The following is a 72,089-nucleotide window of genomic DNA, read 5'->3' on the forward strand; positions in this document are numbered from 1 at the left end:
GAAGTCAGAAAACATGGGCGCCCGTATCAGATTTATCTCTCACTATGGAGATGACCTTGAGCAAGTCAATGAATCTTTTTTTTAAACCCAGCCTTCAGCAAGCTATCATTTTGAGAATAAATGACATGTTGTCAAAGCTGTTTGTAAATGTAGGGGCGCCTGGGTGGCACAGCGGTTAAGCGTCTGCCTTCGGCTCAGGGCGTGATCCCGGCGTTATGGGTTTGAGCCCCACATCAGGCTCCTCTGCTGTGAGCCTGCTTCTTCCTTTCCCACTCCCCCTGCTTGTGTGCCCTCTCTCGCTGGCTGTCTCTATCTCTGTTGAATAAATAAATAAAATCTTTAAAAAAAAAAAAAAAGCTGTTTGTAAATGTAAACCAGCATAGAAAAATAAAGTATTGCTGGGATTTTTTACTTTTGTTTTACCTGTGTTGATCCTGACTCCTCAAACACGAGCTCTATGACTTAGGCTTCATTGGTTTTCTTTTTCTTTTTTAAAAAATACTTAATACATATAGTAAAAACTTAATCATTTTTCTTTTTTTACTATTATATTCAATGAGCCAGCATATAGCACATCATTAGTTTTTGATGTAGTATTCAACGATTCATTAAAAACTTTATCATTTTTAACTAATGATGCAGGGAAGCGGAAAACTCTCCTGGAATGTCATTGGCTAATAGGAAGGAGCTGTAGTCAGCAGATGGGTATCTTGCTGTCTACCACATCAGTAGTAGGAGAAAGAAAGAAGATGGAGTGAGGAAGAGAAAAAAATAGTTCTTTGAATTTCTAACAACCTCCTGAAAAACACATGGAATTTAGTTGCTTATTGTTCATTACAAAAAGCCAGTTCAACGTCCGGGACTCCAAAAGGAATGGGAATAGGGCAATAAAATTAATAATAGTATCCTGATAATTATTATTTTACCATTTTAATCTTTTCGACTTTTTTTGAAGTTTCATATCTTTTCTCATTTTAGTTATCATTATTGCACATGGTTGTTACATTTTAGTTGTATCTATTTTTCAAGTACATTGATCCCTTAGCGATGTCTGTTGAATTTTCATGTCAGTTGAAGTCGTGCATTTTTTCCCATCCCCATCTATTCCTTCATTTAGTAAATATGTATGCAGTTCCTACTCCATGCTGAACACTGTATTAGGCACTGGTTATGGAGTGGGAAGCAACAGAGGCACTGCAGTGTGTGCGGCTTTCAGTCTGGTGGTGGAGTAAGCCCAAGGCTTCTCGTTGACCCCCAATATCCACTATCCCCTTCCCCCAGTTTGTTATGCTGAAGAATTCTAATAGCAATCATCATTCTTCCCCTAAATTTTAGTACGCATCTTTAAAAAATAAGAACATTTTCCTACATAGCCAAAATAACGTTATCACAGCTGACATTAGTAATTCCTTTTTTAAAAGATTTATTTATGTGTTAGAGAGAGAGAGAGAGAGAGAGAGAGAGAGACAGAGTGGGGGGGATGGGCAAGGAAGAGGGACGGAGTCTCAAGCAGGCTCCGCACTGAGCACGCCCATTGCAGGGCTCAATCTCATGACCTTGAGATCATGACCTGAGCTGAAATCAAGAGTAGGGTGCTTGAACAACTGCACTACCCAGGTGTCCCTCATTCCTTTTTTAAATTGAAGTATAATTAACATACTGTGTTATAGTAGTTTCAAGTACACAATATAGTGATTCAACAGTTCGATATATTGAACAGTCTATCATATCTTAGGAACCACCCATTTTGACATTTTTCCAGTGGTCCACAAAGTGTCCTTCATAGCTCTCCAGTCCAAAGCAGGATCTAGCTGAGGATCACACATCACCTCTGGTTGTAATGTCCCTCAGCCTCCTTAAAAGAAATCAGTCCTTATATTCACAAGACTGAAATGCTAAAGAGACAGGACTAACTGTCTTATAGAATGCCCCAATTTCTCAGTCTGTGTGATTTCTTCTTCAGGGTATCAATTACTTTCTCTTTTCCTTGTAATTCCTGTAAACCTGGAAGTTACAACAAAAGGCCCAATTAAAATCCAACATTTTCTTTTCTTTTCTTTTTTTTATGTAGGCTCCACACCCAGCATGGAGCCCAATACTGGGCCTGAACTCATGACCCTGAGATCAAGACCTGAGCTGAGATTAAGAGTCAGTCACTTAACCAACTGAGGCACCCAGGCACCTCTAGACTCAACCATTTTTTGGCAAGATTTCACCATATGTGGTACTGTGTACTTCATATTGCATCATATCAGGAAACAGCATATTTGACTACTGGATTAAGGTGAGGACAGACAACTCCTCTGCTATAAAGCTACTTTTTTTTTCCTCCTGTGAACAAAAAGTAATCTGTAGAGTTTTGTGGGGGGTACTTTATGACGGTTCTTTTCTCAGCCATTCACCTAATAGGTGAAGATTTTATTTACTTATTTGAGAGAGAGAGAGAGGGAGGGAGGGAGAGAGAGAACAAGCAGGGTGAGGGGCAGAGGGAGAAGCAGACTCCCTCCTAAGCAGGAAGCCCAATGCAGGACTTGATCCCGGGACTCCAGGATCATGACCTGAGCTAAAGGCAGACACTTCATGGACTAAGCCACCTAATAGTTTTAACACAAACTGATAATCTGTGCTCAAGCAATAATTTCATTAATGAATTCACCATTTTTAACTGTGCGTTTAGCCTCTTCCACCTTGAATAAAGACCACATTTACCTTCCTGATTCCTGCTGGATGGAGCAAGATGGCTGGAGCTTGAGCAACCATTTTGGACTGTGAGGTGGCCATGCTGAATTTGGTGGAGCAGTGAATCTAGGTCTCCTATGACCATGGAGCTATCAAACTAAACTTAATCTATCTAGCTCTAAACTTGTTTATATGAGTAGAAAATGAACTACTATTTTTTCAGCCACTGTATTTTTGGCTTTCAGCAGTTGAACCAAATCCTAACTGATACAACAAAGAATACAATAAACAAGAAAACAAGTATATATTTACAATTTTAGTAAATGCTATTTAAAAAAAAAAAGAATAGAGGGATAGAAAACAGCAGGCTACTAAGATCAGGTGACAAGGAAAGGGCACTCCAAGGAGGTTACATTTAAGTTAAGAGTGGAATGCTGATGGGCGCCTGGGTGGCTCAATCATTAGGCGTCTGCCTTTGGCTCAGGGCGTGATCCTGGCGTTCTAGGATCAAGCCCCACATCTGGCTCCCCCACTGGAAGCCTGCTTCTTCCTCTCTCACTTCCCCTGCTTGTGTTCCCTCTCTTGCTGGCTGTCTCTGTCAAGTAAATAAATAAAATCTGGAAAAAAAAAAAAAAAAGAGTGGAATACTGAGAAAGAGCTAACCGCGTGAGGTTGTAGGGAGTATCCTAAACAGATGAAACCGGGGGCACAAAGTGATGAGGTGGGAGGGGCTTGCTTGACATGTTCAAGGAATTAAAAGGAGGCAGTGTGGCTAGAGCTTAATGGCACCAGACATGGTGAGACAGGGGAGCAGATATCACACCATCCTGGATTAGTGAGTCATGGTAAGAGAGGGTCACTGTGGGAATTTTTTTCAAGTGTAATATTAAGAGTTGTAAGCAGGATAACATGGGTTTATGTTCTTAAAAATGATTCTGACCACGTGTGGAGAACAAATGGGGATCAAAGTGAAAGCACTGTCACCAGAAAGCAGGCGACTGTGGTGCTCTGGGCAAGAGAGGATGGGCGACTGTGGCGGCGCTGGGGAGGCGGAGCGAAGACAAGTGAGAGAGGGATACGAGGGAGGAAGGGCAGGACTTGCGGTTGGATGGGATGTAGGAAGAAGGAAGAATCAGATAAAGCTCGGGGATTCCGGCTTAAGCAACTGAGCAGGTGGGTGTGCCTTTTTTGAAAGTGAGGGAGATTGGGCGAAGAAGGGGCGGGAAGCGGGGAGCCGGAAGTAGCAGGGCAGAGACGGTGGGAGTCAGGGTTACTTTCGACATCCTGAGCTCAAGATGTTGAAGCAGAGGTGTCCAGCGGGCGATTTGAAGTAAACATCCAGAGCAAGAGTACAATATGTGCCGTCTAGTGTTTTAAAAAATTCCACATCCACAAATTACCACTATTGATACTTTAAAAAAACAACAACTTTGGTCTCTCAGTACTTAATCAAAAGAAAGAAACCACATGAATAAATCTATTTCTGGTAATATTAATAATGGTGTCAGGCAGTGAATAAACAGAACCATGTTTATGTTTGGAAACGTGATAATGTCAGAACATTCTAAATGTTAACATGTTCCGTTGTGGTTTGTTTAGAAATTAAACCAAAAAATAATTTGCTAATTACTTTTGGGTGTCATTTTGGTAAAATGATGTGACAGCGTACCTTCAAATTGTATCTGTTTTACTTATGACATGCTACATGAAATATTAACGTTTGATTTAAAAGATCTGAATTAGGTAAAATATTAATTAAAGATAAACATTAGAACTTTCAAATGGTAAGAAAACACATGATAGCAAAATATATTTTTATTTATTTATTTATTTTTTAAAGATTTTATTTATTTATTTTTAAAAGACTTTATTTATTTATTCGACAGAGATACAGACAGCCAGCAAGAGAGGGAACACAAGCAGGGGGAGTGGGAGAGGAAGAAGCAGGCTCATAGCGGAGGAGCCTGATGTGGGGCTCGATCCCATAACGCCGGGATCACGCCCTGAGCCGAAGGCAGAGGCTTAACCGCTGTGCCACCCAGGTGCCCCAATTTTTAAAAGAAACTTTCAGAGTCATCTCAGGTGTAGATAATCTATAGCACTCTTTCAACCATCATTAATATTAAAAACAACACAAAAGTTTTTATTTTTATTTATTTATTTGGGGGAAAGAGAAAGAGAGCAAGTGTGCATGTGAGCAAGAGAGAGCACGATCAGGGGGAGGGGCAGATGGAGAGGGAAACGCAGGCTCCACACTGAGCAGAGAGCCCTATATGGGGCTCAATCCAGAACCCTGGGACCATGACCTGAGCCGAAGGCAGATGCTTAACCAACTGAGCCACCCAGTCACTCTCAAATTAGATTACTATTACAGATAAACAACTTTAGTTTTTCCATTCGGAGTGCATGTATTATATTCTATGGGTTTTTAAATAGGGCACTCAAAATAAGCCAGTAAGCATATGATGGAAAGAATGCAAATGAAATCACAGAGCTAAGTTTAGCCAGTATATTACTAATTGATATCTTTAGCCTGAAAGAGCCACTGGTCCTACTCTTACAGAATATCTTCTTTAGCTAACATTCTACTGGCAGAGCTTCTTCATACCAGAATCCACCATCATACATCCAGCGCATACAGATTTTACTAAAATATTTATTTTTATTTATACATTTTCTTCACATTTCTGCAACTAAAAGTTTTCTTAACTCTCACTCATAAAAAAAAATCTCACTCATAATTTCTGTATTTCACCCATATGCCTTCTACCACTATTTGCTAGAGTGATGGATGTGCTGTACTTCCTCTATAAGGGGCTGCCTTTACAGGCATTTTCAGACATTTAAACCAAAATGAAATCAGGTAAGACTATACCAAAGAAAATGAATAGATGTGTCCACCAAAAGACATGTAAAGAACATTCAATAAAGCTTTGTTCACCTATAAAACTTAAAAAATTAAAAAATCTAATATCCACCAACAGTAGAATGGATAAATTCACACAATAGAATACTATACAGCAAGTAAAAAGAACAAACTACTGCTATACACAGCATGGGTCAATTTCAGAGAACTGCTGCTGAGCAAAAGAAACCAGGCACATGCATACCAAAATACAGTAATACAGTATAATTCCATTTCTATGAAGTTTAAGAAAACACAAAGCTGATCTATGTATTAAAAACCAGAACAATGGTTGCTGGCTTGGGGAGGTGTTACTGGCTGGGAAGCAACTCAGTGGGGCCTTCTGGAATGTTGGAAATGTTCTTTACTTTGATCTAGGTGGTACTACACAGTTATACATACACATATATACACATGCATGCATATGTATATATATACGTAGAAAATAAACTTTAAGATTAGTGCATTTTACTATATGGATATGTATCTCAGTAATTTTTTTAACTCAGTAGTAAATTATAGTACATCTTCCAATAGACAATAGAACTTTAAAAAAGGAATAGCTAAATCGTGGAAGGAGCTGAGATGCCCTTCAACAGATGACTGGATTAAGAAGATGTGGTCCATATATACAATGGAATATTACTCAGCCATCAAAAAGAACGATTTCTCAACATTTGTAGCAACATGGATGGGACTGGGGGAGATAATGCTAAGCGAAATAAGTCAAGCAGAGAAAGACAATTATCATATGGTTTCACTCATTTATGGAACATAAGAAGTAGGAAGATCTGTAGGAGAAGAAAGGGAAGAAGAAGGGGGGGTAAACAGAAGGGGGGATGAACCATGAGAGACTATGGACTCTGGGAAGCAAACTGAGGGCTTCAGAGGGGAGGGGGTGGGGGAATGGGATAGGCTGGTGATGGGTATTAAGGAGGGCACGTATTGCATGGTGCACTGGGTGTTATACGCAAGTAATGAATCATGGAACTTTACATCAAAAACCAGGGATGTACTGTATGGTGACTAACATAATATAATAAAATAATATTATTTAAAAAAACTAAAAAAGGAATAGAACTATATGAATCAAATGGGATGATATCCAAACATATTAAGCAAAAAAAGCAATTGGCAGAATAGTTTGTTTAGAATTTTCCCATTTTTGTGTGTTTGTGAGTGTGTGTGTTTGTGTTTTAATAAATACATATAGGTTGTATATTCATGGACAATTTCTGGAAGGATACATAGGAAATTGTTCATAGCAGTTACCTTAGACTATTGGCATGTAGGACTAAAAGTTAGGGTTTGTACATAGACTTTTTTTTTATATACAGCTTATACTTTTTTATGCTTTTGATATAATTTCTAACCTAATTTAAAAGATTTCTTTAATCTTTTCTGTGTTTTAAAAATTGCATTAGTTCAAGACATATGAAATTGTCATTTTTATAAGTCAAAAAGTGAGAGAATATTGACAGTTTCATATAGTTCCATCTAATACAATGAACAGATATAAAGGAAATATATAAAAACATTCATTTAGACATTACTAATTCAGAATTTGAAATAATTTGCATGTCAACATAAAGACTATAACTCAAAACCAATATGACTTGATTATATATTTGGGTTTAATATTTGTTACCCAAAAGTAACTTAACAACCCCTTTTCAAATTGATTATAATTGGAACTGTTCACAAACCAATAATTTCTAATAGTTCCTGAACCTATATAGTATTATTATAGAAATACGATGAAAAGGAAAATCTGGGGACAGATTCTAGTCCTTTCCCTGGCTATCTGATCTAGGATAAGCTGCTTGATTGCTCCGGACTTTAATTTTCTTTAGTATAGCATGGAGAAAATAATGCCTGACCTATAAGATTACACAAAAGATTAACTTATTGATGCATGTAAAAGCTGTTTGGAAAGTAAAAAACACCATCCAAATGTAATCATTATTGTTTTAAATGAAGAAAGGAAATAGCCCATACTTACTTTGAAGAGATCAAGTTGGCATTACCTCCAGATTGTAATTTATGTTCTTCCAGACGGATGGTTCTCCAGTCTTTGATCTCAGGATCTCTTCAGACCCTCCACGATGTGGATCTTGGTTATTAACATATACTGTAATATAAATTTAAACCAAAAATGTTTTAATATCTATTTTAAAATAATATTAATATACCCATTCATGTTAACATAAATAACTTTTATGAGAAATGGCTATTTTTTCTAAAACAAAAACCAGACATCATTTTATGTTTTTGCAAATTTTTTTGTCTATCTTAATACAAGACAGCTGGATTCTCCTATCTACTGCATACTATCCGTTGCCACATCCTGTTTGGGTTGAAGTATATGAGGACAATTTGGCCCCCCACAGTAAGTAGTTAGAAAAGGAAGAATTTGATAGTCTTTTCAGATAATTATTGATATAACTATTTTATACTATATCAAAACCCAATACTTAAAATGCTCCTCTTAAAAAGTACATTCAATTCTGCCATTGTCTAAGAGCTGGCTGAAAATATCTGCATGGCCAAAGAAGACCTATGCACAGTCGATGAATATTAAGCAGATAGAGTTACGACGCATGGAGGAGTGTGGAGTGTAATTGTTTACCCTTATCCTTAAAGGCGATTTACAAAGAATCTGAAACCAATGAACTTTGGTTCATTGCTTTTTTGTGAACAAAAAGTTTTCGTCAATGAACTCCTCCTCTACAACATTAAAATCCACTGGTTGATCTTGAACTTCGAATGGCTCTCTCACCCACCCATAATTAGGTAACATTTTTCATTGGCCATACGGAAAATAGCAGCACATAGACTTATTCAGGTCTTCCTAACACATTTCCTTATACAATACTAAAAAATCATGTTAATTGTTATCACTACCCAACTCATCAGAAAAGTCTTTTAGTAGTGGGAAACTATCAAACTCAAAACTCACCGTGGTACATACAAGTTTACCAAAATTCTGAGTTTTGCTTAAAAACTCAAATTTTAACTTTAGAAAATACTATAGTAAGTTTTTTCCCCCTTCACTTGACAGGCACCTGGATGGTTCAGTCAGTTAAGCTCCCAACTCTTGGTTTCAGCTCAGGTCAAGATATCCGGGTAGTGAGAGGGAGCCCTGTGCCTGGCTCCACGCTCAGCGGGATCTGCTTGACATTCTGCCTCTCCTTCTCCCTCTGCCCCTCCCCCTTCTCAAGCATATGCATGCACGGGCACTTTCTGTCGCTCTCTCAAATAAATTAATCTTTTTTTAAAATGACAGGCTCGCTTCATTTGCTTTTCTGAAAACTTCTGCCGAACACCCAAGTTTAAATACATAGTTTGTATTTCAGTGATTCTTTCAAGTAAACATGATGTTCCGTAGAAACGAAGTGGTTCGTTCCGTTTGCACTCGAACCACACAGCCTGGTGCTTTTCTTCGAGACAATCACTGCACTTTTTCATACTTCGGGATGCAGCCACAGCGCTTGACGTGCACCTCTCACTCTGTCACCCAGATTATTAAAAATACAAATTTTCAAGGGTCAAGATTTAACAAAATATAATAATTTTTACTGCTTCAACAAGGCCCTTCTTAAGTGAAACTAGGTTTTCTTTTGTCTTGACTCTGAGAGCATGGCAGCGAGGAATACAGTGACGAGTAGGACACTATGGAGCCACTGCCTACGGTTTCTCCAGGACACCCGTGTTCTCATTACGTGTGCCTCATCGATGCACAACTAGTGAGGAGACTGGCACAGACAAAAGAAAGGCAAATAACATCTTAACAGCGTTAGGGGAAATATTTGCACCTTTCAGACCCTCTGAAAGCATCTCAGGAGCATCCAGGGTCAGGGGAGGCCCCGCTTTGAGAACTGCTGAGCTAAGACTGTAGCCCAGCTGAAGACAACAGATGCGTTTTCCCTAGCTCAGAGCCGCCCCTAACGAGGCTGATTAAAATAGCTGTGGTTACTCCAATCGTGTTCAAGAAATCAATTATTTAGGCTGTGTAGTTCTAATCTTTATTACTGAGATGCAAAGAATGTTTCTCATCTCTATCCGCATTCTTCTGGAAAATTAAAATTAACGTTACTTGGCCCTTTGCACCTCCTTCCTCAAAAAAAATCAGCAAGTCCCTGTAATACTTAAAATGCTCCTCTTAAAAAGTACATTCAATTCTGCCATTGTCTAAGAGCTGGCTGAAAATATCTGCATGGCCAGAGAAGACCTAAGCACGGTCGATGAATATTAAGCAGATAAGAGTTACGGCGCATGGGGGAGTGTGGAGTGTAATTGTTTACCCCCGTTCCAGAAGAGTAGAAATTTACTTTACCTCTAAAAAAGTAGCCTGTGGGTTTTACGGCACTCAGGGCAGACTTCTGCTTCCTCCACCTAACCATTCTTCCAAAACTAATAGTTGAACTTTTAAGATAGGCGGTCCCCAAGAGAGGCCCAACCAACATTGCCGGGGCACCTCCAGGGCCTGTGGCTCCACCCAGCAGCCAGGCTCCGCCCAGACTCTGTGCTGGTGAGAGAGCAGGAAAAGGGGGCCCAGCGGGGAACAGAACCAAGTCCCCGTGCTGGCAAAGGGGATGAGGTTGGAGGAAGACACAGGAATACAAATGAAGCCAAGCAGGTAGGATGAGAACTGGGGAGCGGGGACCAAGGCAGTGATGAAGCATGAAGAGGAAGCGCCAAATACGGGATATAAGGAACACATGCACCAACTCTCTTTAATTTTAAAGTTTGGGTTTTTTTTTTTTTAAGATTTTATTTGTTTATTTGACAGAGAGAGAGCACAAGTAGGCAAAGCAGTAGACGGAGAGAGAGAAGGAGCCCCATTTGAGACTCAATCCCAGGACCCTGGGATCATGACCTAAGCCGAAGGCAGACGCTCAACCGACTAAGCCACCCCAGCGCCCCTAATTTAAAAGTTTGGCCAGTTAGTGCATGTGATTCTGATGGCGGCGACTGTACATGTGACGAATGGAGAGCAACCACCATTAACCAAGGCAGAGAGACGTGCAGAGCAGGGTTCACCAAGCCTTGGCACTAGTGCCGTTACAAAACAGGTAATTCTTTGTTATGGGGACCATCCTGTGCCTTGTACAATACTTAGCAGGATCCCTAGCTGCTACCCGAAAGATGCCAGTAATACTCCCTCCCAGTTGGGACAACCAAAAACGTCTCTAGACATTGCCAGATGTCCTTGCAGGGAGCAGTGAGGCGAGGGGTCAAAATTACCCCTACTTAAAAACCCCCGGTCTAGATGTATTATTATCTCAGCATATAAAACTCTCCATTCCTTTCAAGGACAAACAGCTGCTCTGATTTTTTTGTGATGTGACTTTCAATCTCAAAGCTCATGCTGAGATCTTGGGGATAGTTTCAAATTCTGCCTTAGTTTCTACAGTAAACAAGGATTGGCTACGAGGGGGCTCCCACCTGTGATCTACAAGGTAAAACGTCTACTGAGAGTCGGTCATCCAGGGTCCTACTACGGCTCTGCAATTAACTCCTTGGGCCTCACTTTCATCATTTCTCAAAGGGGTATGATAGCACCTCACCTACTTTCGGACAGGTAATTATAAGGCCACAATAAAAGGAGATGCCAAAGGGCTTTGAAAAGTTAGGAGAAAATATAATCAGACATAATTAACTTCAAAACGGAAACCCATTAACGAACGACTTTAAGCGTTTGATGCCCTTTCCCACTTTGATTTGCCCGGCTGGCACAGGAGTGGGACCCATCTGCCACTAAAATACCAGTTACTTACTTGCTACTGCTTGTGCAGAGAACAAACGTGACCTGATTCTATGAAAAATTACTGCAGGCAGTCACTGACCTCCCACACGTCATTTGTAGACGAGCTCTTCCTAGCAAACAGTAGCCCAAACCCTTCACCAAAGTCCCAGCGCTGCTGCCACGGCTGTAACTATAATGGGGATAAAGCCCCAAACACCCCAGCATCTTTTGAGAGGTTCTGTGCATTTATTAGTGAAGGCAGGAAGAAGAGTGGTAAAAGCCATAAATAGTTTAGGAGAGAGGACTCCAAATAACTCTGTGACACGGAGGTGTTGTAGTGACTGAGTTAGCTTGACAATTTTAGGATCCGAGAGAAGAGAGAAGAGGAGAAAGGAAAGCTGGAAGATTGTTAAGATAAACTGCATTTACTTGAGAACTTTCCAGAATACAAGAAAGTAGAAATGGTCACCATCTTCCTCCCTCTGCTTTCTGGCCTCAATGGTTCCCATCACTACTCCATATCATTAAAATATTCTTCTTTTGTATGGGCGTGCCCAACTTGTGTAAATAGTTCCTTATTGGAAATGTGTTGTCTCTAGCTTTTCTTTTTCTTTCTTTCTTTCTTTCTTTCTTTCTTTCTTTCTTTCTTTCTTTCTTTCTTTCTTTTTTTAAGATTTTTATTTATTTATTTGACAGAGAGAGACAACCAGCAAGAGAGGGAACACAGGCAGGGGGAGTGGGAGAGGAAGAAGCAGGTGATGTGGGGCTCAATCCCAGAACGCTGGGATCACGCCCTGAGCCCAAGGCAGATGCTTAATGACTGAGCCACCCAGGCACCCCTGTTTCTAGCTTTTCTATCTTTCCACTTTCTTCCTTTCCTTCTTTTTCTCTTTCTTTCTAATTATAAATAAAACTGGGTAAACACCATCAACAAATTGTTATAGGTACATATATGTTTCCCTAGATGTTGTGGAGTTTCTGGATGACAGGCACATTTTAAAAGATTTCTTTAAAAAAATATTTCATTTTGGTAAGTTTTTTGAGGATTCTTTCTCTTTAATTACCGTGGTGCCATCTTGCTGTTCTAGATATATCTGTACTACTTAGCACTTGAGCACTTGCCTAATGATACTTGATATACATTCTAATTTTGAAATTATCCAAAGGAATGTTTACGTGATCTTCAAATTTGGAAAATCCCTAAATATAAAGATCACAATTATAATCATTCTTTTTCTTTTTCAGGATGACCATTTGTGCTTTATACTTCTTTAAATGTGCCATATTTATTTCAAATAATCAAAAGAGAAATTATTCCAGTGTTCTTTCTGAAACTCTACCTGCCCCCCACCCAAACAAGGTTGGCCAGTTGCTGAAATTCCTCTTTATGTCATCTTCTTTAATTCCCTCTTCTAATTTCCACCCCCTCCCCCATATAATTATTTATTTCTGCAATTTTATGAGGTAATTCTATAAAGAGGCTAGACTGGATTTTACGTATTTTAAAATTAATTATAAACCAAAGTTTCACTGTAGGTACTATGCAACCAAAACAAGACCATTCTAACTAGCCATCTTTTCTACAGAAACCGTTTTTTAAATGAGGTTTATTGCCACATGTAAACTTCGATGAGCTTTTTCTTTCCTGCCAGGGAAAACCTTTAGCTCTCATTATATATCTCTTTCCATAAATATCAAACAGCCAAGAGCATTAATTCCATATTCCAGTGTGCATCTTATCGTATGAAACTATTTACAGTAGTGTCTACAAATAACTTTATAGAAAACAGAAATATGCAACAGTGTAACATTCGATTGTGACTATTATAAGAAACTGTAGCAGTAACTCAGTTTTCTTGTGTTGCCCATAGGCTGAGAGCAGAAGGAAAAAGGCAGCAAGTTGGTACACTTAAGGGAACGGCTGACGGCTGCCTCGGTAAGTTCTGGGAAGAATTCTGAGAAGAACAACAGAATGCTAACACATGACGTTTGTATGAAGCGACATCACTATGGCAATGTGCAAAAATACCAGGGAATCGGGGCGCCTGGGTGGCTCAGTCCTTAAGCGTCTGCCTTCGGCTCAGGGCGTGATCCCGGCGTCCTGGAATCGAGTCCCACATCAGGCTTCTCCGCTGGGAGCCTGCTTCTTCCTCTCCCACTCCCCTGCTGTGTTCCCTCACTCTCGGGCTGTCTCTCTGTCACATAAATAAATAAAATCTTAAAAAAAAAAAAAAAGTCCTATAATAAAAAAAAAAAATACCAGGGAATCTTTTAGGTGCCGCTTGAAAATACAATCTCCAGAATTCCCATTTGTCCTCAGACTGATCACATCAATGGCTTCCTGGGGGTCATCTGCTGTATTGATGTACTGAAAATTATCTAAGAGCCCGACGCATGGGTATTGAAAACCAAGAACATTAGAAATAAGGAACAATTTTCTTCACGTACAAGCAAAGAGACTGCCCATCACTGGTAAGTGACAGTGTCAGGACACAAGCCTCAGTCTCTGACATGAGACGTGGTGCACCAGCCACACTACCACAGTCTGAGGGCCACCCGCCCCAGTCACATCACAGGTTAGGCCAAAGCCACAGCATGTCCCCAGAGCAACGCACAAGCCTCCTCCATCAATGAAACTAGGTGGCAACTAGCAAGCACAGTCTACCCTTTCGCCTCAGCTTCAAGTCCTGTCCCTCAGGCACTCGCGTTCTCGTGTGTGACATGCTTTGGGACTCACCTGCTCGGCAGGCTGTTGTGGCACTGAGCGCCTCTAAAGCTAGGTCAGAGCTGAATGGCATCAAATAAGGAAACAGCAATGTAGAGCCATGTTTGCCCCATTTTTCTCAGATGGGATAAAGTAGATTTAGAAATGATATTCCAGTTCTTCATTTACATTATAGAGGTGAGGCCGCAGTAACCGAAAAAATAATCGCTTTTCTATTACTAAATACGTTTGGGCTTTGTTGGAGAGTTTAGCCTGCCTTCCGTCTCCCTTTCTTCAAAGGAAGAACAACAGAAACCTGCTGAAAATACTTGCAAGATACCACTCTGAGAATCGTGGGCTACAGAGCAGACATACAAAATCATTAAAAAATGAACTCTACTTTCCCAAGATTTACTGTCCAGTCAGGACACTATTTGTAAACAGAGTGAAAGGGTAAGTGCTTTAAAAGGCGGTATGTGCAAAGTGCTGTGGGAATTTAAAGGAAGGAGTAATTACTTCCAGCAAGAAAGATTCAGGGGAAAAGTGAAATTTAAGGCTACTGAAAGAGAGGTAAAATTTGAAAAAGTGGGAAGAGAGGGAGGGAATTTTAGATTAAGAGCATGGAATGATGACAGAAGTAGAAAAAGCGAGGGCAGGTACTGGGAAAAAGGAAGTTCGAATTCCACCTGAGCATGGGAATAAGGATGGGACATGGGAAGTGGAAAATAAGGTCAAAAAGATCAACTGGGGCAGTAGACCTGGTAAAATGTCACAGATCAGGATGGTCCAGGCAGGAGGTGAGAAGAGTCTGTGTTCAGGCAGCATCTTGGAGGTGGGCGTGGGGAATGCAGAGAAGGTTCTGGACACAAGAGCTCTGCTGGTAGAATCTAGGTTTGGCAGCTTATTGATCGATCTACCAGGCAAAGAACAAGAGAAGAGCCAAAAAGGCTGTCAAGGCTTCAAATCTCAGTGCCTGGGGAGATGATGGGGAAAAACCCAACCATCTTGTCCTCTGTGGAAGCAGAAGGTCACACCAGTGCTGGCGAGAAATGGATTGTGTCCAGTGGGTGACTCGTCATGAAGGAACAAACAGTATGTCTTCTTCCACCTCTTGGGAGGACAGACGGGGCTTGGTGTCCTGCAGGGCTAGCCTTCGTGGCCCCAGAGCAGAGGTGAGTGACCTTTTTTCCTTCAAGTCTCATCTACTGAGTCTGTCAGGTAACCTAGATGAGTAAAGAGCCCGAGTGTCGAAACAGCTCGTAGTCCAGTGGGAACCTTGGCAGTGCTGCTGGACTTTCTGATCTTTCAATGCAATCTTTTGGTCTTAAAAAGGAAAAAGAAAGGAAAACAACTTCTTTTGGAAGGAAGTGACATAATACTTCTTTTTCTACATTTGGAGGTCTAAAAAGGGTGCAGTGGCTTTATCCTTTCTGCAGCTACTACACACGAGAAAATGTACCCCAGACGCACTCCCTGTCCGACCGTATTGGATATATACAACACAGCCTTGTATGTGTGTAGATGCACAGGCAACATTCTGAATATTAATATTTCTGATTATTGTACTAATTGTGAACCCAGAGAGGTTTTTTTTTTCATCCCAGTGATGAAAACGCCCCTTGCCTTTGTGCTAATCAGGATTGCTAATTCAGTTTATCAAGTACTGGGGAAAGAAGACCTCAACACACTTGAATTCTGCTTTTATCCTCATGCTGATTTTAAATACGACAGCCATTTTATTCTCCAGTAGATGGGTAGTTTACTTGGGAGAAGGCCAAAACCAAATATCATTCTTTGACATAACCACGAAGCATAAATGTGCAAAAATTCATGTCCATTGTGATTGTATCTGTAATCTCTGAAACTATGAAGATTATTTCTCATTGGCTCTACCATTTCTTGGTCTGGAATACAGGCTGACAGAGCTGTATATATTGTTAATGTAGGAACCAAAATGTATTATTTGCCTGGTGCCTTGGTCTACACTGGCTCTCCATACAAATGCTAGTAAATAATCACCGCTGTAACTGTTTTCTACACTCTCAGAAGTTACACCACAACTAAATGTTATTGGAGATGCATTTATGCCCCCAAAGTCAAGGACTCAAGAAGAGCCAAATTAGGAGCAACCACTAAAAACTAAACCACTGCACTGCCAAAGAAGGCCCTAAAATAGGCGGTCCCCTGCTGGGCTGCCTTGGCAAGCCCAGTCTTGGTGACCAGCCCCATTTCACCCACTCCCGGCCAGGTGTCTATTCCCTTCACTATGGGCCAGGACCTTTTGGTGCCAGCAGGAGTCAAAGTCAAACCCACTGGTTACGACAAACCCACTGGTTACCTGGGTGGTCAGGTCGTGATTTATGGCAGATGAGGCCTGCTTTCATGCATAAATGCACTCCCCGTTGGCATAACAACCACTCACATTGATACAATCCTTTTAGGAGACCAATCCGCAACATATTTCAAAAGCCTTGCCTGTCTCTATCCTTTGACCCAGTAATTCCACTTAAGAAAATAATCCTAACTTTTGGCAAAGCTCACTAAAGCAGTCAACAGTTCAGCAAATATGTACTGTACTGAGCAGTACACATCATAAACCAGGTTAGATGTTGGATATCATAAAATCATGGCAAGCCCTTGGGGACTTCACGGTTGACTGGAAATGTATTTTTATCATTTACTGAATGCCTGCCATGTGCCAGTTACTCTACTAGGCATTTTTATGTTTTCTCAATCATTATAACCTGTAAAGTAGTACCACCCACGTCTCACACTAATGTGGTCGAGTAACTTCCCTAATTCACACAGCTAAGCAGCATTTCTGAAATTCAAACCCAGGTCTAGAGGTCTCCAAATTTTGTGCTTTACCCACTACACCTTGCTGCATTATAATTTTTTTTATTATGTTATGTTAGTCACCGTACACTACATCATTCGTTTTTTGTGGGTTTGTTTTAAGATTTTATTTATTTGAAGAGAGAGAGACAGCGAGAGAGGGAACACAAGCAGGGGGAGTGGGAGAGGGAGAAGCAGGCTTCCCGCCCAGCAGGGAGCCCGATGCGGGGCTCGATCCCAGAACCCTGGGATCATGACCTGAGCCAAAGGCAGACGCTTAACCAGTGAGCCATCCAGGCACCCCGTACATCATTAGTTTTTGATGTAGTGTTCCATGATTCATTATTGGCGTATAACACCCAGTGCTCCATGCAACACTTGCCCTCCTTAATACCCTCACCAGGCTAACCCATCTCCCCACCCCCTCCCTTCTGAAATCCTCAGATTGTTTCCCGGAGTCCACAGTCTCTCATAGTTCGTCTCCCCCTCTGATTTCCCCACTTCATTTTTCCTTTCCTTCTCCTAATGTCCTCCCTGCTATTCCTTATGATCCACAAATAAGTGAAACCATATGATAATTGTCTTTCTCACTGCATTATAATTTAAAACTACAGTAACAACAATCAACATATCAATAACCACCAAAGGTTAACAATAAAGAGAGGAGTAAATAAATTAATATCAATAGGTTGGATATGCAGCCATTAAAAGTGATGTCTGTGACAGTGGTCACAACACAGAAAAATGCTTGCATGTGAACATACTAACAAAAGCAGGATGTGAATCTCTACATGCAGAATGACCTAAAATATGTTTAAAGTAGAGAGATACACACGCACACACACACACAGAGGAAGGAAAAATACCATCGTGTTTTTTTAAAATAGGCAAACCTATACCTTCACTTAAATAATACAAAATGAAGGGGAATTGTAAGAGAAGTTGTGCTTCCATATGTAACCTGGATAGAGCAGCTCCCCCAAGCCTGCAGGATTCACTTTTTAAAATGGGCACTGGAGCCTCTCTTTTCTAACAGCCATACAGAATTTCCCCCCCTCCTCTCTTCTTGCCTTGGGAGTCAGGTTTCTTCATAGAGATAGAATCAATAGGACGTACAGAGAGATTGGTGGTCAGGAGATGGCTCGTGCAGTTGTGGGGGCTGGTGGGGTCTGAAATCTCAGAGCAAGTGGCAGACTTGAGACCCTGGAAAGGGTGGATGCGGGTATCTTGAGTCAAAGGCAGTCTGGAGGCAGAATTTCTTTCTTTTGGCCGGATCTCAGTATTTCCTCTTAAGGCTTTCGACTGATTAGATCATGTCCACTCACAGGAAGGGTAATCTGCTTTACTCGAAGTCTACCGATTTAAATGTTAATCACATCTACAAAATACCTCACAGCAACCTCTAAACATACTTGATGGTACAATTAGGCACCAGCATCAACCAAGCTGACACATAAATCTGACCCGAAATCCTTCTCCAATATACACACACACACACAAAGGAATTTGTATTTCAGAGCCTGTCTGAACTCATTCCATCCTTTGGTGCATTTTGTAAAGGCCCCAGCCCCTAGCAGTAGACGTTACGAGCCATGAATATCATCTTGCTATACATTTGTTGGGTCATGATAAATTGAATTTGGAGTGCCTTAAGGCTTACAAAGTAAGTTCGTGGATACATCTTGTGTGATCTTCACAACAATCCATCCTTGTAGTCCTTGAAGGGCCAAAATTAAGGCCAGAGAATTCCTCTTTTTTTTTTTTTTAAGATTTTACTTATTTATTTGTGAGAGAGTGAGCGAGCAAGGGGAAGGGCAGAGTGAGAGGAAGAGAAATAATCTCAAGCGGACTCTTCGCTGAACACAGAGCCCGACTTGGGGCTCCTCGATCTCATGACCCTGAGATCGTGACCTGAGCCAAAATCGAGAGTCAGACGCTTAACTGACTGAGGTGCCCCAAGGCCAGAGAGTTCTCATGACATGTCCAAGATCGTAGAGTTAATAGACGACAGAGCCAAGAAAAGTCAGTCTTCTGAAATCAAGCCCTTTGTAACAAACATATATCACAGACAGAAGTGCCACAGGTCCTCAAGGATAGCAGCTATTTTAATATAATTTAATTCAATTTCTCAATTAATCTACAGTGAAAGCACATAAAGATGAAGGTGCCTGGCTTATTGCCCAGGAATCCAAAGCTGTGTAACAAGTTCCAGAACTAATCACTGTCCACAAGTAAGGGTTTGGTTTGTTTTTTTAACTTTGACTAAAGTACAGCCTGCTACTCAGATTAGACATTTACAACTCGACACATTTTCACAAAATGAATACCCCCAGGTCACAGCTACTGAGAGCAAGAAATGGGACCTGACTAGCATCTCAGAAGCCCCTTGGGGACCCTTCCCAGCCAACACCTTCCCCATAAAGGTTACCACCATCCAGAAGTCTATCACCACCCACCAATTTTGCCTGATTTTCTGCTTTACATAAATGAAATTCTCTTATATGTGTTTTTTTGTATCCGGCCTCCTCTGTTCTACAATAGATCTGTGCAATTAATCCACTACTTTGTTCAGCTGTGTCGCTGGTGCGTAGCATCCCATGGTATCAAAAGGCATACCATTGGTGTATCCAGCCTCCAGATAACACTCTGGGTTGTTTCCAGCTCAGGGATACTGTGAACAGGGCTCCGAACGTGCTTGAACGTGAGTCTTGGTCCATCTACATATGTAGTTCTGCTTGGTATAAACCTAGAAGTGGAATCGCTGGGTCACATATCTGCATAAATTCAATTTTACTGAAAAGTGCCAAATAGCTTCCCAAGTGGTTGTACTGACGTACGCACCACTAGCCTTTGACGAGATTTCCAGCCGTTCTACACACCGTTAGCCATCGTTGTCTTTTCAGCGTTACAGATGTGTTTTACAACACGTGGATCTCTCCAAAACAACATATACATAGGTTTGCATTTTTTAAACTTCATATAAATGGTATCATGCTGAAAAGTCTACAATTTGTTTTTGAGATTTATTTCTATTTATACATAGAGTCCAATTTAGTCTCTTTTACTGCTGTTGAACATCCCCATTTTTCAAATCTGAATCCTGCTGATGCCCATTAAGGTTGTTTCCGTTTTTTCCACAATTAAAAACAATGATGCAAAGACTGTTGTTCAGGTATCTCTGCACCCATGTGTGAGGATTTCTACAGAAGGCGACGGCTGATGATAGTATATGCAGAGTTTCAGTTGTACTAGATGCAGCCAAGAGTGCTTTCCAAAATGGTTACACCAACTCCTACTGCTACAAGCAGCCTCCAAGAGTATCCTTTGCTCCGGATTCTTGCCAATAATTTGTATTTCCGGGATTTTTCAAGTGTTCGTCAAGCACTGGGTGTGTAATTTTCTTAACTCTCTGAAGTTTTCCAAATAATTTATAAATACATATACTTGCATTTGCAAGGAGGACGACAGCTTCATTCCCCTTCTCTCCTCCTAGAAAGCCATGGTTCTAGAATGTTAGAGCTTTTCACAGAAGTGGCCCAGGAAGCTGCTGGACTGTGTGTGACGTTTGAAGATCGTGTATTGGGGCTGCTGCCCAGGGCCTTGTACGTACAGCTGGAGCAGTTCTGACAGGCTCACTTCATGCTTCGAGCTCCCATGTCCCAGGCAGGATGCGTGCAGCTGGGAAGCAGAGACCAACTCGAGGCACAGCCCACAGAAGTAACTCTGTGGGTATTCCAGGACAGAGGGAAGGGGAAGTGGGAATGACGACTTTTCCCTGCTTGGTCTGCATGAAGTCTGTCTATTTAAAAACTCAAACCCACGTGCATTCTTTTGGATGAGCTGTTAGGTGATTTGATGATATTCTTTAAATAGTTTTTGACTTGGACTAACTCATGTCCTATCAAAACCCTTTGTTGTATATTATTTTCTCACACGCTCTGTCAGGAGAGCTATACGTGGAAAATGTTCAGAGCAGGACACTCCCTGGATCTAATGATCAGTGGTACATGATACGGGATTGAGCAGGAAGGACAAACAGGGAATCATGGTTAGAAGGTACCTTAGAAGTCATCGAATCCAAGCACCTCATTTTACGGACAAGGGAATAGGAAGACTTGCCACGTTTACGGACGAAGAAGCAGGAAGGAGAGTTTCCGGGGCCCCACGCGGCAGCCAGAGCGCGTCTTCCCACAGCAGTGTCTTTGCTCCATCAAAGGAGCAAGTTCACGACTATAATCCAGGGCCTCTAACCCCCTCCCCACTTCCTGCAACCACTGTGTCATCCTTCAGGGCAGGGTCCTTGGACATGGGGTTCATGGCAAGACTTTGACCCTGACAATGTTTGTTCCTGTATAGACATTTTCCTTAGGTGAGGGTCCACACCTTTCCTCAAAACATCTGGGGGGCAAAGTACATTGAAAAATGACTACTTGGATTTGGTGAAAGTGAGAAAGAAAAGACTCTCCTGAAAGCAGAGGAGCAGAGACACAGAGGGAGGACAGGGGAAAGGAGAGAGACAGCTAAAAATGTAGAGTCCTACAACAGCAGGACACCAACCCCGAATGGATCCTCATGAGGCAACATTGTTCTAAGGGGAAGCCTTTAAAACCTTATCTGATTTCCCATCCTCTGGCCAGACGATAGGGCAAGAACAAGGTTGTCTTTAGGGTTCTCCTATCTCAGGACACTACAAAGAAAACAAGGGGCTTAGAAAAACCGAAGCCCTAGCACAGTATCTATCATTGACTTAAGCATCCATATGAATACTAAAACCCAGTACTAACAGAGTGTGGTATTAAAATGCCCTCCCGGGGCGCCTGGGTGGCACAGCGGTTAAGCCTCTGCCTTCCGCTCAGGGCGTGATCCCGGCCTTATGGGATCGAGCCCCACATCAGGCTCCTCCTCTAAGAGCCTGCTTCTTCCTCTCCCATTCCCCCTGCTGGTGTTCCCTCTCTCGCTGGCTGTCTCTATCTCTGTCAAATAAATAAATAAAATCTTAAAAAATAAATAAATAAAATAAATAAAATGCCCTCCCCCACCCAGGACAGCGCTGTTAAACCCTACACTCCAGGGTGAGAGGAGGGTCTCTGCTTTGGCACTGAAGCCACAGAACCTGGACTGTGACTTTCCTGCTTCTCCAGTTCTTTCTGGTCACATCCCATTTCGATCAACCCAGCCGCTCTCCTGTCTTAGCTGCACTAATGGACGTATCAGTCGCGTATCTGTCTCTTGCCTGGATGTGCTTACAGTTCAGTGCTGAAACAGCAGAGATGTTCTGCTCCAGCTAAGCAAATGGTAGCAACTGCGTGTCTGGTGCTTCAGCTATTTCTGTTTTTAGCTGTCATTTCCGAAATCGTGAAATGCAGAAGCACTTGAGGTACAAGTCTTTTCTAGAGCAAAATGCCTTTTGCTGCTCCCCCCCTCGCTGTTCTGCAAAGGCCTGTAGTCCTGGGGCCAAGGGGACTTAGTCCAGGTATGTGGTAAAAAGATGCCCCTGGGGGGCTCAGTGGGTGAAGCATCTGACTCTTGATTTCGGCTCAGGTCATGATCTCAGTGTTCTGGGATTGAGCGCAATGTCTGGCTCTGTGCTTAGCACAGAGTCTGCTTGTCCCTGCTCCTTCCCACCCCCCACCCCCCGCCATGAACTCTCTTTCTCAATCTCTGTCTCAAATACATAAAATCTTAAAAAAAAAAAAAAAAAAGATGTCCCCTGGGACTCCTGGGACACAGACTATTTTCCTCATTACTGTGATCAGTGGCTGGGGAGGGGCACCTAGACTGAATCCCCCCTCCCCCCCCACCCTGGGGGTAGGGAAGCTGCCTGGATATCAGAATAGGCACAAGGGGTCAAGGATAGGATTGTTAAAGTTGAGAAAGACTTACTTTTTGTAAACAGCATGTTTTCTAAAGAGAGATTGGCTTGGGGCGCCTGGGTGGCACAGCGGTTAAGCGTCTGCCTTCGGCTCAGGGCGTGATCCCGGAGTTGTGGGATCGAGCCCCACATCAGGCTCCTCTGCTATGAGCCTGCTTCTTCCTCTCCCACTCCCCCTGCTTGTGTTCCCTCTCTCGCTGGCTGTCTCTATTTCTGTCGAATAAATTAATAAAATCTTTAAAAAAAAATAAAGAGAGATTGGCTTAACAAAAGTCTTTTTTTTCTGAGTTCTCTCATTTTTTTCTGAGTGTATTCTGATTTGAATATATGTAAATGGATCTGGAGCTGCCTTGGGGGTAGGGTGGGGCTTGGGTGGCAGGTGTTTAGTTCCTCTTCCTGGAAAAGTCCAGGAGCTGGGAATGCGAGACATAATAAGGTCATAGAAGTAGCCTTAAAAAAGAAAAAAGAAAGAAAAGGGGCCCCTGGGTGGCTCAGCTGGTTAAGTGCCTGCCTTCGGTTCAGGTCGTGATCCCGGGGTCCTGGGATCCAGCCCCACATTGGGCTCCCTGCTCCGTGGGGAATCTGCTTCTGCCTCTCTTCCCATGCTCATGATATCTTTCTCTCAAATAAATAAATAAAATCTTTAAAAAAAATATCCTAAAATATGCCTCACATACAGCAATCTAAGACATTTTGAAAACAGGGAAGACTAGTATTCCATTTACTATTATTGATGGTATCTAAAAAATATTATTCATGTCATTATAGTATTACCCCACACTGTCCCCAAACATGCACACTCCCCTCTGTCTCCAGCAAATCTGTAATGCTGTTTCCCACACACTGGACAGCTTGACTGACTATGGAAATCAAGGAAGTGGCTCAACTCCCTCTGTGAGGGAAGAGTGCTGCAGAGAATAAACTGCACTGATTCCAAAGATACAGAAGCTGGAGCTAGAGGTGACAAGGAATGAAGCCCCACTTCCTCCCTGTCTACCAAGATGATTCCACCAAATCATCATGAGGGCTTTCGAGTTCCATGAAATGTGGGGAAGGGCTTTGAGGCCATTCTAAGGGGCAAGGAGATTGCAGCTAATGATTCCCAAAGACCCTTCTCCAGCCCCAAGCTTGGAGCCAATTGCCTCCCCAAGTCCTCCTGGTAATATCTAACAGATCACTCAAATTTAAAACCACCCAAACCAAACCCGACTCCTCCCAACAGGCTCTTCCATTCATTTTCCTCATCTCGGTTACCAGCCCCACACCCATGCAGTGGCTTAAGCCCCGAACAACAAGGCATCCTGGAATTCTCTCTCTCATTCTCCGCAGCAGCAAGCCCCGCCAGGCCCACCTCAAGACCATCCCAAGTCTGGACATTTTGAAAGAGGACTTCCACTACCTCCACTCTGACCTGAAATTTTCTAATTGATTAAGTTCTTCTTTCCAGCTTATCTCTTAACTCCAGCAAAAGACCCTGTGAGCAAAGCATCCCCTCAAGAAATAAGGATGGCCCTGAGCCAGCAAGCCCCCACCCATGACTGATTCCAAGGCAGTGACAGATCTGACCTTTACCACCCACCTGAACACACTCACTGACCTCCATCCCACATTTTCCTTATATAATTCTGGAAGTATTTTCAGGACGTTGGAGACAGTCTTCAAGACACTAATCCCCACTGTCTTCCCAATACTGGTTATTGTTTCCACTGATCCCACCGAAGTATCAGCCACCATTCCTCAACTGAACTAGTATAAGAGCCTCCTTACTAGTCATCCTGCCTCTACTCTGGTCCCAGTGCCCTTTCTTCTACCTAGCAGTAACAGACAGGTAAGAATGTGCGAGCGTCCAAGTCAGAACTTATCACTGCACACTTTACCATCATCCACCGTCGCACTGCAATTCAACCCCCACCCGGCACCGTGGTCTCTGGGGCCCCAACTGCCCTGGCCCTGCTCACCTCCCTGACCTCGTTTCCTTCCACACTCCCTGCGTTCATGGGGCATCAGGTACACTGGCCCCTTTCTATGCTCACGCACATAAGCGTACACACACACACACACACACACACACACACACACACACACACACGATGCTGTTTCTTGCTTCAGGGCCTTTGTACTTGCTACTCTTCTGCCTATGGTGCTTTCGCCTTAAATTTCTGCCAGGCTGCCACAGTCCCTGAACTTCTGCCCCCCAGCCACTCTCTAGCCTTTACTCTGTTTTATTCCTAATAACTCTTATTTGTGGTTTGATTTGCATTTTTCATCTTTCTCTCCCCATTTTCTCCCCATTCAGGAGCTCCATGAAGGGAGAGACTCTTATCTGCCGCTCCTAGAACAGTCCCTGGCACAGAATGGGGTTCCGCAGAACCCGTGGAATGAACGCAGCTGAGTTTCACCTGTTTCCTGCCTTCTGCCTCCCAAAGACCATCCCAAACGGCAGCGTCCGGTTCAAGCCTCAGGCGTCAGAGTTTGGTCATGACGGCCCCCCTAATTCGGATAAACGGGACCAGCCGTACCTGCAGGTGCCCTGCAGGCTCCTCTGGGAAAGGCGGAGTCCTCACCGAGCTGGCAGAGGCCTGGGCAAGTGCACATAAGACACAGGCTTCGCTCTTTCCAGGGATCCCGTTCTGTCCCTTTTCAGACCTCTGAAATGTTCTGCTCTTTCCATTTTTCTTTTCTCTTCAGACCTTATCACAAACAGTCAAACCTTTCAGCGTGACCTTTAGTTGTGAACCACAATCAGTGACTACAAAATTTACTTTTTCTGTTCTCAATTCAATGCTGCTTACTGGGTCTGATAACTGACCTAAATAACCGTGTGTGTGTGTGTGTGTGTGTGTGTGTAAACAGCAGACGGTGAGGGCCTTGCCTTATTCCGGTTGATGGGAACCATGCTCTGACAGCCCGGGTTGCATTTCACGAGCCTGCAGGCTACTGTGATAGCTCTGGTAGTAAAGGAATGTTGCGTGTGCCTTTTTTAAATATAAACAGAATTTGTATCTGTTCTTAGTAAATACCTATAAATACTTAGTTCAGGGGCGCCTGGGTGGCTCAGTCAGTTAAGTGTCTGACTTCAGCTCAGGTCGTGAGCTCAGGGTCCTGGGATCCAGCCCGGGGACCGGCTCTGCACTCAGGAGGGAGTCTGCTTGGGATTCTCTCCCTCTCCCTCTGCCCCCACCAGCCCCCCCACTGCTCGTGCTCTCTCTCAAATAAATAAATTAATTAATAAAATCTTTAAAAAAATACTTAGTTCAATGAATTTTGTAGTTGAAGTGCTCAGAAATATAATCGAAATACCATTGAACTCGAAATGTTTTATTCACGTATGTGTTTACTTAGACGTGTATCTATTCTTATACACACACGCACACATCTTGAATAAATTAAGCAATAACCTCCTTGGGCCCCAAGAGAGTATCATTCTCCTGTTATGCCAGAAAGGTGTTTATTGTGGTTGAGGGAGCTCCTGGCTCTCATAACCCAAAAGTGATCTCCTAGCACAGCGTAGAGGTGAGACTTCCCCCAGAACAAGCCCCACGGCATGTCCTGTGTCTCCCCTGAGACCAGGAGGAGCCAGAACGCCCACAGCTCTCCCCCCACCAGACCAGGCCGATTAGGAGAGAGTCAAAGACAAGGGAAGGAGGGAAAGAAAAAATCGCTAAGAGGAAAAGGATAAAAGGGTAAATGTGGCCAATTCTTCCCTCCCCTGATTCCAGGCAGAGAAAGACAGTCTGAGGGCCCTTCAGCTAACTCCTCTTTAAGATCTGCCAAGGAAAAAATCAGTTTCATTTAGATATGTGTTTGTGGCCTGCACGGTTTGCTTCATCTAAGGAGAAAAAGAATTGGAGAAGCAATTATAAAGGAAAAAATTTCTTGCTTTTCATTTTTTAAAGAAATATGAGAGGGACATGGAAATACCATAAAAGAGCCCATTCTCCCGCAATCACCACAATCCGACACCAGTGCACCTGGGTAGCAGAGGAGATGGAGCTTCAGTGGATGGAGTTATAATCTCTCTCTCTCTCTCTCTCTGCCATGTAAGGACACAGCAAGAAGAAAGCCATCTGCAAGCCAGGAAGAACGCTTCCACTAGGAACCATATTAACAGCACCTTTATCTGGGACCTCCCGCCTTCAGAATGGTGAAAAATAAATGTCTGATGTTGAAACCATCCAGTTTAGGGTATTTTGTTATAGGAATGTGAGCTAACAAAGACAGTGTTTTCCCTGAATTCATTCAGAGGAGATGTCCTGAGCCTGCCCGGGTACTGTTCCCAGGCTGTGGAATAAAGCGTGGCTAAAGCACACGAGGTCCTACCTTCATGATGGGACTTCGATTCTAATGGGAGGGTTAGCCACAGACAATAGGCAAGTAACCAAACAAGTGAATTTTAGACCGTGATAAGAGCCATGAAGAAAACACAATAGGGGATGCAACCTGGAGTGATGGGAGGGGCTACTTGAGATCTGGTAGTCCAAGAAGGCTTCCTGGGGAGGGAAGGCTTGAGCTGAATGATCAAGAAGAGCCAACTGAGGCATAAGCTGGTGGAGTAACATCCCAGGCACAGGGGATCACATTTGTGCTTATGTAAGACCTGACGGTTACCTTTGAGTCAGGGCAGGCAGGGAATGAATAGACTTTACATAGACTTGAGTATTAATATCCAGAGGTGGAAGATACCAACGAAATATCGATGGTCTCAGAATGGCCCTCTCCTCCACACGAGGCCACCTCTGCCTTTTCCACATCATCATCATCCATATGACATGAAACATCTGCACGACACCATTATGCTCATCACAGCTTCCAAGTCTGTTTTATTAGACAGTGGGGTACATTTGCTACAATTAACAGACCAATGTTGACACCCATTTCACTAAAGTCAACACTTAATTCAGATTCCTAATGTTTTTGTTTTTGTTTTTGTTTTTCTGTTCTACAATCCTGTCCAAGGTACCACAGTGCACTTAGTCACGTCTTCTCTGGCTCCTCTTGGCTGTAATTTCTTAGAAATTCCTTGTTTTTGACAACCTTGGCAGTTTTGAGGACTACTAGCCAGGTATTTTGTAGAATGTCTCTCAACTGGGATTTGTCTTGATGTTTTTCTCATGATGAGACTGCAGCTATGGGTTATTGGGAGAAAGACCAGAGAGGTCAAGTGCCATTTTTAGCACACCATATCAAGGGTCCATACTATTGACATGACTTATCACTATTGATGTGGCCCTTGATCCCTTGGCTGAGTTCCAAATTATTTTTGATTCTTCACTCTCTCATGCCAAATACTCTGCCAGTCACTGGGCCTCTCCTAGTGGTACCAGGGTCTCTCCCCAACCCCACTTGTTGTCATCATCCCAATGGCCTCTGGTCTACACTCCCAGTCCCTTCTCAGCACCCAGCACCACACTATCAGAGCTGTCTTCCTAAAATACAACTCTCATCTTTCATACCCTTGCTCTAACCCCACTTAGGAACAACACCTCGGCTTCAGTTGGAAGATAAAGTCCGAGTCTTCCAGCATTACATGTAGGCCTTTTTCTCAACCTGACCAGAAGCGACTTTCCTGCTCTGTCTCCTGTCCGAGCTCCGCAATAACACTCCTTGGATCACACCCCAGCTCGTTTCTTCACGCAGGCCCCCTGGGCTGTGGTTTATCACACTTCCATTCTGTGGCAGGCCCCTTCTAGAAACGGCTCACAAAAGGCTTCTGACGGTCAAGGAGTGTGGTGAATTCGAGTGACAAGCACAGTGAGCAGGTAACTTCAGGGTGTGGAGGGGGATGCTTGATATTAATTCAGCCGTGTGCAAATTGCTCAAGGAGCATCTGGGCCAAAGCCCTTCGCGGTGGCTCTGGGGCTTAGGGGAGATTACACAAGGGCCATGATATCTGACCAAAGACTTGAAAGGAAAAGCTCACCAAGTGAACAAGAGGCCAAGAGAAGGTCTAGACAGAAGGTACATCGTGCAGAGAGTAAGTCATGTCCATGAAGCAATTTAATATGGAAGTATTTGCAGAATGTGAATATGAGCTAGAATGTGACAAAACAAGCTAGGAACTTGGACTTTTTCATTATTTTAAAGTGAAATAGAACAGAGGAGAAGAAGTTGGTTTGTGGACATTTCATTCTTTCTGCATGTATAAATATGTGTATGTCCTGCTTTGCAATGTAAACTATATTTCTTACGGGAAATCACTTTAAATGAGTGGTTTAAAACACTGCTGTATCGGGATGGCTGGTCAGTTCAGTCAGTAGAGCATGTAACTCTTGATCTAAGGGCCATGAGTTCAAGCCCCATGTTGGGCATGGAGCTTTAAAAAATAAATTTTTTAAAAAGCAGTGCTATGTGGAGGTCTTACAAGGATACGTACCAGGGTTGGGTGTTCCAACAGCATTTTTCAAACTTCCCTGAGGATAATACTATTTCAGGGCCCCAACCTAGACTCACAGAATCAAAATGTCCAGAGGAAGCCTGGGAATCTGCATTTTCATGAGCACTCCATGTATTTCTTGTGAGGGAAATTTGGGAACACTGATACTCTGAAAGCAGAAGAGAACATAGATTGGAGTGGGAAGCAGCTGGAAGAGGAAGACCACTGCTATTGTCTGAGAGACGGCGAGGCTTGAAGCTGGCAACAGCCGTGGGCGAGGGGGAGGTGGTGGCTGCAGGAGACCTGTAGCAAGCGGGCTATCACATGTGGAGGTGTGGGACACACGGGCACCTAGCTCTCGAAGGTCTGTATCTTGGATGCCTGCGTTGATAGTGGCTACAGGAGAAAGACAGTAGGTTTCAGGGGAAAATAACGAGTAGGGTTTTGGGACACGAGGAATTTGCAGTGAAATCCATAACAAAGCATAGGCATTTGGGGATGGAGCTCAGGATAGGGGTCAAGGGTGAAGATAAGGATTTCTGAGTCATTAGCGTACAGGTTAGAACATGAAAAATTCGCAGGGAAGTGGGTGGGGTCTGCAAAGCCAAGGACGACAGGTGGAGGCTTGTCGCTCTCACCACTCCTACTCATCACTTCGGCCACACGTAACTTCCCCCACGAGAGAGCCCTTCACGCAGTCCTTTTCTCTGCCTAACACAAGCCCAAAAGCTATCTCTCCAACTCTCAGCGCTCCAGCTGGGCCGAACCCCAGCGCTGAGCCACAGTATCTCCTTGCACCCTCTCTCCTATCCCCACCCGTTTCTGATTAGGGTTGGCGGTGTCCCGCGTTCCTTTTTTTTCCATGAGAGGCAGAAACATTTCTGGAGTCCCAGCATCTAGCACAGAGTAGAACCGTAACAAAAGTTTGTGACATTGTGGTGAAGATTTAAGGGCAATTCATCAATTTGGACTTAAAATGCTAGCATTTAAACAGTAAGTGAATCTCTTCCAACAACAGCTACCAAACTATTGCAAATTATCGCTGATGATATTTCCTCACAGTACCATCTGGTTTTTATCTGCCTATTTCTAGCTCAAGGATCTCACGTTTTAATTTAACAATAGCTACTCAAATTAATCCCTTTATTCCATTGCATAGCTCAGGAAAGGCATACGTTAAAGTCATGAGTGTGAAGTTTGTTTCATCTTAACACGGAAAGTATCTAGGGCTAAATCACTCAGGAATTCTTTGATCAGAAATAATGTATACCTTGTGTAGCCCCCAAATTAGTTGCTGCATTTAAAAACCACATTTTATTTAAAATTTTCAAACATATACAATGGTGGAAAGAACATTAATAAACCTATATGTACCCATTATCTACTTCAATAATTATCGACTCACAGTCAATTCTGTTTCACCTCTACCCCCAACTTCATTGCATATTATCTAGAAGCAAATCCCAGAGGGAGCATACTATGTCATCATTACCAAATATTCAGCCATTGGTCAAATTATCAATTCTTTCATAAATGCAATTTCTTTACAGTCTGAAAAAAAATTAAGATCTAAATAATACCCACACATTGCCATTGGTTGATATGCCTTTTGAGTCTCTTCTATTAATCTATAGGCTTCCTCTTCTCTCTTTGTTTCTTGTAAACTATTTACTGAAAAAATGAGGTCCTTTGTCCTGTAGAGTTTCCCACAGTCTGGTTGTTTGCTGTTTGTATTCCCATAGTAGAGTGTAACATGCTCCTCTGTCCTCTGTATTTTCTGAAATTGGGAGTTGGAATGAGCAGTTCGATGAGATTTGGATTTTTTGGCAGGACTTTTTCATGGGCGTTGGTGTGTTCTTCCTTTCTCCATGAAGAGGTAAATATCGTTTGGTTGTGTCTTCTTTCGTTTTGTTATAAACAATCAGTGATGTTCAAGGTCGAGACACATTAGTTCTTAGGGAGTTGCAGAAAGGTGTTACTCTGATTTCATCACTCCTTCGTTATTTAGCAGCTGGAACACTTCTATGAAGAGGAGCTTCAGCTCATGCATTATTCAGTTACCCAGGGATATAAGTGACATCAAAAGGTCAGAAAAAATAATGGAATTTATATACAGTTTTCAAATCAATAATGAATTGCCTCCCAGTCATCTTCTAGATGGGACCAATTTTTTGAGCATCATTATGAACTCAGAGACTTAAATTATTTGATGTTTCAACTTATTGCCATTTATTATCCTCTTAATGCTCAAAAAGTCCCATCTTTGGCCAGTGGGAACGTCATTGGGTTGGCTCTTGGGTTCTTTTGAAACAAACCTAGTAGTCTTTGATAGCTTCCTCAACCATCCATATGACAAGATGCTTCGAGTTTCTCTTGTTCATTTCCTGCCCGAGACATGAATCAGCCTGGCTCCTTTTAATGGGAGATAGTATTGCAAGACCTTATCAGGGCTCTGGGGTGCTCGCTGCACCTTGGTTGATCTGATCTTGACTTTGAAGTTTTAAATTTCTCAGACATACCAGTGGCTGGCGGTGCAGACTCCACAGGCAGACTGCCTGGGTTTGAATGGCTTCTCTACCCTTATGAGGTACGTGACACTGGGCCAGTCTATCAACTTCTGCATGCTTCAGCTTCTTCAATTATAAAAGGAGAATAATAACCATGCCTAAATTCATAAGATCCTGGTGAGATTTAAATGAGGAAATTCATGTAAAATGCCTAGAATAGAGCCTGTCACGGAGGGCTGAGTAAAAGTTGGCTATTAATATTCTTATAACTAATTTCTTCGCAGCCTTGTCACTGTTGCCAGCGCACACTGTGGGTCATCTGGGATGTCATACAGACTTACATTTTATTCATATCTAGTGACACGCTGATTTATTTTAAAAAATTATTCTGAAGTCCCATCTGCAGCATTCATCCCGCTATCGTGCGGCTCTAAATGATGCAACACTCACACATATTAGAACATTTCCTATAAAGGAATCCAAATTCAACAAAGCTAACGGCATTCATGAAGTTCCCAAGCACCAGCGTACTTCCTGCTTTTTATGCTCATTTGGAAGGGGGTACATTGGCAGAAGCCTGGCTGGGAGCGGCCCTACTGCGGAGTCGAGGTCTTACTTTGCTTTGCCAAATCACATCTATCTGGTCTTCCCTAGTTGAGCACAGGGAGCTATTAGAGGTGGTATTCCCCAAAGCCACCAGCTCCCTTTTTAATCCAACTGGTGGAGCCTCAAGACGTGTTGCAGATCACATAAATACTGGTTCTGTCTGGACGCTCATCTCTATTAAATCTTGATCCATTTAGCCATGTGCAATACAAATCTTGCTTCAGGTTTGAGAGGTTCAAGATTTCAGGGCTGCTGCCACTGACTGGTCAAAATAAAGACAGTGAAAGGGAAACAGAAGCTCAGGGGGCTGTTTCCTTGCTGGGTCGTTGGATTCCGACAAAGCCTGAAAACCCTACTGAGCCCTAATACGAACAGTCTCTGAAGTGGTTATGCCATAAGTTCTTTAAAACAAAGGCTTTTGTTTGCAATTTGACACACTTGCATCACCGACCTACGATTGCATTATAATTGCATCAGCTGGGCCAGGTTGTCTATAGAGCACTGGCCAGAAATTCCCAGGACACATCAAGGTCTATCAGTGCTTAAACATTTACTCACTTGTTTTAATTTTTTTCTTCTCTTTTTGTGTCTTATGGCACTCTTCGCATTTTTTAAGTAGCTGTTTGCCATTAAGGTGACATTTAAGGAACTTTAAAAAATAATAATTAAAAAAAAAATAATATGTAACGTCCATGTTTGTCAACAGGGAGTGGGCGTAGACAAGTGGTGGTAGATTCATATAATGAATCCGTCACTAAATAAAGTGGATCTTTGGGTATTGATATTTAAATGTATCTTTAGGTATTAAAGAACAGAAACAAGTTTCAAACATACTCAAAAAAGTATGTATAGTAGGATATTTCAGTAAAATAATAAGTATTATATATGTTGGTATATGCATAGAAAAAATCTGCGGGGGCGCTTGGGTGGCTCGCTCAGTTAAGCGTCTGCCTTCGGCTCAGGTCATGATCCTGGGATCGAGTTTTGTGTTGGGCTCCCTGCTCCATGGGGAATCTGCTTCTCCCTCTGCCCCTACCCCCTGCTCCTGCGTGCTCTCGGTCCCTATCTCTCAAATAAATAAATACAATCTTTGAAAAAAAATCTGAAGATAGATAGCCCAAGCTGTCAATAGGGGTTATTTTGGGGGCACCTGGGAGGCTCAGTCAGTGAAGCCACCACTCTTTAATCTCAGCTCGGGTCATGATCTCAGGGAAGAGTCCGCTTGAGAGTCTTTCCCTCTGTCCCTCCCCCCTACTCTAGCACTCTTTCTCTCTCTCAAAAAAATGAGTAAAAGTTTTAAAAAATAGGGGCTAATTTCAGAGATGAAATTGTAATTGATTTTTCCTGTTTCTATACTCCTTGGAATTTTTTATGAATAAGTATTACTTTTTCAATCAGAAAAAAGGATTTTTTTGAAAATCAATGTTACAATGTGTTCAAAACATCAAAAGACTCCGTTATTAATTATAATAATATTTGTGATATTTCTCATGGTAGCTTCTCAGTTGAGAGGTATATATTAGTAACCTCCCATGAAAATAGTAGTTATTATTACTATAATAACTGATGGAGTTAAAAAAAAGTATAACTAGCCCTCACTGAATCCAAATCAATTAGAACGGGGTTTTTTTGTTTGTTTTGGGACTTTTGTGGGGTTCTTTCTTTCTTTCTTTCTTTCTTTCTTTCTTTCTTTCTTTCTTTCTTTCTTTTTTAATGTTTACCAGTTTATTAAAGGATGTGATAAATATGAATCAACATCAAGATGAAGAGTTACACAGACTGAGGCCAGGGCAAAGAGTGCACCGCTCTTCCTATATCTCCAAACGACAATATTGCAACCAGCTACTCTGATACCTAAACTCAGCTGAGGCCCCGACAAGGATTATCTCCCCCACTGCTGTAGGAACAATGCAGCCATAAGGAACAGAGGCTGATGTCATTTTCAAGCACTCTATTTTACTAAAAGTCGACATAGACATATACGTTACACTTTACAAAAACAGCATCTATTTGGATCTCTCGGCCACCCCCAATCCAACAAAAGGGGGTTCTGAAGGAGCTAAGAGGACAAGCTCCCCCTTCCAAACACTGCAGCAGCCTGTGCAACCCTAGGCCCCCAGGCCAGTGCACAGGAGGTGAGCTTAGTGGAAGCCCCTCTGGCAGCCAGCACTGGGCACCTGGAGCCTGTCCAGAGCCCTCATGGCCACCCCAGGGGAGGCCCCACCAGGAACAAGAGCACACTGATGCTCTGCCTGAGCCCTCACTGGCCACACAGACAGGTCCCGCCTCAGCAGGGGACAGGGACCCAGAGTGGTTGCAGTCAGCCTCGCCTAGGGTCACTGTCAGTGATAGCCTGGGCTTTGGGTCCAGCTCCTCCTCCTCCAGGCAGCACTGGGAGGCCAGGACTTGAAAGCAAATGGTGAGGCCAGCCACCAGCCACCCCTGCAGGAGGCCAACAAGGACATCACTCCAGTGCTTATGATCAGACCCGCGGGTATAGCCAACAGAGAGTGCAAAGGCCAACAGGAAGAACTGCACCATGGGCCACAGAAGTTGTGCCCACTTCCAGGAGAGCTGTGCCTGCACGTAGAGCTCCAGGAACATCATGCAGTACATGCCAAAGGAGGAGGGTCCGGAGTAGAGAGTCTGGACTCGGTTAGCGGGGCTTCCCCTGCACACCTTCTTCACCTACATGTAGACGGAGCAGTTGATGGGGCTGGAGTCGGGGTCACACACCGCCAGGAAGCTGGGCCATAGATGGCCGATAGTGTACTTGGCCCAGGTCTATCAGCGACTGACTCACTGCAGCCCCAAACAGGAACTTCCCCAACACCTTCTAGATGGCAGCCTCATAGTTGTTGAAGTCAGAGCGGGAATAGAGGTGGTCTTTGCACACCAGTAGGCCTCCCTGGCCCAGACAAGAATAGTGGTGGCTGCAACAGTGACCCCGGCCATGAGCCCACAGGTGATGGCGTATGGGCAGCACGGGTACCAGATAGAGTCATCGCTGCAGTAGAACCATGCTTCTATGGGTCGTTTGCAAGAGTCAGGACGGCAGAGGGGCCGCACTCAGAGAAAGGCAGCTGGGGAGACGGCAGAGGAGGAAGAGCCTAAGCCACCTCCTCCGAGGTCCACTCCGGGGCCTCAGCTTCGTATGGAGCAACCTGCTCCGAGAAGAAACCTGAAGAGTGGCTTTTCCATAGCGGAGGATAAAAAGACAAAGCTACACTGAGAAGAACAGGAGAAGCAGAGACAAACACCCCTAGCATGACGACCCACAAGCCAGAGGGCTATCACAGGGGTGGAGGTGCTCCCTGAGGACCATCAAGCACACCCCACCCTGGGGTTTTATCCTGGGAACACTAGCTGCCGTAACATCTGGTGGTGAATATCTGCAGAGCTTAATTCCAGAGAGTGATACAACCCAAAATGCCACTCTTAAAGGGCCCCACACAATCTCACTTGCTCCAAGATCCAGCACAGAGGCAGTGGTTTTAAAAGTGCCTGGTGCATATGTGAAGATTGACTAATTATAGGGCATGCATCAGAGGGGCAAGGATGTGTAGGAACTTTCAGTGGGAATGGAAGCACTGATGGGCACCATTTTTCTTACCCTCGTACAGCCTAGATGTCCAAACATTGGTGGGTACCAATTCTAACATTCTCCATCCACCTTGCTAGCACCACTCGCCCTGCCCTGGCATTCCCCTGGGGACACATCCTGCCCAATATGCCCACCCCACAGATGCCCCTCCAAGGAGGCTCCCATCCTGCCACACCCAACAGGAAGCCTCAGCCAGGACCAGTACCCCTCAAAAGTGACACCAGCCACAGGGAGGCAGAGCAACAGTAATGACCTGGCCTCATAGCCAGACCATACCAGGAGCTAACCCCACCCACCATCATGCCTGCAGCAGCCACAGCTGGGTCTCTAAGCCATCCAGGCCAGGGCCAACTCTACCCACCAGTGTGCCTACAGCAATCATGGCCCCACCACAACAGGAGGGGCTCATGCAGATGATATAGGAGACACTTCTGGAGTGTTTCATTCTAGTGACTGTGGGGGATTGGGCTTCTGGGCCTCACCAGACTCCTATATAAGGCCACTACCTTCAAGACCAGGAAACAGAACTGACCTATCTGCTGGGCCTCACCAGACTCCTATATAAGGCCACTACCTTCAAGACCAGGAAACAGAACTGACCTATCTGATTCATAGAAATAAACACTATAAGTCAGACAAAATGAAGAAACAGAAGAATCTGTTCCAAATGAAAAAACAAGACCAAACCTCAGGAGAAAAAAAAAAAAAAACTAAATGAACGAAGATAAGCAATCCACCCAATAGAGAGTTTAAAGTAATGGTCATAAAGATGTACACCGAACTTGAGAGAAGAGTAGATGACTTCAGTGAGATATTCAGAAAAGATAAAGAAATATAAAAAAGAACCAATCAGAGCTGAAGAATACAATTGAAATGAAAAATGTACTAGAGAGAGTCAACAGCAGATTAGAGGTTGCAGAAGACATATCAGTGATTTGAAAGACAATAGTAGAAATCATTCAAGCTGAACAGCACAAAAAGAAAAGAATTTTTTAAAATGAGGATAAGTTAAGGGATCTCTGGTACAACAACAAGTATACTACCATTCACACTGTAGGGGTCTCAGAAGGAGAAGAGAGAGAGAAGGAGGGAGAAAGCTTACTCGAAGATATAATAACTGAAAACTTCCCTAATCTGGGGGGTGTGGAAAACAGATACCCAGGTCCTAGAAGCACAGAGAGGCCCACATAAGGTGAACCCAAAGAGGTCCACACCAAGACAAATAATAATTAAAAAATCAAAAATCAAAGATAAAGAGAGAATCTTAAAAGCAGCAAGGAAGTGTAACTAATTACATACAAAAAAAACACCCGTAAGACTATCAGCTGATTTTCAGCAGAAATTTTGTAAGCCAGAAGAGAGTGGCATGATATATTCAAAGCACTGAAAGGGAAAAACCCACGATCAAGAATACCCAGCTAGTTTCTCATTCAGAATTGAATAAGAGATAAAGAGTTTCCCAGACAAATAAAAGTTAAAGAATTTTAACACCACTCAACCAGCCTATCAAAAATGCTAAAGGGACTTTAAGCAGAAAAGGAAAGGCCATAACTGGAAGAAAATTATGAAAGAAAAATCCTTTGGGGGCGCCTGGGTGGCTCAGTCGTTAAGCATCTGCCTTCGGCTCAGGTCATGATCCTGGGGTCTTGGGATCGAGCCCCGCATTGGGCTCCTTGCTCAGCGGGAAGCCTGCTTCTCCCTCTCCCACTCCCCCTGCTTGTGTTCCCTCCCTCACTGTGTCTGTCTCTGTCAAATAAATAAAATCTTAAAAAAGAAAAAAAAGAAAGAAAAAAATCCAATTGGCAAGAGCAAGCATACAGTGAAGGCAGTAGAGCAATCACTTATAATGCTAATATAAAGGTTAAAAAACAGGCAAAAGTAGTTAAATCAACTGTATCCACAATAATTAGTTAAGGGATACACAAAATAATATGATGTAAAATATGATATCATATACATAAAATGTGGTGATGGGGGTATAAAAATGTAGTGCTTTTAGAATGCCTTTAAACTCACACGACAATCGGCTTAAAATAGACTACTATATAATAGGATGTTATATGTGAACCTCATGGTAACCATAAAGCAAAAACCTATAATATATGCAGAAAGAGTAAAGAGAAAGGAATCCAAGCATAACACTAAAGAAAGTCATCAAATCACCAGGGAAGAGAGCAAGAGAAGAAAGGAACACAGAAGAACTACAAAAACAACCAGAAAATAATTAACAAAATGGCAATCAGTATATACCTATCGATAATTACTTTATGTATAAATGGACTAAATGCTCCAATCTGAAGACATAGGGTGACTGAACGGATTAAATAACAAGACCCATCTATATGCTGCCTATAAGAAACTCACTAAAGACCTAAAGACAGGGGCGCCTGGGTGGTTCAGTCAGTTAAGCATCCAACTCTTTTTTTTTTTTAAAGACTTTATTTATTTATTTGACAGAAAGAAAGACAGCCAGCGAGAGAGGGAACACAAGCAGGGGAAGTGGGAGAGGAAGAAGCAGGCTCCCAGCGGAGCAGGGAGCCCAATGCAGGGCTCGATCCCAGGACTCTGGGATCATGCCCTGAGCCGAAGGCAGATGCTTAACGACTGAGCCACCCAGGTGCCCCAAGCATCCAACTCTTGATCTCAACTCAGGTCTTGATTGTAGGGTCATCAGTTCAAGCCCTGCATTGGGCTCCACACTGGCATGGAGCTAACTAAAAATACAAAATAAATAAAAAATAAAGACCTAAAGACAGATACAGACTTAAAGTGAAGAGTTGGAAAAAGATATTCCATGCAAATGGAAATGAATAACAAAAAAAATGAGGTAGCAATACTTATGACAAAACAGAATTTAAAACAAAGACTATTGGAACAATAGACTAAGAACAGCATTATATAACAATAAGAGGATGTAACAACTGTAAATATCTACATACCCAACATAGGAGCACTTATATATGTAAAGCAAATATTCAAATATCTAAAACAGAAGAATACACATTCTTTTCAAGTGCATGGAACACTATCCAGGATCAGTTATATGTTATACTACAAAACAAGTCTCAATAGATTTAAGAACACTGAAACCATAGAGCAGGTTTTCTAACCACAGTACTATGAAACTAGAAATCAAATTCAAGAAAAAAAAACCAAAAAACACAAACACGTGGAGGCTAAAGAACATGTTACTAAACAACCAATGCATCAGTGAAGAGGGGCGCCTGGGTGGCTCAGTCATAAGTCTGCCTTTGACTCAGGTCATGATCCCAAGGTCCTGGGATTGAGCCCCACATCAGACTCCCTGCTCTGCAGGAAGTCTGTTTCTCCCTCTTTCTCTCTCTGCCCCTCCACCCCATGCACACGCCCTCGCTCTCTCTCCCAAATAAATAAATAAGATCTTTTTAAAAAAAAAATAGGTTAATGAAAAAATCAGAGTAAATAAAAAATATACCTTGAGGCAAATGAAAATGGAAATACAACATTCCAAAATCTTTGGGACACGGCAGAAATAGTTCTAAGAGGGAAGATTACAGTGATATAGGTCTACCTCAAGAAATGAGAACAATTTCAAATAAACAACCTAACTTTACACTTGAAAGAACCAGAAAAGAAAACAAACTTTCTTTGCTCTTTGAAAAGATCAATGAAATTGATAAACCTCGAGCCAGACTCACCAAGAAAAAAAAGAGGACTAAAATAAAATCAGAAATAAAAAACAAGTAACAACAAACACCACAGAAATAAACAAAGATTATAAGAAACGGCTACAAAAAAATACATAAAAATTGGATAACCTAGAAGAAATGCATAAATTCCTAGAAACATAAAATCTTTCACAATTGATCAAGAAGAAGTAGAAAATCTGAACAGACTGATTACTAGTAATGAAACTGGATCAGTAATCAAAAACTCCCAACAAACAAAATTCCAGGACCAGATGGTTTCACAGGTGAATTCTACCAAACATTTAAAGAGTCAATACCTATCCTTCTCAAACTATTCCAAAAAATTGAAAGGAAGAAACACTTTCAAATTCATTTTAAGTCACCAGCACTAATACCAAAACTAGACAAAGACACTACCAAAAAGAGAGAAAGAGAGAGAGAATTGTAGACCAATATCAATATCCCTGATGGACACAGATGCAAAATCCTCAACAAAATATTAGGAAACTGAATTCAACATATATTAAAAGGATCATTCACCACAATCATGTGGGATTTATTCCAAGGATGTAAGGATGGTCCAATATCCACAGGTCAATCAACATGATACACAATAATAAGAAAATAACAGATAAAAATCATGATCACCTCAATAGATACAGAATAAGCATTTGACAAAATTCAACATTCATTCATGATAAAAACTCTCAACAAACTGGATATAGAGGGAACTTATCCCAACATAATAAAGGCCATGTATGATAAACCCACAGCTAACATCATATTCAATGGTGAAAAGCAGAAACCTTTTTCCTCTAAGATCAGGAACAAGACAAGGATGTCCACTCTCACCACTTTTATTCAACATAGTATTGGAAGTCTTAGCCACAACAATCAGAAAAGAAAAAGAAATGAAAGGCATCCAAATTGGTAAGGAAGAAGTAAAACTGTCATTATTTGCAGATGACATGATGCTATATATAGAAAACCTTAATGATTCTACTAATAAATAAATTCAGTAAAGTCACAGGATACAAAATCAATATGCAGAAAGCTATTGTGTTTCTATACACTAATAGCAAACTATCAAAAAGGCAAATTAAGAAAACAATCCCATTTATAATAGCACCAAAAAGAATAAAATAGGGGTACCTGGCTGGCTTAGTGGGTTAAGCATCTGTCCTCTGCTCAGGTCATGGTCCCAGGGTCCTGGGATCAAGCCCCACATTGAGCTCCCTGCTCAGTGCAGAGTCTGATTCTCCCTTTCCCTCTGCTGTTCTCTCTACCACCCCCAAATAAATAAAATCTTAAAAAAAAAAGAATAAAATACCTAGGAATAAATTTAACCAAAGAGGTGAAAAACCTGTACTCTGAAACTGTGAGACATTAATGTAAGAAATTGAAGATGACACAAACAAGTAGAAAGGTATAACATGCTCATGGATTGGAAGAGTAAATATTGTTAAAATATCCATACTAGCCAAAGCAATCTACACATTGAATGGGACCCCTATCAGAATACCAATCATATTTTTTACAGAACTAAAACAAAAATTCCTAAACTTTGTATGGAACCCCCCCCCACACACACACACATCTTGAGAAAGAACAAAACTGGAGGTATCACAATCACACATTTCTGTACTACAAAGCAAATCAAAACAGATTTGTACTGACATAAAAATAGATCAATGGAACAGAATGGGGAGCCCAGAAATAAACTCACACTTACGTGGTCAATTAATCTATGACAATTAAGGCATTAATATACAACGGGGATAAGACAGTCACTCCAATAATGAGTGTTGGGAAAACTGGACAGTTAAATTCAAAAGAATGAAAAAGAAAAGCAAAAATTAACTATTGGGACTAAATCAAACTGAAAAGCTTTTGCAAGTGAAGGAAACCATCCACAAAATGAAAAGGCAACCTACTGAATGGAAGAAAATATTTGCAAATGACATATCCAATAAAGGGTTAATATGCAAAATATATAAGGAACTCTTACAAGTCAACACCCCCAAAAAATCTGATTAAAAAGAGGTAGAGGATCTGAATAGACATTTTCCCAAAGGAGACACAGAGATGGCCAACGGACACATTGAAAAGATGCTCAACATCACTAATCATCAGGGAAATGCAAATCAAACCCACAACAGGATATTACCTCATGCCAATCAGAATGGCCAGTGTCAAACAGACAAGAAATAACAAGTGGTGGTGAGTATGTGGAGAAAATGGAATCCTCATGCACTGTTAGCGGGAATGTAAATTGGTACAGCCATTACGGAAAACAGTATGGAGTTTCCTCAAAAAATTAAAAATAGAAATAGCATATGATCCATCAATTCTACTTCTGAGTATTTACCAGAAGAAAACAGAAACACTAATTTGAAAAAATATATGCACCCCTATGTTTATTGCAGCATTATTTACAATAGCCAAGATATGGAAGTTACCTAAGTCTCCATCAACAGAAAATGGATAAAGATGACGTAGTGTATATATATACAAGGGAATATTACTCAGCCATATAAAAGAATGAGATCTTGTCATTTGTGACAACATGGGTGGAGACAGAGGGTATTATACTAAGTGAAATAAGTCAGACAGGAAAAATACCATATGATTACACTTACTATGGAACCTAGAAAACAAAACAAAAACAAACTCACAAATACGGAGAAAACTAGTGTTTGCCGGGGGGGGGGGGGGGGGGGGGGAGATGGGTGGAAGGGGTAAAGGGCATTAAGAGGTACAACCTTACAGTTATAAAATAAATTAGTCATGGGGATGTAAAGTACAGCATGGCGAAGAGTTAATAATGTTGTAGTAATGTTTCATGGTGACGGACTGTAACTACACTATCATGGTAAATATTTCATAATGTATATAAATGTCAAATCACTATGTTATATACCTGAAACACTATAATATTGCCAACTATATTTCAATAAACAGAAAGATAAACTCAGTTTCATACCATATTATGGTATGAACCAACCTTATGCATATCCTGGATCATATCAGAAATTAACTAGAATTAATGCATGTGAATAAATAATAAGCAAATAATTAACTATGCCTTTGCTCAAATTTTTATTCCTAAGTGAATTTTTTCCTTTGAATAAGGGCTAAGTGACTAAAATGCATATTTCATTGGCATATTCAAATTTCACAAAATCATCAATCACTGTGATATATATTTTGACACTTTTATTTTTTTTTAAAGATTTTATTTTTATTTATGTGACAGAGATAGAGACAGCCAGCGAGAGAGGGAACACAAGCAGGGGGAGTGGGAGAGGAAGAAGCAGGCTCATAGTGGAAGAGCCTGATGTGGGGCTCGATCCCATAACGCCGGGATACCCCTGAGCCGAAGGCAGACGCTTAACCGCCGTGCCACCCAGGCGCCCCATATTTTGACACTTTTAAATCAAATATAAAATAAAAAGAACATAAATAGATGAGAAAGCTTATCTTCTTTCCTAGTAGTATTTCAGTTCTAGATGTAACCACTGGATTCTAAGGACATTTAGAATCTAAAAAAATCTAAAGGACACTAGATTCTAAGGACATTTAGAATCTAAAGTCTCTGGTCTTATTTTGAATAAAATTAATGAGTAATTTTTTTTAAAAATCATTACTACCAACTTCCTTAAAAATGAGACATTCTTGGGACACCTGGGTGGCTCAGTTGATTAAGTGCAGACTCATTTCTTCTCAGGTCATGATCTCAGGGTCCTGAGATTGGCTCCACGCCCAGTAAGGAGTCTGCTTGAGATTCTTTCTCTCCCTCCGTCCCTGGCCGTGTGCTCTGTCTCCCTCGGAGAAGGAGAAGGAGAAGAAGAGGAAGAAGAGGAAGAGGGGGAGGAAGAGGAAGAGGAGGAGGGGGAGGAGCTGTTCTTATTTCCTATCCTACAGTTTCAATCATGCCCAATTCTTTAGTCCTTTCTTTCAAACAGATGATGATTTAGGGGGCAAGGAAAGGGAGCATCAACGTGTCAAGTGAAACAGAACTGAACTTATATTTGTAGAACTGGACTTCCTTGAACACAAATGTCTGCTATTACTCTAAGGCTCAGCAGATTTTGGCTATGAAGGGCCCAGACAGTAATGCTTTGGGCTTTGTGGGCCATGCAGTCTCTGTCATGATAGGGTTCAGGACAGAGTGCCCAAAATATGTCACCTTGGCATATTAAATATCTTAAGCTAAAGGACTTTTTTTTTTAATGGCCAAAGCAGGAAGGTCACTCAGACTTGCCCCTGCCCCACCACACTTGTATTTCTTCCCTGAAACAGTCATAAAATTCCCATGTGAGAGGTGCCTTGTACCAGGAGGAAAGAAGGGGGAGGAGGGAAGAGAGAGAATCTCAAGCAGACTCCCAGCTGAGTGTAGAGCTGAGTCAGGGCTCAATCTCATGGTCCCGAGATCATGATCTGAGCAGAAATCAAGAGTCAAGTGCTAAAATGACTGAGCCACCCAGGCACCCCAAAGAAGACAGACGTTCTTATCTCCAGAGGGCAGGGAATTTAGGGCCAAGAAGTCCATATAAGCAAACTTTGTTAAACTGACCTTTATCTTCTGAGTTACTTCTTCCCTATTTGCCATCTCTAGCCCAAACATCTTTGTCTCGTCAATTCTTCACAAATTTACTGTTTGTCTCAGAGTTATAAAGGCTTCCCTCTCTGGTCACTTCTGGTCTTCATTCTTGTGAAATCTCCCATGTAAAAATTCAATAAAGCTTGTAAGCTTTTTTCCAGTTAATTTGTTAATCCTGACAAAGTTTAATTTTCAGACCTAGTCAGGGACCCTAAGAAGGTCAAAGAAAATTTTTTCCTCCCTTACCCTCACAATGACTTAACTCTGCTCTTGTCACACGGAAGCAGCCGTAGTCTGTACATAAGCAAACGGCCATGACTGTTTCTCAGTAAAACGTTATTTACAGACACTGCAATTTAAATGTTATATAATTTTCACATGTTGTGAATATTAGCCTTCTTTTGGTTTTTTTCAATCATTTAAAAATGTAAAATTCATTCTTTGCTGGCAGGCCCTACACCAATCAGGTGGTAGACAGGTGACCATGGCCATAGGTTGGGGGCCTCTGCTCCAGACCAGAGCCTGGGGCTCAGAACCTGCTACTTCTCTTGAGTCCTGGGATTGAGGGGTGGGGAGGAGGGGAAGGAGTCCGAGAGATCTGTGTTACTTTTCCAAAAACAAGTTTAAGTCACTTCATTAATCCAAGAAGTCATTATCATAACATACATTTTTAAACCAAGTTTATAAAACATTTAAAGAAACAACAAGTTTTAAAAGGCAGCCCTGAATAAAAGAGCTGTTCATTCATTCCTCCCCATTTTTCTTGCTGGACATTGGGGAATAGTCATTAAAAAATAAAAACAAAAACAAAACTTTGCCTTAATTAATAGGTGAGAAATACCATCTCTTGTTGCCTTCATGTACATTTCTTTAATTACTATTCATATGGAACTTTTTTCCTGTACATAAGCCATTTATAGTTATCTTTTTGTTAATAGCTCATTGCCTTTTCCCCATTTTCCTATTAAGATATTTTTTCTAATTTATTGTGAGTTCTTTATATTGCTATCAACCTTTTATCTACTATGTGTAACAAATATTTCCCCATTCTCCCTTGTTCTTTTATTTTGTGTAAGATGTTTATGATAGTTCATCTTATTATAGTCAAAAACAGTCTTGTCTTTTACATTTTCTTTCTTTTATGCTTAAAATGAACTTCCCCATTTCAAGATCACGTATTCAATTATATTTTCTACTACTTGGGGAACTGCACTTTTTATATTAAGCTGCTGGGATTTGGAATTAAGTTTGCTGTATAAGCTAGGAACCCACAATAATATTTTCCCAAATGGCTCACCTAGTCTCCTGTGTTCCAACCCTGTCTCATCTTTGCTGTTGGCTCACATGCTCGTCCTCCACAAAAGCTCTCAGGATGCCCTGCTTGGGAGAGGGCTTGTGCTCCTCTCAATTCTTAACTGTTCCTCCTGCCCTTCGTGTCCCATGATTCTTTCTTTCTCAAAGCTGAATTATCTGTGCGATCTCCTCTATGGTACCACACTGTAAGCTCCGTGAAAGCTGCCACTGAGTTTTATTCATCTTTGTATCGCCCAAAGCCCTCGTCCAGGGCCTCATACATTTGTAGAAAGAATGAGTGAGTGGGGGCTGCCCTAAGCCCTACCCCCTTGCCTCTGCTCCCTCTCCCAGAGGGAGGGCAGATCAAACCTCACAGCAAGGAAGGGAGTGCCAGCCCTGTGCCTCTGGGGGATTTGCAGTGGCCCCAAGTCCAGGACAGCTTTTATTTAAACATGGCTGCTATTTATAGAACCAGGTCGTGTACTCCAGGCTGCACAGATACTGAAGTGGAGATGTCAGTCAGGCGCTGGGGAGATAAAGGGTACTCTGGGCATGCAGAGACCTTACGCCCGTGAGCGTCAGGAATGTCCATGCCACTCCCTGGACAAACACGCATCCCAAGGCAGGATTCCTCCCCCTTGACCAGTTACAATCACAAAACCAGAGATTGTGAGATACTTTTGGAGTGAGTCAGGAAAGACTACAATGGACGGTCGGGTGATTTTGGACAACCTCACAACTTTAGAGCCTGGGTTTAACTCTAAATCACACTTTTCTTAACATGTTAAATTAAGTTAATTTGTGTGTGTGTGTGTGTGTGTGTGTGTGTGTATAGTTTTGGGGAAGTGTGAGTAAGCATTTAAAATATTGGCCTATAGTCTCCAAATTCTAAGCTGTTGAGCCCTTAGTAAGTTGAATGCCTATTTCTTGACAGGGTGGAGGATGAGCCTGGAGCTCTACTGGTGTGTGTGTGTGTGTGTGTGTGTGTGTGTGTGTGCGTGTGCGCATGAATTATATATTGAGGACTGAAATTTATTAGGGGCAGAGTGTCCCTTGCTGGCCGTGGGTGGGTGGGGTTGTTGCTGTCGTTGTTACTCTTTGCTTTGACATACTTTGAGTAGTAGAGTCAGAGAGAGCAGCTCCAGGGGAGGGACTGGGGAAGCAGTGCTAATAAAAGTTGACCATTAGGCCTTGTCTCTATCCTTACCTAGCTCTCCTCTCTTATTACCCTGACCCTGAAAAGAAATGAATAGCGGACAAACTTCCATGGTGAGAATCGTAGACAAGACTAAGAATAAAGGATCTGCAGGAACAGTCACACCCCTCAGAGAGTGGCTCCAGGAGCTCTGTGCTGAACATGTTCCCAGGAAAATGGCAGACACAAGGTCAAGGCTAGAAGATTTTTCAAGCCCATGGTATTTTCCAGTGACAATCGGCTCTGCTCCAAGTACCATGTCTGAATTATGAGGAATGAAGTCGTTTAAGATCTGCAAATTGAACTTTTATTTTTAAATTCACCCACTTATGAAATGTTTCAGCCACAGTTCTTAAAAGATCAATAAACTATGAACTCCTAGAATCTTGAAGAAGGAAACAATACCAACAACCCAGCTATCTACAAAAGAGTGCTGACTTCCCTCAAAAAGGCAGTAAGTGTCCAAAATCACAAGCCAACATGGCAAGTGCAACAAGCGGATGCCAGCCTGGGAGAAAGTCCCCGAGCAGCCCGGGCCCGTGGATAACAGGTACAACGTCGGGGAAGCGTCATTGCGGTACGAAGCTGCTCGGGGTGACGCACCCGCGGCTTCTACCGCCCTGCGGCTTCGGTGCTGCCGTTCCTCACGTTTCCCTGGGGCTATGGAGACCCAGCGCGTGCGGTTTGGCGTAGCTAGCTGCGCCCTGGAGAACATGCCCAACGCGGCTTCGAGAAGAACGTCTGTCCCCGGCACTTCTGCCCTCTGACATGTTTTATTACACATATTCACCAGCTATTCTGAAGAAACACCCTCTAGAAAAGGGAGAGCCTGAGCAGGGTGGGTGTTTGGCTGGAGCAAGGGGGTGTTCCCGTGCAGGCGGCCCGCGGCTGGGGACTCCGAGCACGTGTGGCCAGGCGCCCGGCAGCGCACGGGGTCTTCAGGCAGCGGCCGTATCCTCCAAGTATCCGAAAATGAGAATTACTCAGGCAGGGAGAGCGGAGACCAAAGGAGAACCCAAATAAAACCCTAGACCTGGGGAAGGGTGTTATTTATTCCCTGTGAGGGGGGTGGGGGTGGGGCTTCTTCACGGAAGAGTGAGACACTCGCCTTACGCTCATAAGCAGTAAGAGAAAACTATGGGTAAAGAAGGGTTGCTAAATAGTGGAACAAATTATAAAAAAAAAAATCTGGAATCTCAGTGTCGGGGTCTCTCTCATCAACAGAAAGTACAATTGTGGGGGTGCCTGGCTGGCTCCGTCAGTGGAGCATGCTGAGACCCTTGATCTTGGGGCCATGAGTTCGAGCCCCATGTTGGGGGCAGAGATTACTCTAAAAAATAAAATCTTTAAAAAAGAAAGTACGATTGCAGCTATAAATGAAGCAGGACAGGCCAGATGACTCTTTAGAATCCCTCCGTGCCTCCCATTTTCTGATAGATTTTTACCCAAGGTTACAATAATGTCAAAAGAAACAGAACATCATGAATACCTTGTGACATATCAGAGCCAATAAGGGCTCAAAAAAATTCTTGCTGATGAAGAAAACAAATGTTCCCAAACAGCATTTCCTGACTACTTATCAATAATGCAGGCCAATGTCAATCCATCTTAAGAGACTTATACATCCATTTAGATCTTTATTTGCCTCGTTCTTTAAATAAATGCCAAATGTGTTCACAATAAAATTGAGAGCCAACCTCAAATCAGGAAAAATACAGATTATTTAAAAAAAAAAGGAGTATATTAGCTTTCTTTTCACTTGCTTGCCTGCAAACCTTGGGACATTTGCTAGTTGCAAAGTTGCTTTTTATTTTCCAATGATTTCTGAGAATATTGAAATATTTGTGCCTAAGAAGCCACTTCACTTTAACCTTACTCTTTCAGGATTTTAAAGCAGAAAGTAAGTACAGAGATAACGGCAAAGCATTTTTTAGCAGCATCTTCATACCCTAGGCTCCAATAGACAGGGGAGTAACATACAAATACCCATAGCGACTATGGAAAACAGTTCTCATGGCATAGTCCGGATTGCGGGTCACTTCCTTTTGTGACAACCTCACTCAATGTCAGGCAGAAATGAATACTTTCCACTCTTGTTCCCATCATTTCATTTTGAGTGTGTCTGCAGGGAGGGTGGGGGAAGGGAGGATTGTCCCCCCCCCATCTAGTAGCTTTCCCCTCACGGCCACCTCCCACCCTCCGCTGGCTGTCAGAGTCTCCCCGCAAGAACCCACTCAGGAGGGTGTCTGGGGCTGTCGGAGGGGTGGGAGTCCCCACTGGGTAGTTTGGGTGGGGCTCAAAAAAATTAAAGCCCAACCTAGGGCCAGGTGGGTGGTGTTTAATAAATGGTAACGCCTATCCACCCTTCTTCCTTCCAGACACATTAAACAGAACCATGCACAAAAAGCCCCTTGAAAAATATTCTGTACACCATAGCCATTCATCAACACGACTGCTGCCTGCCTTTTGTCTTGGTGACTAGCTTCCACCCTGCAGTATGACTCAGCGTGAAGTCTGGCTTTGTGGGCAGGCTCAGCTCTAAAAACTGCTTTAACCACCAGAGGCAGCTGATTGCAGTGGGCCTCTGGGGACCCTGCTCCAACGATGACAATCAAAAGAAAGTGAACCCTGGAGCAGTACCTTCTAATTTAGTGCTACGGAAATCAAGAAGAGCACCTCGGCCTTGCAAAGAGCTCAGGGGCTCCCCAGGTGAGCTCCCCCTTACCAGCCTCCTGTTGGGCTGTGATGACTGCGGTGACAGTGCCGGTGACGGGTGACGACAACAAATACTAGTACTAATGAAAGCAGTACTGACTGAACGTTTATTCGTTGCTAAACGCTTGCCCTAGGTTGCCTCATTTACCAACCCCCAAACACTCCTGGAAGGCGAGACTGAAATCCTTATTTAACAGATGAAAAAACTCAGACTCACAGAGCCTAACATCCACTGGTGATTAAGCGGGAGTTGAGCCCAGACCTGGGGGGCTAAGAGTCCAGACCCCTAACCACTTCAACGCCACTGGCTTTGGAAAGGCTGCACTATCCACAGCAGTATGGGTCTAAATCTAAGCGTGCAAGGGAAGGGATAGGAAGCCCCCCCAGTTGACCTCTGAGCTTTTTATAGAGTAGCATCTCCCCAGGCACTGCCCCCTCCCCCCGAGAGAATGTGGAGCCAGGCTGCCTCGGCTGTGTCTGCAGCAGCCCTCGGAGCCTCTTCCGGAACCCGACCCTGCGGTTCACTGCATCCACACTGCCTCTGGCCCCGGGCCCAGACTTGCAGCTTGTGCTGTGCTGTGGAAACAGATTTCCAAATGGATAAACCCTGGAGTTGCAGGGATAGGCCTGCACTTTTATAGCAGAGTAAATATGGGTTGAAGGAGCAAGGATAATTATAACAGATAATCCCCAACTCTCATTTAACCATGAATCAAAGTTCTCCTCTGCCAGAGAATTCATCAGAGCTGCTCATGACTCTGGCTTCCTTGTTTGATTTCTTCTGCCAACACTCAACTGGAGTTTGTAGAGCAATAAAACAGCTCAAAGCCAAAAAGGGAAAGTGGGAAGAGTCTGGCACCTACCAAGACGGGGGAATTGCTTTCTGGAGAACAAGCTGTAGAACGGTAACCTGTGGTCAGAGCAATGGGGGCACCCAGGAGCTCAGTGGATGGTCCATAGACAGTAGGCCCAGCCACACCATGATTCCAAGACCTGGATGAAACCCCAAGGCTGGCATGGGGAGGAGGAAGATGGTGACCTGGCAGGTGTCCTGTGCTATCACTAGAAAAATAAAAAGTCTCACCAGCAAAAGAGCTCCCTGCTTATGCTAGGAGGAGGGGGGCAGCTTGGATCAGGCCTGGAGTGGTAGAAAGTATATTCTCTTCTCTGTCGGGGGAACATTGTTTACCTACAGAAGAGGACCCGTCAGAGGTCTAGGACCATGGTTTCTAAAGTCTGGGGACACTGTGGAATTGAACTCAAGCCTCATCAGTACTCACTGACAACAGACTCAAACCTCAGGTGAGGTTACGGTGACCTTCCTGCTATTAGCATCCCTGCCTACTCAGGCCTCCCTTGGGAAGCTTCTGTCAGTCTGCCTACAGTGGGGAGAGGAGACAGGGTGGCGGTGGAAGCTGCTCTGTGGGGACAAGGTCCTACAGTGGCCCTTACTGCATTTGGACAGTATTATGGGTTTCCCTTCAGCAGGTGACTTCTCACCCCAACCTGTAGGACCCAGGACCCCCAGCATAGGTCAACTGGCTCCTCAGCCTGGCTTATCACCCATACTGCCCCTGACCCCACCTGAGAGTTGTAGGAGTACTTACTACCCTTGTAGGAAGGGGAAGGAAAGGGGGGGACCTCCAGTCCAAAGGGGTTGAGGACCATGACTGGCCAGCCTGGGAACAGAGGGCCAAGGAGCCTCCTGCCTAAGTCTGGCGCCAAATGTAGGAACTTCTCTACCCCTAGGTTGGCCATCCCTCCCCTGGCCAAAACCAGAAAATCAAGTACATCTGATCCTGGGCCCTAAGGAGCTAAGCCAGCTTGTAAAAGAAACACGTCTGTGCTCAGCCTACTGGCCCCTGAAATGGCCCCACAGACTTGCTCAGGGAAACGATATTTAAAAGGTGATTTGATTCTTTTGTTCCTGTTGCAAGTTTTACTTTTCTTTTAAAATGCTAAATATACAGCTTATAGGAAAATGTAGTAGACTTTTCTCCAGTCTGCAGTTTGGAATTCTCTGTCTTTACATTAATCTATAGTAAGACAGGCACATTTCGAACATTTTGTGATGTCACTTCTTCGTCTGGGACTTGGTGCGTCTTTTGTGATGATGCTGGTTCGTTCTTCTCCCTGCTTCTGTGAATCAGTCTGCAGCTCCACACTGCAGTCTGAGACATGAGTCAGCACAAGGAAAAAAACTCCCTTGTCTAAGCAGGGGCAGGAGCTGGAAGGGGGCAAGGAGGCTCCGAAGTCCAGGGCATGGTTGATGAAGGTGCTCCAGAGAAGCATAGGGAGCTAGCATAGCATTCATGGTGCCTTTGAAAAGTGGTCCTACCGCATTGTCCTCTGAAGCCTCTCTGGCTGCAGAGGCTCTGGGGTGGTGACATTGTGAGGACTAAGAGTCCCCATGCGCCTTCCCGTCTCAATCCCAGGGGACATCAGAGGGTGCATCCCCTGATGAGTAGCTTTGAAGACAACTTCAAAAACTGAGCTCCTTATCCCGTTACTACTGTTCGTGCCACCCTAACACACCTGGGCATTTAAGTCTCATGAACTTGAGATAGAGAAGCCAGACTGGGAAAGAAGATTAAAAATTGCCCCCCCCCCCGTCTACCAAATTATATTCTTTTTTTTTTTTTAAATTTTATTTATTTATTTGACAGAGACAGCCAGCGAGAGAGGGAACACAAGCAGGGGGAGTGGGAGAGGAAGAAGCAGGCTCCCAGCAGAGGAGCCTGATGTGGGGCTCGATCCCAGAACGCTGGGATCACGCCCTGAGCCGAAGGCAGACGCTTAAGGACTGCACCACCCAGGCGCCCCTACCAAATTATATTCTTGTCATATGGGTTAAATTGTGTGTCTTAATTTTCTATAGCTTCTATAACAAATTACCACAAACCTAAGTGGCTTAAACAACATAAATTTATTATCCTATAGCTCTGTAGGTCAAAAGTCTGACACGATCTCAAGGTGCCAGCAGGCCTGCATTTCTTTCTGGAAGCTCTAGAGGACAACCTATTTACTTGTCTTTTCCAACTTCTAGAGGTGCCCACATTCCTTGACTCATGGTCCTCTTCCTTCCTCTTCAAAGCCAGCAATGGCTGGCAGAGTCCTTCTCCCATGGCATCGCTATGAAATGGACTCTCCTACCTCCCTCTTCTCTTAGAAGAACCCTTGTGGACCCCCCTATATCAACAGGTTCCAGGGGTTGGGATGTGGGCATCTTTGGGGGGCTGTGATTCTGCTTACCATCCTGTAGAAGGTCTTTAGAAACATGAGAATAAAAAGAAAATGTCCTTATCACAAAACTGTGGGAAAAGAAGGGAGGTATCCACCCCCCCCGTCTAAAGTTGCCAAGGTTACTGCCCAGAAAGCACAGTCTCTTCGCAACAGCCCCTCAATACTTTACTCCAGGGCACTGAGTCTTTGTCACCAATAGAAGGAAAACATTCTGTCAAACTCTTCCCTTTCTATGTGCTGCTGCTTCTTTTACCACATGTGGGCAGAGGAAACTGTTCAAAGCTAGAGTCCCTAATATGTCACTCCCAAATGACTGCCAGTTCCTTTAAGCCATCCTTTCTAGACCATTTTCCAACCCTTGAACCATCTGACTGCTCACTGCTGCAGAATCGCAATCCAGTGAGGCACGATGCTCTGGAGCAAGCCAGGGCTTCACGAAGCGACAGCTAAGCCCGTCTGCTATGCACCTAGCAGGACTACCATTGTCAGCAGCCTCTGTTGTCAAGGACGAAAGAAACAGAGCATCATGTAACAAGCAGAGAGAACCATCCTCAGAGTCCAAAGCCAGTCTCATGTGTTGTCCTGGACTGATCCGGGATGGGCAGCTGGGAGGACCCTGGCTGTGCTAGAAGGCATGGGAGAGGCGTGAAACAGATAATGAGAGAAACACACCAATACCGAAGCCTAGACATAAAACGATAAAAAAAATATGGAACAGTTATCAAGCCATACCCAGAGTGAGTTAGAGCAAAGACTCTGGCAGTAGACTACTTCCACCACATACTAGCCATGGGATCCCAGGAGGGTTTCTTAACCTCTCTGTGCTTCAGTCCCCTCATCTGAAAGTGAGGGTAACAACAGAACCAATCAAATAGGGTTACAGAAACTGGCACTTTGAAAGCGTTCACTGGGGGCATCTGGGTGGCTCAGTCGGTTAAGTGTCAGCCTTCAGCTCAGGTCATGATCCCAGGGTCCTGGGATCCAGCCCCACGTCGGGCTCCCTGTTCAGCTGGGAGACTCCTTCTCCCTCTCTTCCCCACTTGTGTTCTCACCATCTCTGTCACTATCTCTCAAATAAGTAAATAAATATTTTTTAAAAAAGAAAGCTTTCACTTTTAGCTGGAATTATTATTAGCCAGATGCTATGTTAAGCATTTTTCAAGCATTTCTTAATTAATCATCAAGATAGAAAAAGAAAAAAAAAAGATAGCACCATGAGGTATGTACTATTATTATAATCTCCACTTTTAAGATAGAAAATGAGCTTCAGGGGCGCCTGAGTGGCACAGTGGTTAAGCGTCTGCCTTCGGCTCAGGGCGTGATCCCGGCGTTATGGGATCGAGCCCCACATCAGGCTCCTCCGCTATGAGCCTGCTTCTTCCTCTCCCACTCCCCCTGCCTGTGTTCCCTCTCTCGCTGGCTGTCTCTATCTCTGTCAAATAAATAAATAAAATCTTAAAAAAAAAAAAAAGATAGAAAATGAGCTTCAGGTCACATAGTTGGTAAGTAACAGAGCCAGGACCAGAACCCAGTTAGGTCCGACTCAAAAGGCTATGCTCCTAACCTGGGTGGGGGAGGAGAGTCTGGAGGGAAAGACTAACAGTAACTATGCCCTAGATGTCGTGTCTCTTCTCCACTTTCTGCTGTGTACTTATGCACAGTTGCTGTTTGTGCACTTGATCAGAGAACCTGAGTCAAACTACCAGGCAGGCAAACATGTGTTGCCTTGAAACAGCCCTGGATCACCCCCTACCTGATCCAGTACCACACACTGGGTGAATACTGGGTTTTGAGACCCCTGGGAGCTCAGGGTCTGAGCACCTCCTTTTGTGAGATGCCACCTCCCGACCATCTCCTCGGTCCCATCCCTGCCACAGTTGGAGTCGTGCAGCAACAGTCCCCAGTTCTCGTTCAGCAACACCCTGGGGAATCAATGGTTGGCTCAGGAGCACCATGAAATTCTTATTAACCGAATTAATTTTAATTTGCTGTAGTTTTAAAGGAAAAATCCGTGCTTCTCTAGGTGTTACTATGGATCCAAAAACAACGAGAGGGCATTGCAGCTATACAAAGGACAAGAATTGTTGTAATTGAAAGCTTAATGAAATCCTGCAGACAAAATGTTGAGCAAAAGAAACCAGACACCAAGGAATGTATGCTTTGTGATTCCATTTAGAAAAAGGTCAAGGGGCGCCTGAGTGGCATAGCCGTTAAGCGTCTGCCTTCCGCTCAGGGCGTGATCCCGGCATTATGGGATCGAGCCCCACATCAGGCTCCTCCGCTATGAGCCTGCTTCTTCCTCTCCCACTCCCGCTGCTTGTGTTCCCTCTCTCGCTGGCTGTCTCTATCTCTGTCAAATAAATAAATAAAATCTTTAAAAAAAAAAAAAAAGAAAAAAAAAGAAAAAGGTCAAAAACAGGCAAGACTACCTCGCGCTATTTAGGGATGTATTTTTAGATTGTAAAAATATAAAGGAAAGAAAGGTAGTGATGACCGCAAAAGTCACGAGAGTGGTTCCCTTTGGGAAAGGGGTTTGGAATTCCTTTGGGAAATGGACTCCTAGGGTTCTGGCAAGGTTCTACTTCTTGACCTGGGCGGAAATAACACAGGCTTACTTTTATTATAATTCATTTCGTTTTTTAGGTTTCTCTTCCTTAATTCATCTCCGTACTTTTCTGTGTGCTGTATTTCACAATAACAAGGTCGGATTTTGTTTTGTTTCACTAATGAAATTTGCAGCAACCCCACCTGAGAAGACATTTAAAAAGCTATAGGAACTAAGTAAGTTTTAATGGGACAGAAAAGACCTTGAGATAGCATCAAGCTCAGTGTATAACGGTCATCTAGAGAACATGGCAAAACACAGATTCCTGGACCCCACCCCCTCCAGAGACTGGGATTCAGTAGGTACAGAGCCTGGGCCCCAGGATCCTAAATCCCTAACGAGCTCTCAGATGACGCTGACACTACCACAGCTGGAGTAGCACTGATCTTGTCCGCTCCCCACGTTCCGCCCTGTCCTTTTAAAAGACACACAAGCAGACAGTCCACATAATACAAGTTATAAGATACGGTCCTCTGCCTGTTTGTTAATGCAGATCTATCTAGCTTCTAGTCTTGACAGATCACTGAATCTGAGTATTTTTTTTTTTAAGATTCATTTATTTATTTGAGGGAGAGGGAGGGAGAGAGAAAGTACCAGCAGGGGGAGAGACAGAGGGGCAGAATCTCAAGCAGTCTCCCAGCTGAGCATGGAGCCTGACTCTGGGCTGGATCTCGAAACCCTGAGATTATGACCTGAGCCAAAATCAAGAGTTGGAATTTTAACCCTAGGTGCCCCTCTAATTAAGTATTTTTATGTGAAATAATCCTCCTTGCCCCCCAGATACACACACACACACACACACACATTCAACATAATCAATTATCTGTGTCAATAAGAACTTCTACAAAACCAGGAGGTAGGGTCGTGGTTTCGGAAGTCATGCAACTGGCCATCCGTGCAGAGGTAAAAGGATAAAAAGGTTCTAGCTCATGGGATCCTGAAAAGAGACTGCTCTGTAATGCGGACGAAGGCACAGCCATTTTGTCATTCCCTGTTTTCCCGCCGGCTGCCTTCAGCCATCAAATACGCACGGCTGCCAATGTGCGAGGAAGAAAACAGCCTGGCTTCTCCCTGCCTGAATTCTGCATTGTATTTCCTTATGCTACACAAAATGCAAAACAGAAGCTAAAATTAGAAGCTGAGGTGCTAGTGAGGCTGATACGTGTGGGGAGAAGGCAGAGGGGAGCTGTCACAGAGCAGGAGTCAGAGGAGAGCTGCCCGGGGCCCCCTCCTTCCCTGTCGCAGGCAGCAGCGCAGAGAGAAACAGAGGAGGGGGAGCGGAGGGGGGGACCCACGGACTGCCCAATTACAACACCTGCAGAGAAGCCTGGTGGGTTTTTTGGGTTCCCTGAGAGGGCCATCATCTACTTTTTTGAAATGCTGTTTCCTTACTTATCAAAATATATTCTGAGCGAATCCCCGTCCAGCTTCGGCAGTTTCCCAGTACAAAGTTGCAGCTTCCATGCCGGGGGCTGCTCTGTGTCTCGGTGCGTAGTGGCCGACCGTGCACAGGAGGAATTGAACTGGACGGCAGGGAAGCTGCCGTACTCCGAGTCCGTGAGAAGAGCTGCGAGCAAAGCCTCGAGTCTATCTCAGAACAGGTAGCTCATGCCTGAGAGCCGGCTGGCTCCACTCCTCAGCGGAGGAACACTCGGGCATGCGAGTGTAAAAGCCTTCAGGCGGAGGAAGGAAAGGTAATAATGCCCTGGATTTATAGGGCATTTTTCTTCATGGAACCTCAGGCACTCCTGGTGACAGTGTAATGCCATATTCTCTGGGCACAGTGATCAGCCTAACTCGAAACCTCACTGAGCAGTAGTGAAAACTCTGCGAGTATTACAGGGAGCAGAAAAAGCGAACCAAAAAACTAGGGACAGGAGACAGTAGGTCCCCGGCGATCTCCCAGGGCGGCCTCGCTCCCAGGCAGGTGGAGGGCACTGAGGACCCAGGGCCTGTGGTTTCAGCAGCGGCCTCCTCCTCCCACGCGCCACTTGGCTGTTCAGAAAATGAAACAGACCGCGTGGACACCCCTTAATTATGCAGGGGCGTGGGGACCAGGCCACTGGCTGGCCAGCTTCTCATCTCGCCTGTTCTCAGCTGCTGGCGGGCGCACGGTGATAGGACTGTGGGAACCAGCGGGATCTCGGGGGCTGCAGGGGTGCCGCCTCCGGGGGGCTGCAGGGGGCGGGGGCGCGGCTCCCCTTCCGCTTCCTCCCTCCCACATCCGCAGCGGAGGGGCGGAGCCACACAGCCCAGCCCCTAGGGGCAGAGATTCGCGCAGGAGCAAACCGAGGGTTCTTAGAGGACCACCCTCTCTGACCCTCTTACTTCCCCCCTCCCTCACCAAGGTCGCTTCTGCCGGTCTGCGCCCATCTTCCCCGGCCCGCACATGGGAGCCCTTGGCCACTGTCCCGCAGCTCTGCTTGCCCCTTCCACTGCTCAGCTGCCAGAGGGCGAGCCGCAGGGGAAATTCAAAAACTGGGACCTGAACAGATTGACTTGGAGGTGGTTAAATAAATGTCCAAATGAGTTTTCTGTGTTTCTATGCTCCTCTGACTCCTGTTCTAAAACCAGTGAAAAAAATGTCTGTCTGAGTGACGCCCTGGAGCTCTGGCTAAGAATATGGTGTTATTATTAGAGCAACTGGGAGGGAGTCATGCCACCTCCGGGCAGGGCTCACTGGGCCGTGTGGGAGGTGATTGTCAACAGCTGCTGGGAGGAAGGCTGTTTTATTGTCAGCAGCCAGGCACAGAGATTAAGACAGACTTGGTCCCCAGATCACACCCACGGAGCCGCAGGCAACGGCTGCTCCAGACACTGCATCCAACTGCGGAGGTCCCCGGGGTCTCCATTCAGGGATGACGCAACCCGCAAGAAAACCCAAGAGGCCCCCAGGACAGCTGGGAAAATTCCAACCAACCAAAGATTCCCAATAGCAAATTGCAGTATACAATGCCTTGTCCAACAGACTAAACCCAAGAACCCGGAACCAGCTGCGAGTCCCACACAAGAGCTCCCTGTGAAAGTGTTCTTTAGTCAACACCAAATACTTACTGCGCACCTATTCGGGCAGACGCATGGACCTGGGAAGAAAGCAGTGAACGAGACAGTCCCAGTCCCTGCTGCCATGGAGTTGACTGTCTGGAAGAAATCACCTGCAATTAAACTGGTCATTATGTGATGAGTGTGATAATATAGTTACAGGAACCAAGAGCATAATAATAAGGGAAATCTAAACTGAACACAGGAATTGCCTTGATCAGGAAACTGTCACTAAGAGGTACAGTAAAGTTCAAACCTATTGGGGTCTCGAGAGAGGTCAGCCTACAGCCATTCCTACTGTTTCTCTTTCTTCAGCTAATTAAACTTTTAGCTAACATTTACCCATCTGGTGTGTGTTCTATTTCATTACCACCCTCTTGAACATAAAGCTCTGAGAATAAATAATAATCATAGGGCACCAACCAAAGAACCCAGAATTCTCTGGGAAGCATGACAGATCCCTTTATCCACTGAGGTCATTATAACCAGCATGCCATTCTCATCGGCCATTATTCTTACTCTTCTTCCTGACAGCAATAATCACGAGAAACCTCTCCCCCAGGAAGGCCCAGCCCCCTATGGCATCATATAGCAGCCTCCTATCAACTAAGAACAGAGGATGAAGTGACACCCTCAACCCCAAAAACAGAAAAAGTAAGGTGATGAGAAGTTTCATGGACTTCCCCAGCACAGCAACCAGGATGAACTTTTTAAAATGTAAGTCACATGATGTCCCCTTCTCTTTGAAAGCCTGCAGCTCACTCAGACTAAAAGCCAAAACTCTGACCATGACCCACAAGGCCTTACACGATTCAGCTCCTCATTACTTGTCTGACTTCTTCTCCTGGCTCATTCTGCTTCAGTCGTGTGTCTCCTTGTTGGTTTCCTTGAACATGCCAAGCACACTCCCTCCTCAGGGCCTTTGTACTCATCATACTCTCTTCCTGGAACTTTCTTCCCCATATATCCACATCCTCACTCTCTCCTTCCTTTGAGTCTCTGCTCAAATGTCACATTGCCAGTTTGTAAGTGACACCTTCCCTGGCCACCCTATTTATGATAGCAATAGTCCCTCCACAATCTTTCTCTTCCTTACCCACTTTATTTTTCTTCATAATTGGTATCACTATCTGACATAATTGGTATCACTATCTGACACATAGTTTACTTTCTTTGCTGCTCCCTCTGTTAAAATGTTTGCTTCTTGAGAACAAAGTTTTTTTCCTGTTTTTTTTCTTTTTCTCACCGGTTTCCAATGCCTAGAAAAGTGCCTGGAACATAGTACAACCTCAATAAATATTCAGTGAATAAATCATTGAATAATAAATTAGTTGGGAAAGGAAGAACATCAAAAAATGGTGTTGGAATTTTTGGTGTTCCAGATAGAAAATAAATTCAACTCCTACCTCACAGTACACACCAAAGCAAATTCTAGATGGATTAAACATCTAGATATAAAAAGTGAAACCTTAAAATTTTTATTTTTTTTTGTTTCTTTTTTTTTTTAGAGAGACAGAGTGCACACCCATGTATGCGAGCAGCTGGTGGGGGAGAATCCCAAGCAGGCTCCACACCCAGCACGGAGCCCAATGCTGGGCTCAAGCCCATGACCTTGAGGCCATGACCCCAGCCAAAATCAAGAGTCAGACGTTTAACCAACTGAGCCACCCAGGCACCCCAAAAAACTTTTAAATGACTTAGGAGTCCATATTATTTCAAGATAGAGAAAGTTTTCTGAGATAAGAAGTAAAAAACACAAACCACATGGAGAAAGATTGATGCATCTGACTACAACAAAAATTAAAACTTCTATCCATTAAATGACTCTATAAACAGTACAAAGTAAAACAAAGAAAATAAATGAAGAAGGATAAGAGGTTTGTAACATACAAAGAACTGACAGAATTTAGAATTCAGAAAGAATTCCTACAATAATAAAAAGCTAAATTCCAATAGAAAGATGGTTCAATGAAACAGAAAGTCAATTCACAAAAGAAGAATGTTAAATGGCTAAGAAATTTGGGAAAAGCTGCCCAACAACACTAGAAAACAGAGAGACATAAATAAAAGCAACAAACCGCTCACGTCCATTAGATTCACAAGAATTGAAAATCTGATAAAATTAAATGTAGATGAAATTTTAGGAAAAAAAACAAAAAAAACCACGAGACCTCTTATTGACCACTAGCTGGGGTCTAAATTTGAATAGCAACATTGGGTGGGGGGGAGTTTGGCAATCAAACTGCAAATGCCACCATTCAACTCAGAAGTTTACTCGTTCTGGAGAAACTGTCACACACAGGCATAGGGCATATGTGAGCATGTTTGTAGCAGTTCTGTTCCCAAGGGTGGACACTGGAAGCAACTTCAACGTCCATTAGTTGGCAATGAATTATTACAAAGGAATACTACGCAACAGGGCTCAGCAAACTTGTTCTGGGCCAGAGAGTACACATTTCGCTTTTGTCGATCACCTCAGTCTGTATTGCAGATTCTGTTCTTTTTTTTTTTTTAAATTACATTGCAAATGTAATTTGCAAATTTAAATTACATTTGCAAATGTAAAGGCATTCTTAGCCAGATCTGCTCACAAGCTGGATATGCTCACAGCCATAGTTTGCCAACCACTGCTGTAACAGCAATTAAAATCAGTGAATTAGGTATATATGCATCAACTAGAGTGAGTCTTAAAGACAAAAATGAGTGACAAAAGCAAATTCAGAAAAATTATATGCTTTTTAGGTGTTTAATTCCTTATAAAATATAAATACGTGCATGTACTAAATCTATAAAAATGTGTATGTTAGGGCACCTGGGTGGCTTAGTCTGTCAAGCGTCTGCCTTCAGCTCAGGTCATGATCCCTGGGGTCCTAGGATCAAGCCCTGTAGGGCTCCCTGTTCAGCGGAGAGTCCGTTTCTCCCTCTGCCTCTGCCCCTCCCCCACACTCACGCATGCTCTCTCTCTAGTAAATAAAATCTTTTTTAAAATAAAATATAAAAATATGTATTTTAAGGATATATATAAATTTACAATTGAAGTTGTTTGTAGGGGAGGAAGACGGAAAACAGGATTTGAGTGGGGCACCAAGGGAACTTGAACTCTATCAGCAGTATTTCTTTTATATAAAATAATCTTGAGCAAATATGACAAAATGTAAATACCTATTCAAAATACTGGGTGCATGAATGCTTATCATGTTTTTCCCTGTACTTTCCTATAGTCAACATGTTTTCCTGAAATATATCCAGAAAAACAAACAAAAATATTGCTAGAGTATATGTCAAAACTTTAAGTGATTATTTCTGCTACATGATATTTCTTATTTTTACTTATCTGGATTTTCTAAATCGACACCTGTCTCTAAAGATTGGAATTGATTTTGTAATGAGAAAATAAAGTTATAAAAACTTTTCAGGCACCATCTTAACTACGGAATTCATCCTATGTTTGGATTCCTGGATGAAGAGAAACCTCCGCTCTCATCTTCAGAGAACTCGTGGGTCACCCTGAAGAAAGCACCTGCAGTAGGGCTAAAACAAGACCAATCGCCTTGCCTGGGCATTAAGAGCAGGTCTGCTTCTCTGTCTCCTGTTTCTCCATCCAGGGAGCATTCTTCTCCTTGGCTGGGGGAGAGCTGAGGCCATTGCCCAGCGCTCTCTAGCACTACAAGAGGAAGAGCGCTGTGATGACAGTGAAGCGTCTGTGGTCACCCCTTGTGCTCAGCTGACCCCTCACTGGCCTAGGTCACCAGACTGGGGCAGAGATGGGGGAAGTAAGTAGCACGAGGTGCTGAGTAACAGCTTCCTCTCTACCCTGGGAAAAATAAGCCCTCCAAGCTGTTGATTCGTAGGGTGCACCTTCTTTACAACTTGGGATGCCCCAGCTACCCCTTTGTACACCACGGTCCTGATATTTGTGGGTCCCTTGGCTTAGAGTGCTTTCTGGCTCACAACACAACGATGCCACTGCCTCCCCATCAGGGTTTGCACGCAAGCTGACCCCGTGGGTGTGCGCTCTGTGCCATCCGACAGAGCCCAACCAACTCCCAGATTCAGTTTAAATGCTCTGTGGCCACTATGCCAAAGTTCCAGATGACATTACTTTTGAATGTGTTTTGCAAGCGAAGTCTGATGAGAGCGCAGAGCAGGTGTGAGCAGAGAAGCTGGGCTGGCAGCAGCGCGCACACACGCGGTTTCAGGGGACAGAGCAGAGCAGGCAGCGTGCTGAAGGCGCGGCGAGACCCAGCCCTGAGACAGACTGGTGACGGGGGCTGTGCTTGCAGAGGAATCACCCCAGGCAGCAGCCTCTAGCCACGGCGGGAGAGGCTCCTCCCCCCGGAAGCAGAGCCGGGACAGCAGCAGGAGGCCAGTGTGCTGTCCTTGCCCCCAGCCCATCCCTGCAGCATCTGCACAAATTCTAACCCTCCAATCCCAGCACCGGGGCTGCCTGAGCACCGGAATTGCAAACTGTCAGTAAGCTACTACAAAAGGAAATTGTGCTCATTGACATTACAATAAAACCTGAGAGTTTTTTGACGTCTTTAAAGAGTTTAGAGTCTCTGGGTTTGAAAATTGTCACATCCCGGTAAAGCGAATATCCACAGGCTGAGAAATAGAAAGTAAACTTACAGACCATTACTTTCAACAGAAAGGACCTTATTTTCACACGAAGCTTGAGCTAAGTCAATTATTAATAAGAAAGAAAATTTAAAATTAATTTTTCTTATAATGGAAGATAAAGCAACAAAATGCATAAATAAGCATGTTTATGAAGCTGCTTTCAATTTCTTGTACAACCTCTACAAGTTACAGGAAATGCCAGAGGAAACATTAAAATGCCATTGTATAAATGTACATTTAAAATTAAACTCAGGCTTACATGAAGCTCATCATCAGCTCTAGAGTACTTCAATTTCTATTTTGAAATAATTTACCAGAAATTTACCCCAATGTTGTCCCAGCCTCTAAAATATACCTAACGTTTCCAGTAACTGTTGTACCAACAGAAAGATCCTTCTCAAAATTAACAATTATCAAAAATTATTTGCAATCTTGCATTTGCCAAGAATGACTAATGTCACTTTCAATTATATCTATTGAAAATGAAATTGCTGAAAGGGTAACTTTTTATGGCCTGATAAGTGAATTCGCAAAAAAACAAACCAGAAGAATCTTAGGATCGAGATACCATGTTAATAAAATACTATCGGTATTGAATTATAATAATATTACATGATACCAAAAGCATTACTCTGCTTGCATTTGTAAGTTTACCTTGTTATTCATGTAATATCATTATGTCTATTATGTTTATAAGTAACAAGGCCTTTTAAAAGAAAAAGTTTTATATTTTAGAGACTTTAATGGCATTTTGTTCCTACTCTTTGCACAAGGGCCCTGAATTTTTATTTTGCACTGGGCCCCACAAATGATGTAGCCAGCCCCACCTGGACTGTTCTCCAGAGGTGATCGAGCCACCACCGCCCTTTGTCAAGAAGGCTGGGCATCTGTTAGACAGCTGCTCTTGGGAAATAAACTGGCCAATTCAGAGGTGAACTGGGGATCTTGTGTCCTCATGCAGTGGCCAGTCACAGGCCTCCTCTGTGAACCACAGTGGAACTGCCGGCCCCCACATGTGGACTCTGCAGTGAGTTACGGCTGAGAGCATCATCCCACCCTCCCTTTCTTTGGTCGGTGTCTTTTCCTTCTCTGATGGGCATCTGCACTCCTTTGGGGACATGGCGTGGAGAAAACTGGATTCCTATTGACGGAACTCAGCACAGGACAGATTACATTTTTGTTATTCTGATGCCCACAGCCAGTTTCTCAGCCTTTCCCTCTGAATACTGTTTGGTGACTCCTGGTCAGATACCCAGAAGGGGCCACTTCACCAAGCCTGGTCGTAGTCTTGGCGATGGATTAAAGCCCTGTAGACTGGAGGCTAAACTGAAAGAAAAGTCAACCTTGCAGGGAGGGCCTGGGGACGGACGCTGCATCAGCCGTTGCTCCACTGTCCTCCGCTGAACAGGGAAGGACATGGCTTCCCTGGCAAGGCCATCTCCTTCGGACTGTTTCATCTCATTTCACACAAAACACATTTGCCAACTTTCATAAAAACACAGCCACAAATGGGATTGTACTCGAGCCACCTGAACTCTGGACCCTTCTCCAATTTCCACAACCATACAACTTGGCTATTTCCTGCCTTGTCCTGTTTCCTGTTTCCACGTGCGTACATCACAAACTCCTTGAGGACAGAGACCATATCTTCTTCTTCATGGGTCACCCAGACGTCAAGCGTAACAACAACACTGTGGTTCTTAGAACACTTACAACTCACTTCACCATTCATTAACTTGTCAACCCTCACAGCACACCCCTCCAAGCCAAGATAATGCCCATTTTACAGAGAAGGAGATCAACCTCGAGAAGTTCACCAGTTTGCCCACAGTCTCACATCTGTTCAAGGCCAATCTTAGGACTCACTCACAGATTGGGCTGATTCTGTATGACCACACGTTTGTGGAAGGGGTGTCGTTAAAAGGGCACACATCACTCTTTTTGAGCACCCTCAGCACGGAGCATTACAACAGCAGGTATTTCAGGAGACCCTGTGATGCTAGATGTTTCCACATTTAGCATCAGAACCACAACCCAGTGACTGTGTTTTCTATTACACGGCAGCACATCCTGAGAGTACCTGTCCTCTTATACCCACCTGCATGGTTCTGGGACTGCTGAGCATGTCAAGGACTTTGAGCACAAACTCGCATCTTCAAGGTGGTCTCTCACTTTCCGCACCTTTCGGAGGTAGAGGGGGTAGCAAGGCTACTTTCTAAAGGCGCTCCGCCTAGACTTGCTTCCTGGCAGGAGTGGTGACCCACAAGCCATGGCTTCCGTTTCTTGCCCTCGTCGATGAGGAATATGTGGAGCTAGAGGGCTCCAGAGCATAGCCCCACTACACGGGCTTCTTTAAGTGTCTGAGGACCAGCAGATTCTGGCCTACAGAACAGTCCTGACTCGTTATAACTTTAATAAATGGTTTTCACATATTTATAACCGTGGGGTAAGAAAAACCTACTGAAGGTACAAAAACACAGAAGCCCTAAAGAAAAAAAATGACTCAAAGCCTGGGCAGCCTAAGAATTCAAAATTTAAAACAATAAAATAGATCAGAAAGTGAAAAGAAAGTGGTATATTAAAATATCTGCAGCAGGCATAACAAAAGATTAACAGGATGAAACCACTTAAAAGCATAAAGTTGAACAAAAATCAAAATGGCTGCACTAATGCTTCTTCAAGGCTGTACCACCCTCAGGAGGAACCCAGTACCCATCACCCTCAAGACATGATGAAGGAGGCTGGCAGCACTTACACAACTTCTGTCCAAACTGGCTAGATCCTATATTTCCCTATAAACCCCCAGCCCCTTCCTCTGGGGCCTTGCAGTTTTTGAAGGCCTTAGCCTGCTGTAGCCTCCTTTGCCCAGCAAAAGAATAAACTATCTTCCTCCTTAATACCGAAACTCTGCCCTTGCATTACATATTTTGGCTCCAGAGCACAGAGGTCAATTTACAAGTACCAGCAATCTTACAATAAGAAAAAGGAAGGTGAACAATTTAATTGCAAAGATGCAAAAAATATAAAAGAAATATAAATGGCAGGGGCGCCTGGGTGGCTCAGTCGGTTAAGCGCCTGCCTTTGGCTCGGGTCATGATTCCAGGGAGCCCTTCCAAAGAAGGTATACAAATGGCCAATAAGTCCATGAAAATGTACTCAACATCACTCATCATCAGGGAAATGCAGATCAAAACTACAACGAGCTATCATCTGATACCTGTCAGAATGGCTAGTCTCAAAAAGACAAGTGATAAAACAAATACTGTATGGTCTCATTTATATGTAGAATCTAAAAAAGCCACACTCCGAGAAACAGAGTGGACTGGTGTTTGCCAGGGCCTGCAGGATGGGGAGAATGAGGCGATGTTGGTCAAAGGATATAAACTTCCAGTTATAAGAGGAATAAGTTCTGGGGACCTAACCTCCAGCATAGCAACTATGGTTAACAATACCGTATTATGTATTTGAAAGCCGCCAAGAGAGTAGATCTTAAATGTTCTTACCTTAACAACAACCACAAATGATGATTGTGTAAGGTGATGGATATGGTATCTAACCTTCAGGTGGCAGTCATTTCACAATATATATGCATATCACATCACTACATCGTACACCTGAAACTTAAAAAAATGTCCTATGTCAATGAGATCCCGATAAAGCTGGAAGAAAAGAGAAAAAATATCCAGTGTTGGGAGTTAGGAGGGCAAGTAGGTTGCATCAAATTTTAAAATGTCTGTGCTCTTTGACGCAGCATTCTACTCCCAACAGCTATCCTAGAGAAGCACCTGAACTTGTAAATGAAGAATCACGTGAAAAACATTAATTACAACAGTTTGTACAAGCCTAACATTGGAAACAAACTTAAATGTCCTCTAGTACAAACATGGCTTAATAACACATGCGGCGGTCACAGCAGGGATCACTAGGCAGCAGTTATGCTGAGCACCCAAATGGAAAGATTCCTAAGACATAAGAAGTAAAAAAGGTGACTTGTTCAACAATATGCATAGAGTCATCTATTTATTTTTCAAACATGTACACCCACAAAAACCACATGTTTCTATATGTACCTATGTATATAAATGGATAGAAATACATCCAAAAATGATACATACTAACTTCACAATAACTGTTCTCTCTGGGTAGCAAAGTGGGCTTGGGGATGCAGCAGTGGAAAGACTTTTGCAAGGACTGTTCTGTGAACTGACATTATTACAAGAAGAAAGTACACGTGTATTACACGTACAATTTTAAAACGTGATGGAAAAGGGAACTACCATAGCCTCAGGGCTGTTCAAGGACAGATCTATAAAATCCATTAGGTATGCCTTCCCTGGAGGGGCCACAGCTAGCCTGATTAGGGCATGGGGTAGAGAAAGGGAACCACATGTGCCCAGTGTCAGCCCCCACGCAGATGCCAGTACATCTCCTTCCTGACACTCCCTAGCCAGGAAGTTTCCTAGAAGTCTTCCTCCCTTTCCTGATTTGATTCCACTGTCTTTACTTGAGTAAGGCCATTCTCCCTTCTGTTTTTGTGTTCCCTCAATTACAATTTTTATAATACTTGGAAAGTAATGCGTCAATTACATAGCATACCAGGACTCCTAATGAATTCCAGGAATTGACAGATGTTTTTCTATTTTCCATTAATGCCGCAGGTCAGATTCCCTGGGAAATAGCCTCTGCGGTGCTGAGATTTGCATGCAAGAGAAGAGCTGAGAGAAGCCCTTACAGGCAAGAGCTCTTGGGAACACCAGCGCTGGGGGAGTGAAGACAGGACTGGGCAGAGGAAGAAGGGGTGTGTGTGGCTGTCACAACAAAGGCCTTGGCAGATCCCAGAAGGAGGTCTGGAGCTGAAGGGCCATTTGGAGTTATTCCAAAATGAAGAAAGGGCTCTGGACCTTTGCACCTCCACCTGGATGGGTCATTGGACATGGGCTGATCTGGGAAGGGAGTGTGACTTTGGCCAAAGCCACTTGTTTCAGTTGAGGGCAAGTCCCAGGAGAGACTGAGCTGTGGGTGGCAGGTGGGGAAATGAGCACCTCAGCTCTGAAGGGAAATCTGGGAAATTGGCCGTGTCCAGAGGAATCTGGAGCTAGGCGACCATTCATCTCTGAGGGTGGAGGAAATGAGACTAGGGTACATACACATCTTTATCTCCATTTTACAGGTGGAGAAACACCTGGTTTGTTTTCTGCTATGCCCTGGAAGTCGGTCACCAATGCAAGCAGGGAACTGGGCGCCCAGGCTGAGGCATTGTTTACCAGGCTTACCGACGTCAGCCTGAAACGCTGAGCCCAGTGAGGACCCACAGTTACCAACACAGAGACATTTATTCTTATGCCACTCCAATTCTCAAAGGAAATAGTCGCTCTTTCCCCCACAAACTCTGAAGAAACCTGGGTAGCCTGATTTAGACCTTTTGCTTGTATTTGGCAATTCTAGATCACTGTGGGGAGGGGCTGGGGGAAGTAATAGAAGGTCCTGATTCCTTCAAAGATGTCAGTCTGCGAAAACAGGGACGTCGCACTCTGGAAATCTTTATCAAACTTGCTGTCCAGCAGGCCCAGAGCTAAGCCCCTCACATGCATTGTCTTCTTGAAACCTTGCGACTCTGAGGCGCATGCTAATATTATCTGTTTTACATGTACTAATATTTTTGTTTTACAGATGAGGAAATTGAAGCTCAGAGAGGTAAAGTAAGTTGCCTGAGGTCACAGAGCTACAAGTAACACAGAAAGTTTTCTGTCCAGGTCTGGCTGATAACTGAGCCACCAAGAAGGGAGGTGGCTTAGACTCAAGGTTAGCCAGGATAGAGAAAAATAAGAGCAACAATGGAGAGGTATTAAGAGGATAATTAATATGATTTTTCTGAATAGCAGGCTGGAACAGAGATATCCAAGAGCCAGCCACACAAAAGTCCTGGGCCCCTTATTTATCCCACTATACAAAGAAAATCAAGCATTTAATTCCCTACAGATTATATAATGCTATTTTTAGCACGTTTAAAACAGATATTTACTATTTATTATATTTATGAATATTTACTATTAAATATTGATATATATTATTTTTTAATAGAAACAAATTAAGTATAAAAACATGCAAGAGAGGGGCGCCTGGGTGGCACAGCGGTTAAGCGTCTGCCTTCGGCTCAGGGCGTGATCCCAGCGTTATGGGATCGAGCCCCACATCAGGTTCTTCTGCTATGAGCCTGCTTCTTCCTCTCCCACTCCCCCTGCTTGTGTTCCCTCTTTCTCTGGCTGTCTCTATCTCTGTCAAATAAATAAATAAAATCTTAAAAAAAAAAAAACATGCAAGAGAGACAAACACCTATGCGGAGTGGGGGTGGAGTGGATGAGGAACCTTTTAACAGGCTTCAATTTATATCATACGGATTCTTAACTAGTGTCTCCATGAAAGGTAGAAAGAATAATATAATACCCTTTGTATTTCAAAATAATGTATAACTTTGTCAAAAAGAAAAGCACTTACATAAGAAAACTTATAATAACTAAGCAGTAGCACATTACTTAAATTTGTCCTTGGTGTTTGCTTATTTTGACTCTTACTCTAATGTGGGGCATTATAGGACTTAACCATGGACAGTATACATTAATAATGTGCAGGTCCCTTAATAGAGACTGTTTATAGAACAAAATGACTGGTGAGTGCAAAGGACAGCCCACGTGCCAAGCCTTTAGCCTATCCTAATGATAGATGTATGTGTTACTTTTGTGGTAAGCCACCTCGATCTTTTGTGGAAATGGGATAGAAATTAAAAACACATAGGTAACGTATATATGGATTGACAAGGGCTGTTCTTCAGTGGGACAGGTTTTAACTTCGCCAGCCACTGTGCCTCCCCTCCTCCTGCGCCCAGTCTGCCCCCTTTCCCTCGTGAGGAGCATGGAATGGTGGGCTTCTCCTTGCCAAACATCCTGGCTCCCCCCCACCCGGCCCCACCACTGCCCCAAGGCCTCTGCTAGTTCCTCAGGACATCCCAGCTCTCCTGAGCTATCGATGACCCAGCTTCCTTCTCCTAAGATTTGATTGCAAAAGTACAAGGGGCTGTGGGGAAGGGGGTACAGAAACCAGAGGTGAAGAGTACACCCCATGCTGCTTTCAGGGAGTAAAAGCCCTATGATGCCTGAATTTCTGAAGCAGCCCATTCCCTCAAGAATCTGGACTACCGGGGGCACTGACTCCCCCCCCTTGGCTACTTCTGGACTCAGGATTCCTACACAGATCCTTCCCAGCAGGACACTAGCTGGGACCTACACAGTCACCATGAGGCCTCTAGCTCCACAACCATGGACGGTCCCCAAGCCAGTGAGCACCGCACAGGCCCAGGAAGTGACCTCCAGGCAGCACAGCTCATGGGCCACAACAAGAATGGCATTTTTAAAAGTATTTTTTAAAATACTTTTTAAAAGTTTCAAGTGTCCTTTTACTGATTCGAACAAACCAATGGGGAAAAGATACTTTTAAGTCAATCAGGAAAAATGAACACATCATTTACTATATATTTTAAAAATTACTGGTAATTGTGTGGGTGTGCTAAGGGCATTCCTTTATTCTGTCAAAAGGGCTTATCTGTTACAGATTTCTATTCAAGTATCCATGTGTAGAATGATGTGGTATCGGGAATTTGCTTTAAAAACCACCAACACAACAAAGTGGGTGCAGGGTGATGCAGTGTGTAAACTGTCAAAGTTGGGGAACGGCTACATGAGCTTTCGCTTTACCAGGCTTTTGATTTTTGTGTAGGTTTGAAAATTTAAAATAAAAAGTTAAAAATAAATATACTTGACACTTTAGGGGTTAGTTTCTCCTACACACAGATACACGCACTTTTCTCTCTCTCTTTTTTTTTTTTTAGCTTTTTCTCTTTCTCTGCCTTTTTTTTTTACTTGCAAAAGTAATGGATTCTTGTAAAAACGTCAAACAATACCAAGAGCTGTGAATCCATTTTCCATTAATACAGGCGAAAAATGTGTCATGTGTCTCCTAAGCTTCTCCTTCTGCGGGACCCTTCCCGGCACTGGTACTGGCTCCACTGAATGCGGTTAGGGTCACTGTTCCTCACAAGTCTGGAAGGGACCTTTCAGATTGTCTTTAATTCCTTCACTTTACAGATAGGGAAACTAAGATTCTGAGAAGAAGTAACAGTCAGGGTCCTTGAGCCGGTAGTAGCAGAACCAACCGCAGGCAGCCTTTGCTGGGTAACCCCGAGGGGACCCTGCAACCACAGGGCTAGAGAAGCTGCTGTCTGTTCGGCCACCAGCGCCTCCCATCCCCTCACCTCTTCTTAGCTCTCCTTGACAGGAGTGGAAGGAATGGGGGCAGTTTCCAGGCTCAGAGAAGGCTTGCAGGGGGTTCAAGGCTGCTCTGCACCAGGCTGTTCCCAGGCTGCCAGATGCAGCCCCCAGACTCACTCCATCTCTCCAAGGCTGATGCCCACCCCACGGATGCCCTCCGTAGCTCTGCACATCCCCACTTCCTGCCCCATACCAACCCCTGCACGCAGTGAGGTAAAGTTTGCTTCCTAGCACTAAAGGGAAAAAAGAAGGAATTCTCTTCAAGCAGATATGCAGAGAGAATGCTACATCTCAAGCTTAAACATAAGAGGGAAGGGAGGGTCGGACGGGAGGTGGGAATTCACGCAAAGTTCTAGGTTTATGATCTAGACTCTTCAGAGCCACGGACCCAGAGAGCCCAAGCCTTTCAAGGCCACAGAAGAGGGCTCTCGAGGCAGCTCAAAACTATCCCCCGTACGGACTGCAGGAGCGATTTGCCCACGGTTTGCCCATTCTCCCGAGAAAGCCGCTCCAGATCAGGGGAGGGGGTTTCGCTGGAGGGTCTAGATCTCCGCTGTCCAGCCTGGTAGCTCCTAGCCACATGCAGCTATGCTTGAACAGCGGCTCCAGAGTGAGATGTGCTGTAGTGTAAAACGCACACCAGATTTCAAAAACAGTACGAAAATAAGGTAAAAAATCTATGAATAATTTTATATTGATTAAATGTCAGAATGATGTTATTTTAGGCATATGGTATTAAAATATGTGAAAATTATTGTTTCATTTTTATTTTATTAAAGTATAACTGACATACAATAAGCTGCATATTCTTAAAGAATTACAGTTTGGTAAGTTTTGGCATTCTACACCATGAAACCAACGTTAAAGTCAGTATCACGAACAGGCCCAACACCCCCCAAAAAGTTGTCATGCCCTCTATATTCCTCCCTGCCCATCTCCCATCACTGGTC

The 72,089-nt window shown here is 43.5% G+C and overlaps 1 long non-coding RNA gene and 1 pseudogene across 1 annotated transcript in view; both read right to left on the bottom strand.

Annotated features, from left to right (window-relative positions):
- LOC117801969 overlaps positions 1–13,423 on the bottom strand; it is a 37,820-nt gene extending 24,397 nt beyond the window's left edge. Inside the window, exons 1-2 of the long non-coding RNA XR_004624892.1 lie at positions 13,363–13,423; positions 7,587–7,715 (exon numbers count right to left, since the gene is read on the bottom strand). This is a non-coding gene — a long non-coding RNA (uncharacterized LOC117801969). The remainder of the gene's footprint in view (positions 1–7,586; positions 7,716–13,362) is intronic.
- Positions 13,424–29,190: 15,767 nt separating this feature from the next.
- Positions 29,191–35,200, bottom strand: LOC109488425 (annotated as a pseudogene).
- Between the last annotated feature and the right edge of the window lie 36,889 nt (positions 35,201–72,089).

This window comes from Ailuropoda melanoleuca, chromosome 4, assembly GCF_002007445.2.
Source record: "Ailuropoda melanoleuca isolate Jingjing chromosome 4, ASM200744v2, whole genome shotgun sequence".
Lineage (NCBI taxonomy): Eukaryota > Metazoa > Chordata > Mammalia > Carnivora > Ursidae > Ailuropoda > Ailuropoda melanoleuca.